General features: G+C 38.3%; 2 protein-coding genes and 1 long non-coding RNA gene across 5 annotated transcripts in view; all 3 read right to left on the bottom strand.

Annotated features, from left to right (window-relative positions):
• LOC139947324 (uncharacterized) overlaps nucleotides 1-5978 on the bottom strand; it is an 8556-nt gene extending 2578 nt beyond the window's left edge. Inside the window, exons 1-2 of one of the 2 annotated variants that reach the window (XR_011787344.1) lie at nucleotides 5886-5978; nucleotides 666-764 (exon numbers count right to left, since the gene is read on the bottom strand). This is a non-coding gene — a long non-coding RNA (uncharacterized lncRNA). Of the gene's footprint in view, nucleotides 1-665; nucleotides 765-2007; nucleotides 2185-5885 lie in introns of those variants that run through there. The other variant, XR_011787345.1, reaches the window with a different exon arrangement.
• Nucleotides 5979-12559: 6581 nt separating this feature from the next.
• Nucleotides 12560-34875, bottom strand: LOC139947618 (uncharacterized). 2 transcript variants are annotated; one of them, XM_071945573.1, is made up of 8 exons: nucleotides 34750-34875; nucleotides 25471-25696; nucleotides 21629-21855; nucleotides 20639-20764; nucleotides 18745-18919; nucleotides 17850-18006; nucleotides 16526-16979; nucleotides 12560-15123 (listed from the first exon to the last, which is right to left on the bottom strand). In XM_071945573.1, the coding sequence occupies exons 1-8, from the start codon at nucleotides 34790-34792 to the stop codon at nucleotides 14888-14890; spliced, it is 1644 nt and encodes a 547-aa protein (XP_071801674.1). In that variant the 5' UTR covers nucleotides 34793-34875; the 3' UTR covers nucleotides 12560-14887. The 2 variants fall into 2 exon arrangements, with proteins under 2 accessions (XP_071801674.1, XP_071801675.1); XM_071945574.1 differs by having other exon boundaries at nucleotides 34569-34857.
• A 2169-nt stretch (nucleotides 34876-37044) lies between these two features.
• LOC139947619 (uncharacterized) lies at nucleotides 37045-70449 on the bottom strand. Its single transcript, XM_071945575.1, has 8 exons — nucleotides 70330-70449; nucleotides 63749-63945; nucleotides 54073-54281; nucleotides 52624-52749; nucleotides 50562-50736; nucleotides 49940-50096; nucleotides 48618-49071; nucleotides 37045-44865 (listed from the first exon to the last, which is right to left on the bottom strand). The coding sequence occupies exons 2-8, from the start codon at nucleotides 63937-63939 to the stop codon at nucleotides 44636-44638; spliced, it is 1542 nt and encodes a 513-aa protein (XP_071801676.1). The 5' UTR covers nucleotides 63940-63945; nucleotides 70330-70449; the 3' UTR covers nucleotides 37045-44635.
• Nucleotides 70450-72089: the final 1640 nt, after the last annotated feature.

The raw sequence follows: 72089 nt of genomic DNA, 5'->3' as shown, positions 1-72089 counted from the left end.
TGTTGAATCCCCACCTATGCATAAAATAACAAACTTGTGAAAATTTAATTGGCCATTGAAAGTGCAAACACCCTTGATGGACAAATTTGTGTGCTTTCAGATGCTTAAAAAGTCTTTTAATATTTGAGCGAGGAACTACCTCTTACTCAAAAACTACGTTAGGCTGCTAGAGAGGGAGCCGTTCAGAACAATGTTTTATACTAATTCAACAGCTCTCCATTGCTCGTTGGCAAGTTATATTTTATGCTCATAATTATCTTGAGTAATTACCAATAGTGTCCAGTGCCTTTAAAGGCACTGGACACCTTTGGTAATTGTCAAAGACCAGTTTTCTCACTTGGTGTATAATGGAGAGAATAATGGAAGAGAAAAACACCATTGCCACACAAGTTGTGTGCTTTCAATTGCTTGCTTTTGAAACCTCAGCTGAGGTCTCAAATTCAATTCAAATATTTTCGTGATAAATTACTTGTTTCTCAAAAATTACTTTACTTCAGACAAGGAGCTGTTTCTCAAAATGTTTATTATCAACAGCTCTCCATTGCTTGTTACCAAGTAAGTTTTTATGCTAATAATCGTTTTGAGTAATTACCAATAGTGTCCAGTGCTTTTAAGTAAGAACATTTCTTCAATCAGACTAAGATATTAAAATGTTAACCACTTACCGATCTTGAGTTGAAAGTGTCTGCATCCTAGAGATGGTGAACCACTGGGAGGGTTGCACCAATCAGCAAATGTATAGACTGTAGACTATCATGTGAAGTCTATTAGAGGAAGATAAAAGAAAAAGACGTTCAATACAAGCAATTGTAGTTGGTACATCAGCAGTGTGCATTTTATTCAAAAATCTTTAAATTTGTTCAGCTGCATAGGTGTTACAGCACTGGATATACATTGAACATGAACTCATTGCAAACTTTCAAAGTGTAAAACACATACATGTACCATTAGAAAGGTAAAAAATAAATATTTCTGTGAGGCGCCTGTGTGCTGGTAATGATTTTGCACTGTAAACTTTATTGAAGTTAAAGTAACACGTTGCCTTTGATTGGTCGAGTTGGTAACTGTTTGTTATAAAATACATATGGTTAGAAAGATGTTGTAAAAGTAGAATACAATGATCTACACAAATTTGCCTCGAAATAGCGTGGTTTTCGTTTTACTTTGCGAACTAACACGGTCGGCCATTTATGGGAGTAAAAAATATTGACTCCCATAAATGGCCGACCGTGTTAGTCGACGAGATTAGAGAAAAACCACGCAATTTCGAGGCTTATTTGTGTGGATCATTGTATTCTACTTTTAAAACCTCTTTTAGCCATATGCATTTTATAACAAACGGTTACAAACGCTTTGTAAAGACCAACTCGTCCGATCCAAGGCATACATACATAATAAAAAAAAACTAGAAGAACCCTGCTGCTAGTTCTGATAATACAACACTCAAAGGACAGTGCCCACCAAGGGAAAATAATGCAATATGTTTAAAGACACTGGACGAGTTTGGTAACCGTCAAAGACTTCTCACTTGGTGTATCCAGATATAATAATGCACAAAATAACAAACCTGTGAAATTTGGGCTCAGTTGGTCATCGAAGTTGCAAGAAATTAACAAATGAATAAACACTATTGTTGCACAAATTTGTGTGCTTTCAGATGCATAATATTAAAAGGCTTCAAAGTTCAGTTGAAGCCTTTTAATATTAATATTTGAGTGAGAAATTACTTCTTTCTCAAAAACTATGTTACTTCAGAGGGGGCCGTTTCTCACAATGTTTTGTACTATCAAAAGCTCTAAATTTCTTGTTGTTACCAAGTAAGTTTTTATGGCAACAACTATTTTGAGTAATTACCAACAGTGTCCAGTGCCTTTAAAAATGAAATACATTTGTACATGCATAAACACCAATGTAATACCACATACACTACACTGAGAAATAGGACCAATAGGCCTGCATTCAAATCAGTAACTTTATAATTACAGACAGATTGAAAACATATTTTACCTTAAACCTCAATTCACAAAAAATGTTTTCCATCAAAAGAAGCATGTCAGGACACTTTCAAAAATATAATTAATTAATTAATTAATATCTGCACAAACTGCACATGTACAAAATGGCCGCCTGCTGCATTGAGGAAACCATGACAATTGGGGGCGCTGTTTCTTTATTACTTTTATAAAAATCAAAAGATTGTTGTTGTTTTTATCAGCAAAACAAAATTAGATATTGAGGGAAATGTTAAGTTATTTAAATAAACAATGTTTTAGGCAGATATTACAACTGTTTACCCTTTTATACTATGAATAATTATTGACAACCTGGTTCCATTCTACTGCAGAACATGCTGTAGCATAGTCAGTGAGAAGTCAGGGCTCTGAATGTCAACATTGCCACACACTGGACATGCTGGAAGGAGCACATGGTTTTTGTTATGACTGGAAGTGAGTAAGCTGAGCTCAACAACAATCTATTTTTTCATGGTAAATACTTTTTTATTCATGATAAATGATTAAAACTAATTTTAACAATTAAATTAAATGAAAGTATTTTTTGAGAAGGAATTAGATGTTCTTATTTGTTGTTGTATATTTACTTGTTAAAAAGTTATTATACTAGCCTTGACAGCAGGGGTGATTTTATGTTAATAAAATATAATTAGAATTCAATGGATATTTAATATTATATTTTTTGAGAAGTTAATAATATAGACAAATGTTCAAAAATTAGTAGAAACTATCATTATTTTTTCAGTCAATTGGAATTACAAACAGATGTAATTTAGCCTTGGATTGGAATTGGTTTTTTAATTGTTTTTGTGCCATGATGGAGTGTACCTGAAACTTAAAGGAACTGGACACTATTGATAATTCGTCAGCGGTTTCACGAAGTAGCACTCACTGCTATACCAGCAAAAAACAACAATCAAAGAAAACGGCCTCTGAAGTTGAACACTTTTTAGAAACCCACCTCCGATCAAAACTTCAAAGTATTTCCATTTAAATTTTTCAATGTAGATACTTGATGACTTGAACTTATCAATTAATCTTATTTTGACTCATTTGCATAATTAACTATGAAACTAGACACAAGAGAAGATGCGTGCTACTTCGTGAAACCCAAAAAGTGCAAAATATGTCTTTTTGCGTTTTCACGAAGTAGCACTCGCCTATGCTACAACACAGCATTTTGTATTGATTTTTGAAACTAGGTCAGCGCGCGCGCGCTCACACAACTTGCGTGCTACTTCGTGAAAACGTTTTTACCACACTTTGACTCGAGTGCGTGCCATGCATACAATGGTAAACAGAGGTTCGGGTGCTACTTCGTGAAAACAAAAAATGCCACATTTGTGCCAAAATTGAAAACACTAATTAGCTTAATTAACAAAAGTAAAGCTGTCTGAGCTTCGAAACATTATGGAATTGTAGGTCTTCGTGCATTATCAACAGAAATGTAAAAAAAATAAAAATGTGTAAAAAAATCCTTAAGCACGGAGAGTGCTACTTCGTGAAAACGCTGACGAATTGTCAACCAGTATTCTCACTTGGTGTATCCCAACATATGCATAAAATAACAAACCTATGAATTGATTCAATTTGTCAACGAATTTGCAAGTCTTTTATTATTAATTGAGTGAAAATTACCTCTTTCTCAAAAACTACGTTACTTCAGAGGGAGTCGTTTCTCGCAATGTTTTATCAACAGCTCTCCATTTTGCTTGTTGCCAAGTAAGTTTTTATGCTAGCAACTACTTTGAGTAGTTACCAATAATTGTCCAGTACCTTTAAGCACCTCTATGAAATTGGGACCAGTATTTAACCAATTAGAGTGCATATAAAGTCTCACATTAGCAATTAACAAAAACTAATAATTACACTGCATTATGATTATTTACTCGTTTATAACATTGTTTTTGTATCCTTTTTATTTACAGCCATAATCAGAGGCAGAAGTCTAACCCAGCACAGCTGATGTTCTGGACAATAATTATGGTGCCAACCATATATATGAACGATCTAAGCAGTATAAAACAATAATGTGTTTTGATGTTTGCTACTGCAGACAGAGCAAATCACAAAACTAATAGAAAAATCATCAGTCATGTAATCTGAAACGAATGACAGACAATTTTTATCCTCGTACACGCTCGTCTGCGCTATATTGATACACAGAATAGGTGCACAACTGATAGGGTTCAAGGTGTTATTTTGCGCTGTCCGGTTAGACTCAAATAGCTAGACGTCTTGAATAAGGCGCAGTGTGATATAGTACTCTGGTTGCTAATCGTTTACTACATTGGTTGCTATGGGTATTGGGTCTTAGTAGTATATCATCGATGTTGCTTCTTTCTACTAGAAAACTAAGATTGTGACGCACTATATAAACCAATTACACACAGAATAGTGGACACTATTGGTAATTGTCAAAGACCAATCGTCTCACTTGGCAAGTATCTCAACATATGCATACAATAACAAACCTGTAAAAATTTGAGCTCAATTGGTCGTCAAAGTTGCGAGATATGACTGAAATAAAACTTTAACACCCTTGTCACACGAAGTTGTGAGCTTTCAGATGCTTGATTTCGAGACCTCAAATTCTAAATCTGAGGTCTCGAAACCAAATTCGTGGAAAATTACTTCTTTCTCGAAAACTACGTTACTTCAGAGGGAGACGTTTCTCACAATGTCTTATACTATCAACAGCTCCCCATTACTCGTCACCAAGTAGGGTTTTATGCAAATAATTATTTTGAGTAATAATAGATTAGTGTCCACTGCCTTTAAAACAACTGTCTTTCCAATTCATTGATTCACATAGTAAAAGTCTAAAACAATAAGAGTTTCAATTACAATCAACACTATTCAATAAATTATTTTTAAACAAAATGAAGAAAGGGGTTAGTTATCCCTATCGGATAACTTTCCGTATGGCGCCACCACTTTTTCACTTATTCTTACATAAAGGGATATCTCATTGAGGTAAATTAGATACTATATTATTTCATATCGAATGAAAAACTTGGTGGCCCCTTACGGAAACTTTTCCTTTTTTTGGGGGGGGGGGGGGGCCTTAATGCTTGTTTATGTTGATGCCATATTAGATGTGTGTTCTCTCCCTGGAATATTGGTTCTGGTGGTAGGCCTACTGTATGTTTCAATTACTGAGTGTTTTTTTAAACTAATGTTAAATATTTGCTAATCCTTTACTGTGTCTTTTATAAGGATTGATCATCAATATTATTGTCGAGTCTATCTTTAGTCAATCAGTGCGTGTTACTTTTATGGTTTATACTTTTATACTTTCCGTATGGCGCCACCACTTTTTCACTAATTTTTACAAAAAGGGATATTTCATATCAAATGAAAAGGTGGTGGTGCCATACAGAAACTTTTCCAAATATTATCATAATTATTTTCATAACTAAAACTAAGGAGGTAGTATTTATACTATAAATACTACCTCCTTAAATTATAGTATTTCAAATATTTTATTCAAGTCTACAATTATATAATTAAAAGTAAAACAATAGAGTTTCAATTACAATCATCACTATTGAATAAATTATTGTTAAACAAACGAACATTTGAGAGTGGATTTTTTATCTTTCAGAACCAATTAGAAAGGATTTTCAATTGATTCCATATTAATTTTGGGCAGGTGCTGTAAAAAAAAAACCACTCAACTACAGCCGGCCCCAGTGTGCAACTCTGCTGTACATCTGTGCGGACCGTACTGTATGTACTTCCGTACATAGCATGGGTGTACACACACGCGTGTTGTATTTGTGAGTCACTTGTTAGTTGGGTTAATTCTAATTAAAATGTCACAAATTATACCAAATTTACTGATTTTCAGGTCACCAATTTGACCCTTACCTGTTTATGTTTTCATTGCATGGTTCTAATATTTCATTCATCATCGAAAAACCGAAGAAATTGAATAAATCCAAGTTCCCGCTAAAAAAATGTTTAAAGCCACACTCTATTTTGAAATAGACTGGTTACCTTTCACCATGTTGTTACAGACATTATATCATTAATATGTGCATTTTTTTCTGTGGTGACTTTGGGGTCCATACAATCTTAGTATCGCTTATAGCGCCCTCTCTGAAAACTAACTTCTCCCCCCCCCCCCCCCCACCCCCTCCCCCAACACATACGCACGCACCCAAATCCTAAAGTTTATAGGCCCTAAACGCCGGTTTTTCCACAGGGCTGGGGCTGCCGCTGACCGGCAAACTTTTATATTCAACCCCTTATTTTAGTTCATTTGTATAAATGAAAAGGGAGTGGAGAAGAAGTAACTTCTTCCCGTAACCCCCTCCATAAAACGCAACCCAGCCCAAGTATTTCAACAAGAGCTACGACTAAAATTTTATGCTCGATCGCTAATTTTAGTTCATTTGTATAACTGAATATAAATGAAACGGAAATTGCCTAGCGAGCAATTTCTACCCCCTCCCCCACCCTTATTATTAAGGAATAAAAAAACACTAATACCAAGGCTCTATAAAAGTCGGCCTGCCACAGGGGTTTATAAGCCCTTACTGATGACTGACTAAAAATGTAAATCTTATCCATTAGTTTAATTCATTAATTGCTTAGATGGGAGAACAAAAACACCAATCCCATAGTAAAATTCCATTCCTTCGGACCGACTAAACTTTCATCTCCATCCCTAATTTTTAGTTCATTTGAATATTAAATCGAGAACTACCTTCCTTGTAACCCCTCCACACAAGAAAAGAAGAGAAGAAAAAAACGCATACCAAAGTACCATATCCACTACCGAATAACTGTCAAAACCAATACCCGTTTTAGTTCATTTTAATAGAAAAATTGTAACTTTTCTCCGCTATTTGGGCTACAAAATAGGACTAAGATAATGACTTCAAAGGAATTCCAGGAATGGAGAGGAATGGTCCGTAAAAAAGATGGGTTCTTTTCTCCGTAAACCCCTCACACAAAATATTTAGTTCCAAAGGGGTAGATTTAGAAATTGTTAACACATTCCGACCTCTTAAACTGGTCCTCAAATGGGCTATGCGATTTATAAACTAGTTAATAATTTACTGGCTAAATCTTCATACTAAATTCCAAAAAGGAATCTTGTCTGAAAAAATAGGTCTGCCGTTAAAATGTTGTCCGATACGGCCAGTAGGCCTATTGCCATTGCTCCATTACACCTTATTCCACAAAACCCCATCAATTTTATTTGGCACTAACTAACCATTATTTCCACTGGGCTATGAGGCTGTCAAACTCCACAACTAAACGACAAAATACTAATAAGAATTCCTACTAATACATCATTTAAAGGCACCGATGGACACTATTGGTAATTGTCAAAAACCAGTATTCTCCCTTGGTGTATCTCTCAACCTATGCATAAAATAACAAACCTGTGAAAAATTTGAGCTCAATTGGTTGTCGAAGTTAAAATGGAACATAATAAAGAAAAACCGATTGTTGCATAATGTTGTTTTCTTGTCAGCCAGATGCCTAAGAAAAGGCTTCAGCTGAAGTATTTTAATAAAGTGAGAAATTACCTCTCACTCTAAAACTACATTACTTTAGAGGCGTTTCTCACATTCATGGGCGTCAATCAGGGGGGGCGGACAGCGGGACATGTGTGTGTCCCCCCCCCCCCCCCCATCTTTTGGAGGGTGGGGGACACAATATCAATGTCCCCCCCCCCATCTTTTTGACCACCTTTATCATGAAACTCATGTTTTGCACGGTGTAAGACCAAACCCTGTGTCCCACTATGGGCATTAATCCTGGGGGCACAGGATGACACAATTTTTTGAAGGGTGGGGGACACTATATGAAATGTCCCCCTCAAAATTTGCTCTAGATTGCATCCCAAAGCATCTAAAATGCAAAATTTCCCCGGGCCCTTAATCGGGCCCGCACCCCACGCCGTAAAGGCTTCTCACACGCATGCCCCATCGTTGACAGATTTGCACCACCCCCTTGAAAGAGTGGAAGGGACGTGTCCCCCACCCCACCCCACCCCATTTTCGAAGGGTGGGGGACAGTGGGACACGATATCAAATGTTCCCCGTGTCTTTTGACCACCTTTATCATGAAACTCATGTTTTGCACTGTGTAAGACCTAAACCCTATGTCCTACCATAAGCATATAATCCTGGAGGCAAAGGATAAAACAACTTTTTGAAGGGTGGGGGAAACTATCAAATGCCCCCCCCCCCCTACCATAAGCATATAATCCTGGAGGCAAAGGATAAAACAACTTTTTGAAGGGTGGGGGAAACTATGGAAACTATCAAATGCCCCCCCCCCCCCTAAGTGCAAAATTTTTCCTGGCCCTTAAAGGCAGGGGATAAAATCGGTCATCGAAGTTGCGAGATAATACTGAAAGAAAAAACACCCTTGACACAAGAAGTTGTGTGCATTTAAATGGTTGATTTCGAGACCACAAGTTCTAAATTTGAGGTCTCGAAATCAAATTCGTGGAAATTTACTTCTTTCTCGAAAACTATGGCACTTCAGAGGGAGCCGTTTCTCACAATGTTTTATACCATCAACCTCTCCCCATTACTCGTCATCAAGTGAGGTTTTATGCTAATATATATTTTGAGTAATTACCAACAGTGTCCACTGCCTTTAAGCGGGCCCGGACCCATGCCATAAAGGTTTCACACTCGCGTGCACACTCTTTGACAGATTCTCTCTCCCCCCCCCCCTAAAACTTGTGTCATAGATCCGCACCCGAAGATGCTGTTAACCCAAAAGGTTCTACTGCTGCTCACATTTTAAAGGCTTAATGTTCTGTTCCATTCTGTTTGCCTCTTATTGGCCTAAGGTTGCACATCAGAGCATCTAGAATGAAAATTTTTCCCGGGCCGTAAAAGGCTTCGCGTTCAGCTCTATAGCAGGCTCCGTCTTTAATAGATGTGCCACACCCACCAACCCCCGGCCTCTCCCCAAAAAGTTATTGTCTTGATCCATCCTTGACGATGCTGGTGATGATAGGGATGAAACTTCGTCTGAGCATTATAATGCAGAATACGAAGCTAGTGAGTTGTTTTTTAGGTACAATAACCATGATAGCAAAAATATGTGCATCATAGCTTGAAATCTGCATTTAATTCTAACATCTAAGAGGGGGGGCACATCACCCCTCAGACTCCCTAGATTGCATCAGAGAGCATCTACGGCCTAAAAAAAATACCGGGGCCCTAAAGCGGGCCCCGGACCACACGCCGTAAATGTTATGTCCCCCCCCCCCCCATCTTTCAAGACGGATTGACGCCCCTGCTCACAATGTGTTACTATCAACAGCTCTCCATTGCTCGTTTCCAAGTAATAAGTTATGCTAACAATTACAATAGTGTCCAGTGACTTCAAAGATACCGACATGACCGATAGTTCAATAAACTTCAATTATTTGTACGAGTGTATGGAAAGAGACGTTGATGAGCAATGCCTCTCTGCTCTTGGAGTAGACTGTGGCTACAGTAGGACAACAAATTATCAAATGGAACCATAGAATAATAAACAATATAAAATGAAAACAAATAATGACAGAGCAAACTAAGAGCCTGTACATAATGTCATCAAAAGTATTTAATAAACAAGTAATCCAAACTGAACATTATGAAGGGACACAAAATAAACTGAGGAATGAAATTTAATCAACTACTCACTAAATTAAAAAGACAACACATATAGTATAATGAAGGCCAATGAAAAAGAACAGATCAACAGTTTGGGGGGTTCTTTCCAAATGTAGGCCTACTGATTTTCAAAACCAACGCAATCCCGGATTTAAGGCTTTATTGTTTGAAGGTGTTTGCGGATTTTCTGAAAACCGTACAGTTCCAGTGATGCGTTTTCGTTTGGGCGCCCTCTCGCGCTTGCATGGTGTAAACTGCAACTAATTTAAATGTTAACTAATATCATTTGCATACTACAGGCTGACCATGAGGCGTACACGAAACACATTTGAGGGGTAACATTTTGGGGGGTGAAGTGGGAGGGGAACAAGCGAAAATGGCATTTGATTACAATGTCACAACTCTCTCAATATCTGTTTTTCCTTTTCCCGTTAATTTTACCATGAAATATCCCGTTTAGATTGACACATTTGAAGCAAACATTCAGGGTTCCCGACCCCCGGAATTATGTCGCCCCGATTGGTCAAAATGATTCATGCTCCCTCTTACAGATGAAACCCTTTAAATGCTATCATCAGAGAGGCCCGATTGACATGGCCTATAATATATGCCCCACAGGCAGTATGGCTCATGAATTTCCATTTAGAAAACACTTTCTTGTGCACAAAAATAAGTTTTACAGTGTAGGCACATACTAATTAACATAAAAACATATTTAAAATTTGTATTTCTTTTCACACTGTCTACAAAAGTATGTTAACTTTGCAGAAAAAATTTGAAACCAAAATTTAAAAAAGTTATCCTGGTTTCCTGTGTCTATACTACTGACTGAAGACTGGTTGGGCAGCTGTTGTATAAATCTTACAGGGCCAGGGCATTACAGGGATTAACTCCACTTACTCAAATTAGTCTTATGTTGATTTTCCGTATGCGGGACACACACTGGGGACAAAATCCCAAGACACTTGCACCAAAGCCAGTTAATTTGTAATATTCCCCTCAACCCCCCCCCCCACAAAATTACCCATCGTTCAAAAGCATTTCTTAAGGAATACAATATTCTGTGAAGAACTTTCTTGCCAAAATCATCAAAGAAAAGCTAGATACTAATTACATCAAACTTACAAACACACATGTGCACTATCGTTTAAAGTACTGAATTAGTTTATTGGACTGTTATTAGTGTGTTAAATTCCACTCTTATTAAAATTCTAACAATTATTGCACATTAGGATGGCGTTCTTGATTGTAATAACTATTAATGATATTACATTCATAAATACCCCAGACAGTTTCTCTACTCCTATTAGTGGGGAGCTCATCACGTGGAGGTGTTTAAACGGTTAATATAATGACCACTGTTTATAACCAGCTGGCTTCTGCGTGTCAGGCGCGCAAGATTATCACGCGGAACGCAATTAATAGCTAATAGTAACAGCCCATAATCTACTTCTACACGAGCGCGTAATCTATTTCTAAGCGCGCGCTGGTACACACAACCAACGCGCAACAGACTCTTTACTAAGTTTCAACAAAAAATATTTCAAACCTCAAATTTTCAACTGTCAAAGTGTCTGTAATTGTATTTTTTTAACGTTTTTTAACAAAAGGGCATTTATGAATGGGAATAAAAGAGTAGTGACTCGTTCTTAAAACCTTGGGCCTTTATCACATGGCAAATCGACCCTGCCAACTTTAAACGGCCGTGTAAGAACTCGTCGCTACCCTTTTATTCCCTTATTATAGTACTAGAGTAGCTTAAAGGTAGTGTCATGCTCTGGTAATGACCTCAAACCATTTTGGTATAATTTCTATCCAAAAGCCAACTTAAGCATCCTTCAAAATTATTGGGTCTGAAATGGCAATAATATATACTTAAAACAATTGAACGATCTAAGGTATACTTTGTCTTTGAGAAAGACAGGGAGAGCAAATAACTACTCTGACTAAACTATTAAGGAGTGATCTGAAAACAATCACAACCAAACTTCACACATTACTCCAAAAAGTGAAATAAAAATACAATGAATTATCAAATCTGGCATTATTTCTTTTGGCAAGTACCTTTCACACTACGTTTTCCATGTGTTGTATTGCAGGACTAATTTGGCTGAGCTTTGTCACATGACCAAAGCAAATAAACTGCACATCGGTTGTTAATTTCCTGCAGTTAATTTTATCGAAGATTTTTTTAAACATCCGCTCATCAAAGGAACTATACAACTTTGGTAATTCTCAAAGACCAGTATTCTCACTTTGTGATGTGTAAAAATAACTAATCTGTGAAAATGTTGGACTCAATTGGTCATCAAAGTTGCAAAAGAATAATGACAGAAAAAATACCCCTGTGTGCTTTCAGATGCATAATAAAAGGCTTCAGTTAAAGTCTTTTAATATTTTAGTGAGAAACTAACTCTTTCTCAAAAACTACATTTGGTCACTTCAGAGGGAGTCGTTTCTTACAATTATTTTGAGTCATTACCAATAGTGCCCAGTACTTTTAAAGCTAGATTGGGAGTCAACATCAAAAAGTGTGAAAGATTCCTTAAAAACACACACATAGGAAACATACTGAGAACGTGATTTTCCAAAATTAGAGACCCACACATGAAGACGCATAGTTTGACAAATAAATAAGATCTACAAATATTAATTTTGGTTTTGCCCTACTGCAAATATAATGCATACTGTGTCTAACATCTATAGATGGATTGCAATACGCGTCATCGACCGCCATATTTGATGAATATTGTGCACGCATAAAGAGCTACCATTGGCTGAGAATCACGCGCAGCGCAAACACGCATGCACTTTTCCAGTGTTAATACATCAAAGATGGCAGTCAATCAGGCATATTGCAACCCATCTACTAAAGACCTACAAAATACAATCCAATGTGTTTATTTATATTTATGTTAGAAATATAAACATTATAAAAAAAAATTTAAAGAGGTACCCTAAGGTCAAATTAAGCTTTGTGACACACCCATTTTTCAAATGTCATTGTAATTTATTTTCTTGAAAAGGCAAATTTGCAGCAAGATGTCATTGGACAGCAAACAACTAGGCCAGGGCCAAATTTGTAAGCAACAAAAAACCTGCTTAGCCAAGGAAAATCTTCCTTAGCAAGAACAGTTTACCAGCCTGCATTCCATAAAGTTTCCATTGTTGCGACTAGTGCCCCACCCATTTTTTGCTTAGCAAAGAAATTTGTTAGGAAGTACTTTCTGCTAAGCAGCTTTGGGGCCTTGTTCACTGCAAAAAGGAAAGTTAGTGCCCGTCAAAATGTCAAATGCAATTTTGCAGTGGATTTCACAAAGAGTTAGGTCAAGTTTTTGCCTAACTTAGGACTAGCCTTAAGTTTTTAATATATTCTAGGACTAGTCCTAACTCTTTGTGAAATTGACCCCTGTTTCTATAAGCCTTTTTGAGATATGGCGGACACAATGCTACAACACTATGAGGTGTGGGTAAATTTGTGCGTTATGACCATAGAAATAGAACGTGTTATATTCAGTGAAGTGCGCATTTTAGGCGACACAGAAGTTTACATGTAAACCTAATGACCACCAACATGGTGAGCGTGGCATAATAAGTCGCGCCGCGTGTGACGCGCATTTCACGTCCGCCATACCTCAAAAAGGCTTATAGCACATCATCAAAATTCAGGAAGAAAAATGTACAGACCATCAACTTGGAACGTAAAATGCGAGGTTAAACTTTGTTTCTTTTTTTCATAAGTGCATTCTGTCTACTGGAAAAAGAATAAATCATCAAACTGAACTTGACCTTGGAATCCCTCTTTAATAACAGGTCAGAAGTTTTTAAAGGCACTTTATTTTAATTTTTTTTTTTCAAAGGCACTTTTTTTAAAAGCCATTGGACCCTCTCGGTAAACAGTATTGTCCAAGGCCCACACTTCGTGTATCACAACTTCTATATAAAATATCACACCTGTGAAAATTTAGGCTCAATCGGTCATTGGAGTCGGGAGAAAATAACGGGAAAACCCACCCTTGTATCCGCACGTTTCGCAGTGTCATGACATGTGTTTAAAGTAAATCCGTAATTCTCGATATCGAGAATTTATATTGTTTTACTGTTTTCTCAAAAAGTAAAGCATTTCATGGAATAATATTTCAAGAGAAGTCTTTCACCATTACCTTCTGTAAACCCTGTAAGTTATTTGTAAATCTCGAAAGGGACCAATGGCTTTAAGGTTGTTGCTAAAGCTTTTAAAATATAAATGGTTGTGCAATTATTATACAGACACTATTGGTCCAGAAGTGCAGAATAGTTAGTCTACATCTTTTGAAAGTAAATAAATGAAATGATAAACAAGAAAGTGGGACCAGTTAGAAGTAAAACATAGAGCAAGTCAAAGATTTTTCCCAACCCCCACCCTACCCTTTCCTTTACAAACTCTAAGTTAGCCATTCCCTCTACAAACATGAAAATTACGATCATCAGCTGCAATCGATCCAACAACAATGCAAACTGTGTCTAAAGCTATTAAACAAAAGTACTTTACAAATCTATCTTGTAAAAATGTGACAAGAGCTTTAAAAAAGAAAGTAAACTTTTCACAGAGGTATGTGATGCGATCAAACTAACTGAGTCGTTTGTCAGAATTATCATTATGAAGAAACAAATGACAAAATACATCTTATTTTATAATGCTAAACATCAACAAGTGGTACAACTTGGCAATGAAAAGAAATGTGCCTTGGTTTGTTTAGTAAACAACTCATTTTTATACTCCTTTTTCTCAGTGTCATTCTTTCTTATCTCTCAGTGTTTATAATTTCACAACTTTTTAACCAACGAAGGTATCAAATTGGGACTTTAACAGCCTTAAAACATAAAATATGCTCTTTTCAACTGTATCAAAAAAATAAGAAATAATTTGCTTGATCGCATCACAATGAATCTTACAGGGCACGATTTCATGAAGCCGGTCAGCACACAATCTTGCTAAGCACAGAACTATCCTGCTTAGCAGAAATAGGTTACCAGCCAACATTCCATAAAGTTGAAATTTTTGATTTTGCCACCGGTGCCCTGCTAATCTTTAGCAGTGGTGAGGTTCAACTACAGATTGACTCACAGAAGCTATAAGTACACCAGAGGCTGTTGTTTGATAAACCTCACCACTGTTGTACCTTATCTTGATTCAAAGACAGTGCACATATCAAAAACAGCACTGATACTTACATAAAAAAAACCTTTTCTTGTCTAGTATGATTTTGCAACACACTCATTGATAGGTACCATCTTGAATCCTGAGGTCTCAACAAGGTAATCCATCATAAAGACAGAGTTCATGTAGGTATCAGGTAGATCCGTATCAAGACTGAGTATTCCACCATTATTCTTGACAAGAGCCTCGTGGATGAGACGAAGTGCTTTGGGCACACGCTCCACATCTCGGAACCTGTAATAGTTGTCCACAGTGAGCTGCGCTGGCAAGCCTGTATGCAAACACATGAACACAAACAATATTTATAAAATATTAAAACAAAATTTAACTTTTAAATTGGGTTGAAAAATTTTCTGAAATTTTATGGCTTCAAATGATACAGTACAAACTCCTGATGACAAGTCATTTGTTCAGACGCGGTAAATTAGCCATAGTTTGAGAAACATTGATAATTTTGTGTTCGCCCTGCATCATTTGCAGTACCCACTGCTAAAATATAAACTTGAACTGCCTTTAGCTACTTGGCATTCTTGGTGGTCTAGTTAATAAGACACTGCTTTAGAATTGCAATGGTAATGTGTTCGAATCCCACCCGAGTAATATGCCTCTGATTTTGTTCACAGGGCTCATGAAATTGTTGAGTTACAGTGCTAAAACACATCGGTGTATATGGGTAAAACTAAATTTAATACAAACTATCATAATGACAATTTTATATATTTTTAAGACACTGGACACTATTGGTAATTGTCAAAGACCAGTCTTCTCACTTGCTGTATCTCAACATATGCATAAAATTACAAACCTGTAAAAATGTTGGCTCAATCCTTCATCGAAGTTGCGAGATAATGAAAGAAAAAACACCCTTGTCACACGACGTTGTGTGCGTTCAGATGCTTGATTTTGAGACCTCAAATTCTAAATCTAAGATCTCGGAATCAAATTCGTGGAAAATTACTTCTTTCTCGAAAAGTACTCCCTTTCAGAGGGAGCCGTTTTTCACAATGTTTTATACCAACATTTCCCCATTACTTGTTACCAGTAAGGTTTTATGCAAATAAATATTTTTAGTAATTACCAATAGTGTCCACTGCCTTTAAATAAAAATAAATAAAAATTTTGGGGCAACAAATTTTCTGAAATTTTATGGTTTCAAATGATACAGTGCTAGCTCCTGACCAGTGTTGTAGTGGTGGGCGGTGCTGGGCAGGCCTGCCCAGCACTCTGAGGAGCGACATACATTGAAACCTGCCCAGCACAGATTTCTCCCAGAGCATGCATTGATCTGAGACACAGCCTCAAATGTCACAGAGAAAGAACAAAGTCAAAAGGTCATTCAACTAATTGCATGGCCTCCATAACACAAACAGTTTGAAAACCTGGAATCATGCCTGAAGCTTGCACTTCGTTAGCAATAAGGGCACCATATAAATTAAAAATGAATAATTTTGTTGATCTGCTCACCCTTGGCGGCTTTGAAAAAGTTGGATTTATTGCCCACCACTAAAATTGGTGTAGCTTCAACCCAGCTCCTGATGACAATCCCGTTGTTTTGAAGTGGTAAATTAGCCATAGTTTGAGAAATATTGGTAATTTTAACATTGTTCATACTTCACCAGCAATTGTTCCGAAAATCAACAATATTTCTTAATCTTAGAATCGTTACAACTTACCTTTTGCAGCTGGAAATTCAACAGCTGGTTTAACAATCCGCAGTCCTCTCCCCTTCGCTTCGTTGCTGATCGCCTTACTAACACTGCCCTCAACGGTTGGTAGGTAATAAGACGCCTTCAACCCCAATTCCTCGAGACGTCGTGAAGCACTAATCAGCGCCATACGGATCCAGTTACCGGGCATGAGGTCGATGTGACCAGGAGGATTGTGTCCGTCCTCCCGTATCCCGATAGTAAAGTGCTTGGCCCAAGACTTAACCGTCTCGGGAAATGTCTGCGCGAAATCTCCGTAGACGAACAGCGTGATGGGCAGCGGTATCCTGTAGGCTGCTAGTGTGGCCACTACACGGTTTGCGCGTTTATAGTTCATACCAACAGCTACTACTAGAGATATTGAGCCCTTTTCACAGTTGGAGTAGATTGCACCATCTACACCTGGCGTATCTTGAGGTACCTGTGTCAGAAAAATCAACATTCCAGATGGGATTTTAGTAAGTAAAAGTTATTTGGCAGTGGCAGTCGAATGAAAGGTATCTAGTAGAGGTCTGCCAAATTACAACTTGGTTAAATGGATCCCACCGCTGCCACCAAATGTGATTCAACATATATTGAGGGCGGTACACAAAACGTCTAGAAAGTTCCCCCAGGTTAAACCCCAGGGTTCTCTCCAGGGTTCTCCCCAGTGTTAGCCCCAGGGTTAGCCCCAGGGTTCTCCCCAGGGTTAGCCCCAGGGTTCTCCCCAGGGTTAGCCCCAGGGTTCTCCCAAGGGCTAGCCCCAGGGTTCTCCCCAGGGTTAGCCCCAGGGTTCTCCCCAGGGTTAGCCCCAGGGTTTTCCCCAGGCTTTTTACCAAGGTTCTCCCCAGGGTTATCCCCGGGGTTATCCCAAGGTTATACCCAGAGTTTTGGTTTGAGTCCCAGTCACGACACTTGTGTCCTTTATGAGCAAGACATTTAACCACAAGCTTCTCTCCAACTAGGAGTAATTGGGTACCTGTGAGAGCAGAGATGGTTCTTGTGATTAATTTAGCTTAGTAGCATATATTTGTTGCACAGGTTGCATACTTCCCAGGGAGCTGAGATGGTTCAAGGAATTATTTAATCGCCCATCATCATTGACCAGGGGTAATAATGTTGGAAGCAATTTAAGGCGCCCTTCGGGTGTGTAAAGCTCTAAATATAAACCCATTAGGGTTATTATTATATTACTATAATTAAAAACATGGCTGCCCTGCTGACTATCTCATTTTTTGTGCCCATTTCATTTCAAATCTACATTTGAAACCAATTCCCGCACAAGGAACTAACAACAGACAATAATTCTTACATTGACTGGATTCATGTCGGTAATGTCGCTATACGTTCGTCTCTCACCAACCCAGGTCACCAATGAAAAGCCGGCTGTTTTGACGTCCGTTCGAATCTGATCCTTATCTTTCTTAGCCCAGCCTGTCGGTTGCCAGTCGTGATACTCCCCATAGAATCTGTGCACACAATCGGAAAAGACACGTTCAGTCAATGCGATATGTTTTCCATTGGGAAGCATTCAAGCAGGGCCCAGTTTCATGGATCTGCTTATTTACCCATTTTAATCAAACCAATTCTATACTTTTAGCGAGCCTGTCTTTTTGTGCAGCTTTTTGTTGCGATTTACACCAGTGGCCAGATCGTGGTTGATTTTTCACAGGACTTTCATGGAAAACATAATAACATTTTTAAGGCACTACCTGTATTCCATCAAGATCATAGCGCACTAGAAAACGAGGTGAGTCTTTAGGAGTTAAGAAATGCAGATAGAGTAACAGATTCCCTAATGACAGTTAGGTCATTGTTCCAAATCATTGGCCCAGCTACTCTGAAGTTTTTTTAGCTAGAACTTTGTTTGCTCTGGGAACATTCAAGCGAGTGATGTCAAGTGTGGACCGAAGAACTCGTGGAGGAGTGTAATTTGACAGTTAAGTGGAATTATATCGAGAAGCAGTTTTGTTCAAGCATTTAAGGAATTTTAAAATTGATTCGTTCTTTAATCAGATTCGTTCTTTAATCAGTAGCCAATGAAGTTCTCTCAAGGGTGTGGAACATTAATCGAGCTGCACTATTTTGTAAACTTTGAACTCTGTCCAATTCATCTAAAACGACCTTTGAGTAATAAATATTATCAAAAAACTGACAATGCAAAAACAGGTAAAGTCACACACAAAAAAAAAAATCAAAAGAATTACTTGTCAATATATTGAAAGGCTTTGTCGCTGATCATCTTTCGCAGGATTTCGTACTCGGCGCCCTCAACGTCCAATTTGAAGATAATGTAGTCTTCCATGGTAAAGGTTTCCATGATCCACTTAGAGAGGTCGATGACCGGGATGGTCTTCCGATAGGAAAGTTTCCGCCCTCCTCCTGTTAAAGGCAGTGGACACTATTGGTAATTACTCAAAATAATTATTAGCATGAAACCTTACTTGGTGACGAGTAATGGGGAGAGGTTGATTGTATAAAACATTGTGAGAAACAGCTCCCTCTGAAGTGGAGTAGTTTTCAAGAACGAAGTAGTTTTCCACGAATTTGATTTCGAGACCTCAGATTTAGAACTTGAGGTATCAAGCATCAGAAAGCACACAACTTCGTGTGAAAAGGGTGTTTTCTTCTTTCATTATTATCTCGCAACTTCGATGACCGATTGAGGTCAAATTTACACAGGTTTGTAATTTCATGCGTATGTTTAGATACAGCAAGTGAGACGACTGGTCTTTGACAATTACCAAAAGTGTCCACTGTCTTTAAATTAACAAAGCCCAAAGTAAATACAGTTATAGAGTATTTATAATATATGATTTGAGGTGACACGGTAAGGTGTCAAAATAGTTTGTGGTAACACTATGTGTATTATATTGCAAGGTAGAGTTTGTTCTTTGTCAACCTTTTTGTTTGTTTTTTATTCCGATTAAAAAAAAACATTTATACAATATAAACTAAGGCATGTACGGGATTAAAAGGGTGGCGACAAGCTCTTACACGGCCACTCAAAAGTTTTCAGTTTTTGTTTTGACCAAACCAGATTTAAACATCAATATTTTATTTTAGTTCTTTTGTTGCTTTAAAAAGACACAGTGAGGTATTACTGTTTGATTAAATCACAGAGGGCCGCCAGATGTTTCCGGTTGAGAGTTTATACTAGCCCGACAATAAAATCAATTATTGTGTGCCAGCAATCCTGTGTAAATGTCGATTAATTTGCCCTGCACATGTTTCAACATGACACGCTTCACCATTTCATTTATTGATGTGTCCAAACATCTGGCATACCTGCCAACCATAAGTGACCAGCTACGTGAAGCAGATGTTGCCCAATGAATTAATAAGTTATCACTTTACTTGTAATTCATTTTTCAGAAAAAATGATGTAGTTGCTAATTTAAAACGGGAGTAACTCAGCAACGCGACACACCCCAAAGCTAAGACTTATACTGCTGGTGGTGTGTTCTTTCCAGCCATGCATACAACTCAATTCTTGAAATTGTCAACATCTGACTCATTTTCACGTAGCGAGTCTATAGATGAGCCAGAACAACTGACGTCACACTTCAAGGCTCATGAATAATGCCAGAGACCGGCATCAAAAACTTCCGTGTGTTTTAACCATTGATCTAATTAATTTCACAAAGAGATATGCAGTCAAATTCTATTGCGGACGTGACAGCAGTGTACTATTTGGGCAGAATGGATGCACGTTTATCCAATATCATTGTATGCAATGGAATCACTGGATCTGCCAGCAGGGACCTGTCTTTATCCGGATAAAGACAGGGGCCCAGTCTGTCTATAGATGAGCTTTCTAACCCTTTGGGAAATTCCATGGTTAGTCGTATTACACTTTTCTGTGTCATTTCTTGATCTTGGTGCTAGTAATTCTATGCGAGATATTCTTTCCACTAAGTTTATAGACTGATTTGTACTTGACACCCAAGGCTTTGAAGTGATGATATTAGAAATGTTGTGGGCTTTGTGCTCTGGATGTTATAACGTTGTTTAACATATTTTGTACGTATGTATATGGGTCAAACCAAAATGAATATTCTTTATCCCTGATGCAAACTGAACAAAGATTAAATTACTCACCTGTTTTTTCATCTTTCAATTCCGATTTGCCGACAAATAGTGACCCCCCTCCCCATTGCATGTCAGCTCCGTTGTTCTTGCCCTTATTAGGACCCCAAACCATCTCCGAAAACGCCGTCATGTTACCTGTAGAAAAAAAACAAAAAAAAAGTGTTGTGAAGTATATACTGATACATCACAATAATCTTGGTTGTGCCGTTTGAAGGAACATTACAGAATTGGTTTTTGCTAACAAAACAGTTGCTGGCAGTGTAAGCTCTTTGTGTAATCGACCATATATATAAACTGACAAACCTGTAGAAGTTTGAGGTTGTTCGACCATCTGGGTCACGAGAAAATAGTGAAAAACCGATTACACTTTTTGCATGATATCTTTTTTTTAAAGAAAATAAATAAAAAACTCTCACTGAACGATAAATTCCAACGAGAAATTAGTTTTATATTTCTCATCAAATATGACATTTCAGACAGATATATTTCAAGGGATGTTTTCTACTATCATCATCATTAGACCGTATAAGTTTTATGTAAACCTGTAATCTTAGATGAGTTTTCTTCAAGTAGATTCTGTAATGTCCCTTTAAAGGCAATGAACATGTTTGGTAATTGTCAAAGACCAGTATTCTCACTTGGTGTATCTCAACATGCATAAAATAACAAGCCTATGGAAATTTGGACTCAATTGGTCATTGAAGTTGCAAGAAAATGATGAAAGAAAAATCCCCCGGTTGTACAGCATAGTGTGTTTTCAGATAGGAATAAAAGGCTTCTGGCCAGAAGTATTTTATTATTTTAGTGCGAAATTACCTCTTTCTCAAAATACATGCTACTCCAGAGGGAGTAGTTTCTCACAATGTTTTATACGATCAACAGCTCTCCATTGCTCGTCACCAAGTAAAGGTTTTATGCTAATATATATTTTGAGTAATTACCAAACGTGTAAAGTGCCTCTTTAAAACTGATTGAGATTATATTGTATAGTATAAGTACCGTCTTTTCCAGCGACACCAACAGGGCAGTGGAGGTGGTGTTTCTCATAGGGACTAAAGTATGGGGCCAGTCGGTCGTCAATTTCAAACGAGTGGATGATGTAGTCCGCTCCGTCGGGATACGTCTCCCGAAACAGCAGGACGGTTGAGGCCACGTTCGCTCCGCAATCTAAGAGGATTTTTCTCGGCTTTTTAGCGTTGGATTCATCAGCTTTTTCTACCTCAAGACTAGGTTCATGTACAAGAACAGAATAACGAACACATGTTAGAATTTGAAAAAGGACAGAATTGACTAGTGCGGGATTTGCACCAACAACTTCTGTTTTAACGAAAACGACTTATGATGTAACGTGCCGGCGCTCTATCAACTGAGCTAAACAAACCCAATGTTGTCAATATCTACATGTATGTTCGGCGGTGCCAGTCAGAAGCCATACCATTAGTCGTGTAGGGAGGGTCACATCCAAATTACGATACAACCTTGAAAGCAGCAGTAAGGGGAACACCTTAAGGGGATGCAACATTTTTATCTCAAATATCATGTTATATCAACAAATAAACCATATGGGAAACTGAATAAATTGTTGTGAAAAAAAATCGCTTTGAGTTCAATTGATGGACATTAAAAAAACTAGCCTACTTTGGACTACATGTATACAGTATGCAAGTCAAAATTCTCCTTCACCACTCCAACTACAAATTTTATAAACAGTAATTGCTTAAAAGAAAAAGGGTCGTAAAACTATCATGTGTGTTGTCTAAAGCCGCATTCGCACTAGACTTTAATTGGGCAAACCAACCGAACCAATGGGTAACTTACCCATTTCAAGTCCAGTGTGAACAGCCTAGGTAGCTTTCCTGACAGGTAACTTACCCACGTCGCATGGGTAGAAAGTTAACCTGTCGGAATGTTACCCAGCCTCATGGTTAAGTTACCAAAAATATTAATCCAGTGCGAACATGGCTTATCAAATGTAAAATAACCTAGTGCACTTAAATTGAAAAGAGAAGAGCTGCGCACCAGTGTTCCTGGTTTAATTTGCGCCACTTAGCCTTTACTATTAGTATCCACAATGTACATGTACATGTGTACGTATGTACATGTATGGTTCCACCTTAGAAGGGATTATCACCACCTGACAATAATTGAAGCTATGGGTCAGTGAACACTCATCAGTATGTATGGAAATTATTGATTGACATTTTGAAGGCAGTACTTCATAATTAAGGATTAATCTAAGGACTTAGGACGAGTCCCAGCCTTCACTGTAACATGTAAACCTTAAGATTAATCCCAAGTTACTCGTCCTATGTTACTCGAGATAGGATTAATCCTAGCGATTCGTGAAACCGGCTGTGGGACAGAATTGGTAATTGTCAAAGACCAGTTTTCTCACTTGGTGTATCTAAACATGCATTTAACATAACAAACCTGTGAAAATTTGTGCTCAAGTAGTCATAAAATTTGCCAGAATAATGGGAAAAAAAACCTAATACTATTATTATTATTTATTCAGCCATTATCTTGCATTACTTTGAGGGCTTTCAGATGCATAATAAAACGTTATAATCCTATATTTTAGCAGCGAATGCCAAAACGATTTAAAGGTTGATAAATATTCTGTAACCTCATTGCAAATTTATTATCTCCTAAGACACTGGACACTATTGGTAATTCTTTATACCTCAGACAGTTTCGCTATTCCTATTGGTGGAGAGCACGTCACGTGGGTGTGTATAAACCTTTGTTTATGACCAGTAAAAAGTGTTGAAACATGGGCGTGACACGCGAGCTTGCACCTGTTCTTATAAGACAGTTTTTTCATTCCTATTGGTCGAGAGCAACGGCCGGGACAGTTGTGCCAAATCATGCGATACGCGCGACGTGCACAGCATTCCCTTATAAGGAGTTGTTTACCCGAGGGCGGCGGAGGGCTTTACCATTTCATTGCTGGAGGGGTGTTGTGTTGAAAGAAATCATTAAACAATTATAATTTTACTTTTTGACCAAAAAGGTTGATGTTTTTTGACCGAAAAGATATTTATGAATGGGAATCAAAGTGTGTTGAATCGGTTTTCAAGTGGTTTAAACCTGCCAAGGCCTGGTTCTTGAAAAATTACCTTGACTTCGTCTCGGTAAAATAATCACGAACCAGGCCTCGTTGTCTAAACCACTAGTTGAAAACCTCTTCACCACACACATGACACATTGATTCCCTTTTTGTCCAAGCCCAGTCTCCTCACTTGGTGTATCTCAATATTATGCATAAAATAACAAACCTGTGAAAATTTGAGCTCAACTAGTCGTTGAAGTTGCGAGATAACTATGAAAGAAAAATTCGCCCTTGTCACACGCAGTTGTGTGCTTTCAGATGCCTGATTTCGAGATCTCAGAATTAGATTCTGAGGTCCCGAAATCAAATTCGTGGAAATTTACCTGTTTCTCAAAAATTGCGTTACTTCAGAGGCAGATATTTCTCACAATGTTTTATACTATCAACAGCTCTCCTCCAAGTTTTTATGCTGACAATTATTTTGAGTAATTACCAATAGTGTTCACTGCCTTTAACAGTAGACTAAGTTATCATCAACAGGTGTTTTGTGTCACGCTACAATATAGATTTGCTGGATGTTTTTATGAAATTTCTTTGAAAAACAAATTTGGGAAGAGGGTGTGTCAACAAACAACACTACTGATGTGAACAATCGCAATTAAATGTAATCACATTTTATAAAGGTCTAACCGTAACTTCTGGTGTCTACAAAAACTTGTTTCTGTCAATCCAAGTGTTTTTGCAAATTAAATGTAAAAACAGGTGGCCAAATACATGGAGTGGAAGGTACATGTACTAAAAAGCATTATGAAAAACATTTCACCTTGAAGCCATTATACACTTTCGGTACAGAAAAAACCCAAAAAGTTCACAGATTTACAAATAACTTACAGGGTTTACAGAAGGTAATGGTGAAATATTATTCCATGAAATGCTTTACTTTTTGAGAAAACGTTAAAACAATATAAATTCTCGATAGAGAGAATTACGGATTTATTTTAAACACATGTCATGACACGGCGAAACGTGCGGAAACAAGAGTGGGTTTTCCCGTTATTTTCTCCCGACTCCGATGACCGATTGAGCCTTAATTTTCACAGGTTTGTTATTTTATATATAAGTTGTGATACACAAAGTGTGGGACTTGGACAATACTGTTTACCGAAAGTGTATAATGGCTTTAAAGTATTTTGTGGCTCTTGATTTTGAGCAATATCTCAAAAACACCTTGGAAATGAAATCTTTCAGATGTTAGTTTTATTGTGTATCTACATTCAAACAATCGACGGTTCCATTCTGGACACCTTTGATAATTGTCAAAAACTGGCCAGTGCTTTCACTTCGACTATCCAATAAAATAACAAAGTGAAAATTTTGACTCAATCGGTCATCGAAGTTACAAGAGAACAATAAAAGTGTTAATACTAAGCCTTGTGTGACCTTGTTTGGTAGATAAGTGCGCTATACAGAGACTTCGATATTATTATTAACACTCTTTATTTATTATAAGCTATCACACAAGCGCAAGTAGAATATGGACAAATGTAGCGTTTCTGCGTCCCATATCCAACGAGGCCGAAGGCAATGTGCAAAGTTTAAAATTTCAGAATGTTATTTTGCGACGAAAAGCATGCACGCGCACAAAGTTTAACATGTAATTTTTGCACTGTCTCAAAATACGCAGTGTGCATTATAAAAACTGGGAGTAGGTTATCTAGGTTTTTATATCACCCTCCAGTTCAAGTATCTGATTGGTGGATTAGTGTACATACGTACTGGAATCACTTACTTTGGCTCATGTTTTAAAACAACAGCTCCCTGTTCCGTCGGAGATCTTCTTAAGACAGTTTCGACTCTGTCTGCAGCAGCATTGAAGATTTCGACGGCGCGATGAGAACTGGGTTGAAAGAGGTCGCCACCCCTATTTCCACCCATTAGGTTGGAGACAATGAAGCCAAGGCAGAACCCAACGGTCAACCCCACTAGTGCTGACAGTGTAGAAACCCTCATTGTACCTGTGAGAAGGGAAGGAGGACAACAACTGGTCAAATACACACCAATAGTATACCAAGCAGATGGAACTCAACTTCATCAGTTGACTTATCATGCTCTAAAACAACCGTGGAACGGTTCCTTGGGTGTTGTGTTTCCACCATCACATCATGAATGTTGCCTTTAGCTTGTTTCAGTGAATTATTCAAGTTTAGATAATCATGCTTAGTTCAAACAGCCGCTGGGCCCAACTTCATAAAGTCGCTTAAGCAGAAAGTATTGCTTAGCAATTTTCTGCTAAGCAGAAATGATGAGCAGGGCCAGTCATAATAGTAGTTTGGCTGGTAACCTTATTCTGGTAAGCAAATTTTTGTTTCGCTAAGCAGCTCTATGAAATTGGGCCCTGGTTGGGATGGTTTTTGTTTTCATAAAGGCCTACATTAAATAGCTAACATTACAACAAAGCAGCTCTGTAATGTGCCCTGCAGTGACTTCACATGTATACATTTATATGAGCCATCCCCCTAGCTCGACGGTCTATCTTTTATGGGTTGAACCCGATTCGGTCTAACTTTAGAACCATTCAGATACACAGAGTTGAACTCAATCGAGTTGAACCATGAGTTAAACCGACTCTAATACTTTCTGAACGACCCAATACAGAGCCTGGACTTGCTGAAGGGCATGATTTGTTACAATGTGCACTTCAATATCTATTTTATATTGAGCTATAATGTAGATCTAGTGCATGTCTGATGTTCCTTCAAAATTCTATATGAAGACTGAAACAAGGCCCAACTGAAACACTTTCAGCTGTTATTCTTTTGAACATTTTTGTGGACATTCTTACCCCAGGGCTCGACAAAGGACCGCAGACCTGAGGCTAGTCTTGGTTCAAGACTCTCCTGGATTTGTCACAAAAAGGGCACGCTATCACACCCAACGCGCTATATATCAACCACGAACCGCTATCACCCGAGAACCGCTATCACAGGAGAGTCTTGGCACATTCGTTAAATCTCCCCCCAAATATGAAGGGGGTGACCTCTTGTGACAAATCCAGGAGAGTCTTGAACCAAGACTAGCCTGAGGCCAGTGATTTGAGCATCAGGCCAGTAAACTTACATTCATAAATACCTCAGACAGTTTCGCTATTCCTATTGGTGGAGAGCGCGTCATGTGGGTGTGTATAAAACTTTGTTTATGACCAGTAAAAAGTGTAAATTCATGGGCGTGACACGCGAGCTTGCACCTGTGATTATACATTGTATAAGACAGTTTCTTTATTCCTATTGGTCGAGAGCAACGGCTGAAACAACGACGCACACAGCATTCCCTTATAAGGAGTTGTTTACCCGAGGGCGGCGGAGGGCCTTACCATTTCATAGCTCGGGGGTGTTGTATTGAAAGAAATCATTGAACAATTATAATTTTTGCATTTATTTACTTTTTGACCAAAAAGTGTTGATCTAGTTTTTGACCGACTTCGTCTCGGTAAAATTATCAAGAACCAGGCCTCGTTGGGATTAAACCACTAGTTGAAAACCTCTTCACCACACATTGATTCCCTTATTATAAACATACAATTAGTACAGCAGTCTTGTGTTTTTGACCGACAACAATAAAATGATAGGGTAAACTGGGGTAACTAAAAACGCCAATTGGGTAAAAAAAACGCCCACCTGACATGTTTCTACCGTTACTAAAAAATGACAAGATGAATTATTTATAGGGATATCAGATGTCTATATTAAGTAGCCCTTGGTGTTTAAAAACTAATAATACAACAACTTTAATTTATTGTCATATTTTAAGGGTATGCCTATAAATACAAAATCCCTCAAATCTGTTGAGTATTGAAGTAAGAAAAATTTGATAAAATGTTAAATGCAAACTCTTAGTGCTAGCTGTGTAGATAGTGTTCGTCTCATATTGATTCTTCTCTTGTAAAAACATTTTACTATACAAGCCACAGTGTAGTCTTGTGTATTTTTCTGTTAGTTTGAGTCTTGGGGTCGATTTCCCAAAAGAGTTAGGACTAATCCTAACTTAGGACTACATAGTCCTAAGAGATATACGAAACGTATGGCTATTCCCTAGTTAGGACGAATAACCCTAACTCGAGATAAGACTAGTCTTAACTCTTTGTGAAATCCACCCCTGTACTCCTAAAGGGAAATTTCCCAGAATTCCCAGCAAGGAATTGCCCTGGAATTTACAAGGTCACCCATTTTTTTTAAATGTAACAAAAGTATAAGAGATGTTAAATTTGCATCGGGGATAAAGAATATTAATTTTTTTTCTTTTTTACCCATACACTGTATACTCAGTACTTTCCCGAGTCCTGTGAAAAAAATATCACAGGCATGTTACTCGGGTGGGATTCAAACCCACTACCCTTGCAGTTCTAGAGCAGTGTCTTACCAACTAGAAGGGCGTTTTGGACCCACGGAATTCACGACAGTATTCAATATCTATTACTTCTTGAACTTAGCATAATCATCAATTGTTTTGATTATTTGTTAAAACAACCATCCAAGTTATTCTGAGTTAAATATTTTGAAGAAAAAAAATCTCTGGAATAACATAAGCCCTTTTGAACTTTCTCTAGTAGGAAAGGACGTTACGTAAACTAATCTATTTCTACCTCCATGCACGCACATGGATGTTACAATACAAAATATTAAAAGAAAACAGAATGGTTAAAGTATAAGGCCCAAGCAATTAGGAGTGGTCTTGCTAAAATAAACTGCCGGAATAAACAAAACTTTAGTACAAACAAATAAATAAAACAAATCCAGATTTAATTTTTTTTTTTCTTTTTTTTCTTCATCTTCTTCTTCTCTTCGTCCCTTGTCCTCGAACAAAAGCACACTTCCCCAACTCATATGAACTTGAAACTTCGCACATAGTTAGATATGCATTAGGAGTGGAATAATGTGTTAGTTACGTCATGATGACGTCATCCATTCTTGAGTTATAAAAACTCAAAGTTTATTATTTCAAAAAGTCATTATTTTTGATCCACGTGATGGATTCTTACAATCGATACATAATCGGAAACTCTGTAAACGCCTAGCTCACATGACCCCATTTTTACCTTGTCTTCTGGTTAAAATCAGACTTTTTGTGTATTTTCGTCAAAAATACATTTTTTGTTTTGACTACTACCGTACTGCGTTGATTACACCGGTTCTCGTCCAATCAGTGAAGATAAGCATCATCGGGCCTGGTTAGTACTTGGATGGGAGACCCGCTGGGCAATTTTTTTTTTTTTTTAAGAATATTATATCAGTTTCGTTTATAGTCTATTTTCAAGGCGTTTTTAACAAACATTTCCCTTCCGGTTAGTTAGTCTCTTCTCCAGTCGTGAGTATTCATCAGTTCCGATTTCCTCAACCACAAAAGCTATTTTAACAATCTACACATCATATGAAAGGGCTTTACGTACTTCACAAAAATGGATATGTTGGTGACCTTCTCTTGACCTTTTGACCTTTCTAAACCGGAAGTGCATGTAAAATGCTTTGAAAAGGCCTATTTTCATGGGGTTTTCCTTTGATAATTGTCCATCAGGGTGTATTTTTGTACTTCCGGAAGCCGAACACCTTGTTTTTGTTATGACAAAAACTTAAGTCTAGTGTATTTTTAAGTTTGTTCGGCCAACTCAAAAATACCTTGTCCGCTAACAAAAGCACCTTTCCCAAACTCGTATGAACTTGAAACTTCACACATACACGTAGTTAGATATTCATTAGGAGAGGAAACCGTTTAAGTTACGTCATGATGACGTCAACCGTTCTTGAATTATGGTCATTCAAAGTTTTTTATTAATAAAAAATCATAACTTCTGATCTACACAGGGGATTCTTACAATCAATACATCATCGGAATCATCATTTAAAACTCCGTAAACGCCTCCCAGACATAATCCCATTTTGACCTTGTCTTACGGTTCAAAAGTAAGCATTTGTATATTTTCTTGGCCTAAGTGTTTATGCCTAACGCAGCATACCCCTCGCGACTATAGCTTGTTCAGACTTGTTTACACATTATACGCCAGTGCCATGTGCGTGCACATGGCGTGATTTTCCATTGATAAGTTTTGACTGGAAAAAGGTCACCTACGGAGCTCCAGGAGTGCCATCCGACATATCGAGTTACCGACATACATGTACGTTATCTCATCAAGACATATTATTTTGCTAAGTCGACTTATTCAAAACAGTCAGTTGACTTAACATAATTTATCTCACAAAGTCGACTTAGATAAAATGGTAAGTCGACTTACTGACATAATTTATCTCACCAAGTCGACTTACAGTAACTAATTAAGAAGTTTACTTATACACAGCCTGCACACGTTGCAACCTGTGTGTATTGAGATTGCGAGTTAGGGCCCGCGTGATCGCTAATAATGTGGGGGCATTTTTCGTGCCTGGGATGCAGAAGAATAACCACAATTTAAGACTTGAATCAAGTCTACACCTCGTCCAACTCCGATTGTATTAGTCAATTCAGGCATCCTCTTCAATTTTTTTTTATGTAACAAGCAAAATTATTAATTTACTGATTTTATTTAAAAAAGGTTAATGGCTGTTAGCAAACTGCGTCCAACTAACACTACATGGTGTACATGTACTTGCAAAATATACTGGCCTCACGTTTTGACCCTACTAAATAGCTACGTGAGAAGAATGAGACAATAAATCATGAATTCAGTTCAAAAGGATAAAAGTTTGTTTTCGTCATATTATTCATCAAACTATAAGCCTTTACTACCAGACAGCAAGTAATGGAGCCGAGTTGAAAAGTGACAATACCAAAGTGCAACCATCAGCCGTGAAGTTACATTATATATGATGGTTGTCAAAAGGATAAAAAGGTTGTTGTTGCCACAACCAACCCCCTTATATTCAACGAACCATGTGAATGTATTCAACCAAACAAAACCTTCTAAAGGATTTTGTTCGTTTTTTTTTTTAGGTGTTCGGGCAACAGCCCGAACAACTCTTTGATTTTGTTCGTTTTTTTTTTTAGGTGTTCGGTCAACAGCCCGAACAACTCTTTGATTTTGTTCGTTTTTTTGTTTTTTTTTAGGTGTTCCGGCAACAGCCCGAACAACTCTCTGAAATTGTTTTTTTTTTTTGTTTTTTTTTAGTTTTTAATATTCTTCTCCGAGTCGATTGTCCGCAAGAAAAAGCATAATGCGCAGCTTGCATTAAGTTGAAACTTTGCACACAGGTAGACAATAACCAGTAGATGATACAAAAGTTGTTACGTCACGATGACGTCATCAGTTGACGAGATTCACTAATTCAAAGTTTATTATTTAAAAAAATCATAACTTTTGATCTACATGAGGAATTCTCACAATCAATACATCATCGGAAAGGTCTTGCAAAGAGCTTTGAACGCTTCACAGACATGACCCCACTTTGACCTTCACTTCATGTTCAAAACATTAGTTGAAGATTTAACAACTCTATAGCCGACGCCTGTTGGATGCGCCTACATACAGCACGAATGAAACAGTAATGAGAATGTCGTCTGTTTACGCTGTTGTTATGACTCCATGCGTATTATTCACTGAATTGACGTGGTGCCAAATTTTACCGATGATCAACGCACATAACAATATGGCGCAACTTACGCAACGGAAACGAATGCCACTGAATTTTCGGCGTCAAATTGTTTCCTTTTTGCACTTCTGATGGCATAATGGTGAAGGTGGAATTGAAGACAAAGTTACGCTAAGATGGCCACCTATACTTCAGTGGTTCGTAAGACTTCTAATTACGTGAGAAAATACAAGCAGAAAAAGACGGCATTGGTCGTGTTTTGATCAAACACAGAGAAGCAGAGACGTAACATTGATCAAACAGTCCCCAAAAGTGAAGGTGCTTTGGACCGAATTAACGGCAGTCTACACGGTGATAATGGTAAGCTTTGTGTGAAAATCAATGCTTTCAAAACGAGTGTTATAAATACTATCCTTAATATTATTAATTGGTGAATGTGGTAATGTGTTTGAACTAGAGAACGTTTGGTATTCATGACCATTGGCTGTCGAACGGTGAGGTAAAACTGTGTGACTTGTAAGAAATAATGGTCAGCCTGTTTTAAGTTTTATGTCAGTCATCATGTTTTATGACAAGCGTGTTTAAAAAAGCCTGCGGTGACGTTTTCCTTTTGTTTCGTTGATAAGTTGTTCATTTCAAAAACAGTATAATTGCATTTTCCACTAACTTTTCCTTGTGTCAACTCCTAACTTTGATTGTTTTTTACTAGCCCCCTGAAACAGCTGGTCCTAGAGAGCACAATATAATTCAATAACTGATTTTAATCTATCATAATAAATTTTAAGACTTTATTTTTAACAGTTTCAGCTTGAATTGATTTTCCTTGAGTCATACTTTGTTTAACTTTCTTGTTATTTTTGCCTCTTCAGAATACAGCAAATTATGAAAAATTCAGCGGAATGGTTTTTGATCCAGTGACAGATTTCCACTCGCAATGTTGCATTCCTTATTTCCATGATACAACCTACAGCCACAGGTAGAAATATTGCTTAACTCATTATATGTTTTAAAGGGAAGGTACACGTTTGGTCATTACTCAAAACAAATATTACCTTAAAAACTGACTTGGTAACATAGCATTGGAGAGCTGTTGATAGTATAAAACATTGTGGGGAACGAATCCCTCTGAAGTGAGAAAGAGGTACATACATGTACTTATAATTATTTTCTTTTAAACATCCAAATCTAAAATTTCAAGTCAAAGCAGCCAAAAAACAGACAAAATGGGCACTCTAAGTAATAGGCCTTGCAAGCATGCAATATAAAACACTGCATGTGTTGCGGGTTTTTTTCTTTTTCAGCTGTATCATATGCTCAAATTGTAAAATAATTCTATTTTCTTATATATTTTTATTTATTTATTGGAATTTGTAAGTTGTACGTGCCTGTGTGCATCCTTAGATGGAGAGGGCATACTAAGTAATGTAACAATTTATTTTGTTATGGTACGTACATGGACTCTCTAATTACATGATGCAACCAATGCTGATGCTTAAAATTGTACCAAGGTAGTTATAAACTTAAACCTAACTATATTGTATCCCCACCAATACATCGATCCTCGAGTCGGTGGTGCAACACTGCAAAGTTTCAAATAGCTATATTTTCCACCTGTTTGATGGGTAGCCTACACCACATAACAGAGGCATTAAGGAGCAAGAAATGAACAATCACACTGTGCATTATGTGTGCACACTATATTGTCTGATCTCCTTCATTATTCTCTTCTTCTTGATTAACATTTCCCAAGGTTTTTCTTCCACTATGACTAGCCTACATGTACAGCTCAGAATTTGCTTCAAACAGTATAGAGGCCAACACACCACCACCCACTTGTTACATGTATGTATTTTTGTACACAGCCCTGGCTCTTTTGTTTTTTTGGTTTTTTTGTGGGGGGGATCCACAAGACCATTCCTGTTTATTACAAGACCAGAATCAGTTTATGGGCCCACTATACAACAAAATATTTAGCAGAAGATACTGCTTAAAAAAATTCTTCACTTCATCTTAGCAAAAAATGGTAATAATAATTTAATAATAATTAATTTATTTTTAATAAAGCGGGCACCAGTCACTTGACAGCCTTGATCAAGGCTTTGAAGGAATTTAGGCTACAACATTTTGTCATGATTGTTTAATTTTTGTTTTATTTGTGCCGTGCTACTTGTCCAAGCTACCTTCCCGCCTGGCCTGAGCTGTGTGTGCAGTATCAGTGTGCGGCCAAATAACTCATCACTATAATGCGCGCAAAAGACAATAACCCGTGGTCAACTCATTACCTTAATGCGCGAGAAAGACAAGACCCGATATATGGGTCAATACGCCTCTCTTAATATTTATGCATGAGGTACGTCACAATGCTAACCCAAAACGAGGCGATGGGCGCAGCCACTGGAAGTGATCGGGGACTTGCGCCCATAGCCTTTTTGAGATATGGCGGACTTACCATAAAATAAAATTATAATAAAAAAACATTATTATTTATTGAAAACGTTTTGTAGAGGATTTCTGCACGACCGCGGCCATCCGCCACGTGATACAACGTTGATACACCGTTATCTGTACGTTGCCCATGTGCCATGAGGATATACGTCGTGCGACACATGCCAGTGACCTGTCAAAACACCGTTCGGTAACTTTGTGAAAACAACTTTCCACAACGTCCCATTATCAGACGATGAAAACTACGTCGTTGCAAAGTTAGATGTACGTTGCCAAATAACCTGACAAAGGTACCATTCAAGCAACGTTGCCAAACAAAGCTAAAGTAACTTTATTAAGACGTTGTGAAAAACGTAGCCATAGCATTGTATTTACGTTGTTAAATAACATGACAAAGCCACAACTCTCAGGTAACGTTTTGCAAAGAACATTCACATAACGTTTGTATATGACGTTAAAAAAACGTTAGACAAAAGTTATATCTAAGTTATAGAGTAACGTGACTAATCCACAACCTTCTGACAACATTGCATAAATATGTTCACAGGACGTTTTTAGACGATGTTAAAACATAACGTTTTTATAACGTTGTATTTATGTCATTGTGTAACAAGACCAAACTGCAACCTTTTGGCAACGTTGTAGGTTAGTTGTGTTTTAGTTGGGAAGCAACATTACCAAAATACAACTTCACAGTAACGTTACGATGACGTTACGTGTTTGCTGGGTATCACGTGACGGACAATCCTCCAATCAAATGGCAAGGATCTGCGTGGGTGTTATATACACATGTTTTACACATGTTTTATATGAGTTTTTGTCACCATCACCATCACCAGAAAATATTAACCCAAAAAATGTACGTTACCTGTTGCTCCCACTCAATTTCAGGAGTCACTTTCAGTTCTACGTCTAGTAAATTCAGTAAAAGTAGGTCTGTAGCCCAGCTAGCTAATCAATTAACCCTTTTTAACAGCTCCATGGACTTGCGGTTGTGTGTTTACTATTTATTATCAATAAAAATTGCACAGGTGTTGATCCTTCCCTACCCTTTATGCTGCTCTGCGGTCCCCGTGTGGTTGGTGGGATCATGGAGGATGGTGGGGTGTGGTGGGTGTGGTGTGTGCGTGGTGGGTGCTTGTGATGACGATGTGCTCATCAAGGCACCGACACGTACACAGTTCAGCTGAAGCTAGCCTTTTCTCAAGGCATTTGTGGCGTAAACAGCAGAGCGACTTCTGGAACGGGACCGGGAGAACATGCGCGCAGGTCGAGGTGGCGATTGAGTGGCAACAAAGGTATTGACGAAAGGCTACGCCCAGTGTCACGTTTGCCGTGCTGCTGGCCATTTAAAGGTCAAAGTAATGTGGGTCAACAAGAGTCACGACCCCTCCACTTTTGGCAAATACCAGTATCCCCACTTATGCAAACAATAACAAACATCGGACCATTTTTTTAATCAACAGATCGTCGACGCTGCAAAAAAATGAAAGAACAAACACCCTTGTTTATAGATTGTGTGTTTTCAGATGCCTAATGAGTAAGGCCCTGCCCTGCTGAAGCCTTTCTCTGTTTTTTGTTGTTGTGGTTGTTGTTGTTTTGTTTTTTTTTTTGGGGGGGGACCAAAAAAATAACCCCACTCCCTAAAACAATATAAGATAGCTTCACTTTGTTTGTTCTAACAAGGTCTAAACATATGAACAGCTCTTCAGTGCTCTTTACCAAGCAAACATTTATGGCCGTTAAGTTATTGGGTTTTTACCAAAGGTATTCCTGCGTAAATTATGCTTGTAATTTTTCTGCTAAGCAACAATTAGCAGCAAGAGTATACATGTGGAATGGCACCTTCGCAGGTATATTAAATTGAATTGAATTGAATTGAATTTAAAATGTTTTGTGGTGCTGGCTGTTGGTCATTTTCCAACGAATTTATTGTTTGTATAATAATTTCCACATAAATTCAAGAGTTATAAAACAACCAACAGCTGGTACAGGTTTGAGATGTGTCCATGTTCTTTAGTAAAAAAAAATTGTAAAAAAAATCAAGTGGCGTAAAAGTTCCATTGGGCTGCATGTGTACAGGTAGTTCCTGTATAAAGTCAGGATGTTTGGTAAAGATGTGATGTCACACGTTACATGGTCTCTCTCTGAGCTATGCCATGTTGTTGGCAACAGCACAAGAATAAATACATGTTCATAGGGCCTACGTATTTATCCAATACTGCAACAATATTGTAGCAGGCACAAATTTAATGATCCCCCCTCCGGAAAAAAAGAAAGTGGACATGTTTTAATCTCCCCTTGGCACTTGACTTGTTATGGTCAAAGACCAGTTTTTCTCACTTGGTGTATCACAACATATTGTATAATAAAACAAATCTGCGAACATTAAGACTCAATTGGTCATTTAAAGGCAGTGGTCACTATTGGTAATTACTCAAAATAATTATTAGAATAAAACCTCACTTGGTAACGAGTAATAGGGAGAGGTTGATGGTATAAAACATTGTGAGAAACGGCTACCTCTGAAGTGACGTAGTTTTCGAGAAAGAAGTAATTTTCCATGAATTTGATTTCGAGACCCCAGATTTAGAATTTGTGGTCTCGAAATCAACCATCTAAAAGCACATCTTCGTGTGGCAAGGGTGTTTTTTTCTTTCGTTATTATCTCGCAACTTCAACGACCAATTGAGCTCAAATTTTAACAGGTTTGTTATTTTATGCATATGTTGAGATACACCAAGTTGTCTTTGACAATTACCAATAGTGTCCAGTGTCTTTAACTTGCAAGAGAATTAATGAAAGCAAAAACACCCTTATTGCACAAATTTGTGTGCTTTTAGATGCCCAATAAAAGGCTTCAGGCCTAAAGTATTCTTTTATTTGACCGAGGAATTTTGCTTCTTCAAAAACTATACTTTAAAGTTTACCATGGAGAGGTTTATCAAGTTTGACCATGGAGAAAACTAGCTTATTGCTCCAATATTAAGCCCGGTTCATACTTCCTGCGAATGCAAATGCGATATGAATGTTGACGTCACAAATTCGCAACGAAAAATTCGCAGCAGTTGAACTTTGCTCAACTCACTTGCGAATATCGCTGCGAAAGGAGGGTTGTGACGTCCTATTCACGTCAAGTTCGCTTCGCATTCGCATTCGCATGGAGTATGACTTTACATCGGGCTTTACATTGATTTGAGAATTTTGTTTACAACTACCACGAAAACAAGTGCAGTGACATGAATGAAGGCCGCGCCTTTTTAAAAAACCGTGATTTGTCATCCGAAGAGTAGGCCTTCCAAACGCCTTCGGTTCCAGAAATAACTATACATGAACAGGAAAAATAAAGATTGTCAATTTAGATTTTATTCAATATGAAATGATAGGGTATACAAAATGTTTGAGCAATTATTTTAACCTCACAAAAAGAGGAAGGGTTTTGTGTGATGTACTCATTTTCCAATAGACCCGCTGCATAATGTGAAACCATTTCTACTCACAAAGAACAGCTATCGTCCAATCATTTGCCTCCTTTGACCCCAGTGAGGGCGCTGTTTGACCCCAGTGAGGGCGCTGTTTGACCCAGTGAGGGTGCTTTTTGACCCCAGTGAGGGCGCTGTTTGACCCAGTGAGGGTGCTTTTTTACCCCAGTGAGGGCCCTTTTTCACCCAGTGAGGTTGCTTTTTGTCCCCGGTGAGGGCGCTCTTTGAGCAGGTGACATTACATACAAGGGGTCAATAGGGTTCTCATGTAAGTGGGACAAAATTTCAAGTCTGACATACCTCACCTTAAAATGTTGTAAATTGTCATTTTAAATTATCACACAAGCGAGAGTGGAATACGAACAATTATAGTGCTTCAGCGTCCCATATCCAACGAGGTTGAATCAATAAGCGCGAGTGTGATAACGAACTTATGTTCCAGGCTCATTATTAAGTCAATGAGGTTAGGTTGTTTTTGTTTTTGGTTTTGCACGCACAAAGTTTAGAACGTAATTTTTGCACTGATCATATGCGGAACGTGACGCATTGACACTCACAATACGCAGAGTGCAATATAAAAACTGGGAGTAGGTTATCGTCTGATATCACACGCTGGTTCAACTATCTTATATAATCTGATTGGAGGATTAGCGCGTACTGGAAGATAATGCATTTGATACCCTGCCAGTGGAATTTTTTTCAACATGAAAAACATTAAGTGACAATTCTGTTATAAATGTGTCTGCAATGGCCATATAGACCATTTTAATGTGAGGTGAGACACTTATCATTTTTCCCACTCACCAATGAGGACTCTATCAATTGGAAAATGAGTACATCAACAAATTGAATAATTATAACCTTTATATTCATATCCCATGTAATAAAAAGCTGAAGAAACAATGTCATTTATATATAAATTAACCCTTCTTTTGCATTACAGACGTCATTTTTGCAAACCTCCATCAAAGACAGTGGACACTATTGGTAATTGTAAAAGACCAGTCTGCTCACTTCGTGTATCTCAACATATGCATAAAATAACAAACCTGTGAAAATTTGAGCTCAAATGGTCGCAAAAGTTACAGGATAACTATGAAAGAAAAAAATCCCTTGTCACACGAAGTTGTGTGCTACAGATGCTTGATCTTGAGACCTTAAAATCTAATTCTGAGGTCTCAAAAGCAAATTTGGAGAAAATTACTTCTTTCTCGAAAACTATGTAACTTGAGAGCCGGTTCTCACAATGTTTTATACTATCAACCTCTCCCCATTACTCGTTACCAAGTAAGATTTTATGCTAATAATCTTTTTAAATAATTACCAATAGTGTCCACTGCCTTTAAAAAAAGTACCATGGCTTTCACTGTCGAAATACAAAATGTCACTACTTTTTCAAAAGATATTCATGTTTTTTAAGCTCATTATTAATGCAACTTCTTGTTGAACATATCAAAAGTCAATCAATGCCAATCAAAACTTACTTGGTTAGAAGTACAGCAGCTTGTGATAGTATAAAGTAATTTTAGTGTCATTTCACTTTGAAGTAATGTGGTAAGGGGAAACATATCGGTTTTTATCCCACAAAATTTGAATCTGAGAAGTGTTACTGACGGTAACATCTCTCAGATTGTGTATTTCAATTACAACTTTCCTGCGTGGACATAAGAGCGTTTTGGCGACCCCAACCAAGTCGGTTACCGGTTGGTCTGAACAGCATCGTCACCGCGCTCAACCAAAAGCGCGAAAGCGCTCAACCAATGACCAATGTTTCTGGTTGGGGTCGCCTTAACGCACTCCAGAAGCGCTCAGGATTTCCGACGATATCTTAAAAACGTGTCCATCTTTTGAAATTTGTTGTAAAATGTTTATTTATGTAGAATTCAAACAACCAATTATTTCCAAAAACCAAAGGTACACTTCCCCTTTAACACTTACATTTTTAATGTAAGATTATGCAAATTAATGACAAGTGAACAAAGAACAAAATGCAGAGCAAGTCTTAAAACAACCACATATAAAGTTACAAGTTGAGATGACTGTACAATAAAATGCAGAGATTAAACTCTGTACACACAATTAGAACTTAAGGCAAATTAAAACAATATTGGTTCTTTAATACCGTAGAGCGTGAATTCCAAATTCAACGTTGCACACACAAAATGATAAATTTGAAGGGACTGGGTACTTTTTGTTTGAAAAAAACCCCACAATGTCCACAGATCTACATCCAACACACACAGTTTGAAAGTAATTATGTTAGTAGAAAGCTTCCCTTGAAATATTATTTGCTGAAGTGCTGTCTTTTTGGAGAAATTGGTAAAACAAGTCACACACAAAAATTGAAAGTTATTTTAGCATGTAAAACATATTTTTGTGAGTTTTTTTTTTACTAATTTCTCAAAAACTAGAGCACCTCTGGCATTTTCAATTTGGCTCTACTCAGTGGTTCACATTTAAAACATCTATATCAAAAATTATGCTCATCACAGCATACATAAGTTGTACAGTTCAAGTTTCAATCATATACAAAGTATTCACTGCTCATATTTGTAATAACACAATAAATTAATATAACAATAATAATATGCGAGTCCTAAAATACACCAGAAACTGTCGTCAATAGGTGACATTATCTACTCTCAACTACTACAGCTACAAATTCTACATAACAGACAATCAACTTGATACCAGGGCCCAATTTAATGGCATCGCCAAATTCTGCGCTGACGATCACCATTCTCCGCTTGCAGGGCAACTCTTGCAGGGCAACTCTTGCAGGGCAACTCTGGATTTCTGTGCTAGCTGCGTAAGCAAATAATGCCTAGTAATGTAGAGTACGCACCCGAACAAGTGAAAATACCCTACTTACCCATGAAATCACTTGACATAAGCAAAGAATTCCCTGCTTCCGAAAGCGCGGATTCTTTGCTATAAGCAAAGCCATGAAGTATGGCCCAGTTGTATAGATGACATACCTGGGGTTGATTTCGCAAAGAGTTAAGACTAGTCTTAACTCGACTTAGGACGAGTTACTCGTCCTAACTTAGGACTAGCCATACGTTTTTAGTATCTCCTAGGACTTGTCTGAAGTTGTAGGACTAGTCCCAACTCTTTGTGAAATCCACCCCAGAACACATTTTGTTAGACACAGAATGTCTCCAAAGTCAAATTCAGTTTTCTAATAGAAAAAGTGCATATGAGAACAGAAACAAAATTACAAGTCTCCAACATTATGATAAAATGGTGTAAAAAGATCACAGTGTCTGATACACTTCACGTGGTAATTACTCAAAACATTCTAGCATAAAAAGGTAGAGTTGTTGATAGTAAGTAGGATTTGTTGATAGTAGAAAACATTGTGAGAAATGGCTCCCTTTGAAGTGGTGTAGTTTTTTTTTAAAGAGGTAATTTCTCACTAAAATATCTGAACCTGAGAAATACTTCAAACCTGAAGCCATTTTCAACCATGTAAGTAAGTAACTAAGGTGTCCAGTGCCTTTGGATCGCTTTTCTATAGACCTTATGCATTGACGTCATCCAGCCTTCATCTTTGAGGTCAAACGGTGACGAAACAACCTGGTGACCGCAATGCACCGCATGCTATACACGTGGCGACAAAGTACATGTACATGTAATTGTAAAATCTTTACGCGCAATCAATGGGGGAATTTTTTAGTTCTTTATACATGAATTTTAGAATTTTCAACCTCGATTTTGAACCAGAAGACAAGATCAAAAAGGGGACATGTCTGCGAGGCGTTTACGGAGTTTTTATTTACCTTTCCGATGTTGTATTGATTGTAAGAATCCCACATTTAGATCAAAAGTTATGATTTTTTGAAACAATAAACTTTGAATTAGTGTATCTCGTCAACTGATGACGTCATCGTGACGTAACAATTTTTGCATCATCTACTGGTTATTGCCTACTTGTGTGCAAAGTTTCAACTTAATGCAAGCTTCGCATCTATGCTTTTTCTTGCGGACAATCGACAGCGAGAGGAAGAAGAAAAACCAAAAAAAAGAAAAAACCGAACAATAACAAAGAGTTGTTCGGGCTGTTACCCGAACACCTAAATAGGCTGTGTAGTTCTTAAGATATGGTCACACTTCCGGTTGACCCGGAAGTAAAGGTCAACATGGGGTCACGGCCAGCCAATGCGAATGTCCAATGTCAAAGGAGTTCAAAACCAAAACAAAATTAAAAATCGGTTGTATAGTTCTCGAGAAATGATCCCACTTCCGGTTGACCCGGAAATAAAGGTCAACACAAGATCACAGTTTTCAAAGTTAATATTTAGTGTCTAAGTAGTCTATTACTGAAAAAAGTTTGAAAATCGGTTGTGTTGTTCTTGAGATATGGTCCCACATCCGGTTGACCCGGAAGAAGAGGTCAAAATGAGGTCACGAATTTTCCCCAACAAAATTTAATGCCTAAGGAGTCTATAACTGAAGAAAAAAATTAAATCGGTTGTGTAACTCTTGAGATATGGTCCCACTTCCGGTTGACCCGGAAGTAGAGGTCAAATCGGGGTCACGGTTACCCAATGCAAATCTATCATGCCTAAGGAGTCTATTACTGAAAAAAACTTTGAATTCGGCCGTTCACTTCTTGAGATATAGTGCTGCAAAGAAAAACTCATTAAAGCTTCTAATTATCATAAATTATCACGTGATGACGTCACAGTTTTAAAATTGTGTTTTTCGTACTAACAAATTTCATAAGGTATACGATGGTGTGTACATTGTAACTTACCCCAATCCAATGCCTTTTACAAAAAACCTATTAGAACGTACATTTGTTTTAACGAAAACCCTGAACCATCGTAGGATTCCAATGTATGCCTCGAGTATGTCCAGAACACGGTTAGAAACAAAAATACATAGATGCCAACATCAGGACAGCGTCGTAGACTCCCCTCAAGTAAGTCCTCAATCCAAACAGGTCCACACTGTATTGCAAACACCCATAGAGAAAGTATACAGCCACATGAAAGCGCCTGTACACAGTTTAGTGACTACATCCAGAAGTGCAACGTTGTACCCATGACGCCAAGATTTTAATTTATTCGTTAATGATAGACGTCCCTTGATTGGTTTTAATGGACGGAAACCACTGTTTTTCGAATCAGTGTATTTTTTGACACAAAATATCAAATTTTGGAAGCAAACAGATAAATAATTTTGAAGTTATTAAGTATTTGGCCATTTAAATGTTGACATTTGAAGAGCCATTGTGTTTGTGCACAGACACCAAACGTGCAATACATGACGTCATGGTGACGTCGTCCGGATTTTAAGGCCATGGAATAGTTATACAGCACCAAAAAGTACAAAATTGAAAAAAAAAATTGCGATCGGACGTATAGTTTGTGAAATATGGCAGTCTAAAGATTGGCTAATTAAATATTCATGTCGTTATAACTTCGTTAATTAATTATTTAATTTATACAAATTACATTTAACTGAAACTTCAAGACCTAAGCTTCAATATGATATAGGGTCTGACTCTTTTATACTAAAGCCAAGTATGATTTTTGGCTTTAACAAAATGCCCTGGTTAAACTATGGGCTTTTGAGGGAAACAAATAATAATAATAACAAATAAAAATCTTGACGATTTCAATAGCTGTTCCGACTAAAGTTCGGAACAGCTAATAACATAACATTTATAAGGCGCGCAGTATCTGGAATAGATCCATTCAAAGGCGCCGGAAGCTAGTCAGCTGTCAAATTAAACAGATGAGACTTGAGGTTGTGTTTGAAAGTAGAAAGATCAGGTGTGGCCCTCAGTTCGTCTGGCAAGGAATTCCAGAGACGCGGTGCGCAGCTGGAAAAGGCACGGTCTCCGTAACTTGCCAGACGAGTTTTGGGAACATATAGTATGTGTGATGATGATGATGATCTAAGGCCTGGTCTGATGTTACGTTGCTGTAGAAGATCTGTAATTTAGCAAGGTGCTAACCCATGGAGGGCCTTGAATGTGAGAAGCAAGATTTTGAATTGTATTCTATGTATAACAGGAAGCCAGTGGAGATTATATAAAATGGGTGTTATGTGATCGGAAGATTTGGTTCTGGTGAGTAAGCGGGCAGAAGCGTTTTGGACTTTTTGAAGACGGTTTAGTGATTGCTGAGGTAGTCCTGTAAGTAGACTGTTGCAGAGACGTGAAACTTGGCTCATTAGTCATACACATAATACTGTCAAATAATGCTTTACCTTCAAATAGTATGTACACATCCAAGACACAGTGTTGCATCAAGTAGAGAAAATCAATGAAAGAGCGGGAGTTTAATCACCCCAAAGTGTCTTCAAACATGAAGAGATTCATCCAATTAGACTAAATATAATACAATTTGGGAGGCCAATCGTCCTTACTCACAGCTAAGAGCTGAATTTGCGAAGGACACGGCTACAACGTTTTTGAGAAGCAGGCATGCAAGGGCACCTTTGACAGCCAGCCATTATGACCATGGAGCACAGCCAGAGATCGAAAGTGTTGGATTTTCTTGAGGGAGGAAACCGGATGGTCTGGAAAACCCTCGTGGCACAGCAAAGAACCACCAAAATCAACAATGGTCTTGACAATTTCATGGCTCAGTTACCGCCGAATTCTGCACTCAACAACACCATTCTCTCAAGCGCAGAATTTCTGCGCTAGCTGTATAAAGCGGTGAATGCCCAGTTACGTGCAGTAAACCAAAAAACCCTGCTAACCAGTGGAATACGCTTGACATAAGCGCGGAATTCCCTGCTTCCACAAGCGCTGATATTTTGCTTTCAAAAAGCAGAGACATGAAATTCGCCCCTGACTTTGAAGCCAAGGACTCTCAGAAAAAGCAAATTTAATCACTGTACTAACCAAGAACCCAATGGAGAGAAGACAAACAAAAAGTAAATTTCAGTTTTAGATACATACATGGGAGGAAAACCCAAAAGAAATATTCCAGGGAAAACCCACGCAATCAGTAGGGGAAAAAAAAAACAGTTCCCCTGGCTGGATTCAAACTGGGGTCCTATAGGTGGAAGGTGATGAAAGGTACCATTCTTCAAGTCTTGTCTACATTTTGATGGCGGCCATTACAAGGGCCCTAATGTGCCTTCATTTTGTTCTGGGATTTTGTTTTTTAGGGGGGTGGGGGGCCGTGGGGAAACAAGGGGGGGTATTCCCTCTTTCTTCCTGGGTAGAAGTGCAGATCTAGATATTATGAGATTAAGATGCACTGTGTTTTGTGCATCATGGGTTCACATGAAGTGCCGTTATGTGCGGAAGTATCTACAGATAGTGCGAGTAATAAAAGGCGGTGGTGTCGATGAGCTTACTCGGTGGATGATCCCTCAGTGTAAGAACCCAGTATAAGAACCCAGTATTATTATTATTAGTATCGCATTCGCAGTAAGTATAGACTGGTCCTAAAACAAACAACTACACAACTTTAGACAAAATGGACTAAGTCCCGCCGATGCATTCATTGAGGTATACCAACTTGAAGCCGGAGTTTTCAATCAGGTAGTCCATGAGAAAGACAGAGTTCATGTAGGTATCTGGGAGGTCCGAGTCTATGCTCAGGATGCCTCCGTTGTTACGGACCAACTCATCGTGGATCAACCTCAGGGCCTTGGGAACTCGTTCCACGTCTCTGAACTTGTAGTAGTTATCTACTGTCAGTCTAGCTGCACCTGGAAGAGTTAAAAGGTGGAAAAAAATTAAGTAATAACAATAAAAACTAGACATTAAGTTTGACGTCTCGAAACTTGTAGTTCTCCATTGTAAATCTAGCTGCGCCTGGGAGAGTCAAAAGATACAAAATTGATGTAATATAATCGTTCTCTGCTCAAGGCTTGGAATGCTGGGAGAGGGGGGGATTAGAATCTCCTCATCACATTGCGCAGCTGTTTGACACAATAAGCCCACTTAATTAAATTATTGATGAGTAGACTTACTTTACAGATTGATCATAAAAGGCACTGGACAAATTTAGAAATTGTCAAAGAACAGTATTGTCACTTGCTGTATCTCAACAATACGCATAAAATAACAAACTTGTGAAAATTTGGGCTCAATTTGTTTTTGAATTTGCAAGAGAAAAAAAACCATGTACTACTTTGTGCGCTTTCAGATGCTGTAGCTGAATTATTTTCCAATTTGAATGAGAAATTGCCTTTTTTCAAAAACTTCATAACAAGTTACTTCAGAGAGAGCTACCGTACTTCTCACAATGTTTTACACTACCAACAGCTCTCCATTGCTCGATACCAAGTAATTTTTTTATGCTAATATTTATTTTGAGTAATTACCGATAGTGTCCAGTGCCTTTCTGACGGCAACGCTCCTTGAATGGCTATTTTGTTCATGGAAACTGATACAGACAATACATTTGAGAGCTATTCAATTATACTGACTAGTTAGTTGTAAGTTGTCGTGCACGTACATGTAGCCCTAAATTACAATACAAAAACACATTCCAAACAGCTGTTCGCCCCATTACTGACGATGAATACTAAGTTATTGATTTTCAGATTGGTCATTGAATAACCATCTCATGGCATTCATCCTTGAATGGCTATTTTGTTTTTGAAAACTGATACAGACAATAAATTTGATACATGTAGCTATTCCTATTGTTCGTTTATGTAGGCCTAAAGATTTTAGGCCTACAAGTTAACTGGGCCTACATGTACAATGTTTAAAACTTGATGATCACAACACTTGCTGTTGTTAAAATGTTGATATTTGATCTTTTAGTCCGGTCAAAACAGAAAATCCAAATACAAAAATCCATTTCCTTTAAAAGGGTCTCGGTACTTTTTTTTAGGACACAAAACTTACACGGTTTGTAGATTGTGATGGTAGAAGTCTTCCCTTAAAATATTACTGAGGAGCTGTAGATTTTGAGAAATGAATAAAACAAGTCAGACGGAAATTTTCGTGTCATTGTTTTACTCGTTTCTCAAAAAATCATACAGCACCTCATCAAGTCATATTTTAAGGGAAGCCTTCTTATATATCATTACCTTCAAACCAGGTAAGTTTAATGTAAATCTGTGGACATTGTGTTTTGTGTTACAAAAAGTAACAAAATCCTTTAAAGGCAGTGGTCACTATTGGGTTGGTAATTGTCAAAGACCAGTCTTCTCACTTGCTTATCTCAACATTATGCACAAAATAACCAACCTGTGAAAATTGGAGCTCAATCGGTCATCGAAGTTGCGAGATAATAATGAAAGAAAACACCCTTGTCACACGAAGTTGTGTGCTTTCAGATGCTTGATTTCGAGACCTCAAATTCTAAATCTGAGGTCTCAAAATCAAATTGGTGGAAAATCACTTTTTTACGAAAACTACGTGTACTTCAGAGGGAGCCGTTTCTCACAATGTTTTATACTATCAACAGCTCTCTATTGCCCATTACCAGGTCAGTTTTTATGCTAATAATTATTTTGAGTAATTACCAAAGTATCCACTGCCTTTAATGGCTTTGTTAATAGTCATTATAGAAACAGATGTTTCAGTTAGCCATGTCATGACTTTATAATTCACAAGCAACAGCAGAAATATATCAATTGAACAAACAGGGATCAACTAAACCAACAAAAAAATATGAAGAAAAAAAAAACAACAGCAAACATACAACCAACTTGTTAAAGGGTAAAACAAAATTTGATTCAGATATGACAAAGTTTCTAGCCTCTGCCAATCAATCAATGGACTGTTCTGGCTTTCCACTAAGCTCCGCCCACCGCGCACGTGAGCAAGACACGTGCACGACCTTTGCAATTCTAGAGCAGTGTCATACCAACTAGACCACCGAGATTGCCCGGTAGGTTCGAATCCCACCCGAGTAAAATGCCTGTGATTTTTTTCACAGGACTCGGGAAAGTACTGAGTATACAGTGCTACACACATCGGTGTATATGGGTAAAAACCAAAAATTAATATTCTTTATCCCCGATGCAAATTTAACATCTATTAAATCGTTTGCAGTACCCGCTGCTAAAACATAGGATTCGAACTGCCTCTAGCTACCGGGCAATCTCGGTGGTCTAGTTGGTATGACACTGCTCTAGAATTGCAAAGGTCGTAGGTTCGAATCCCACCCGAGTAAAATGCCTGTGATTTTTTCACAGGACTCGGGAAAGTACTGAGTATACAGTGCGTCACACATCGGTGTATATGGGTAAAAACCAAAAATTAATATTCTTTATCCCCGATGCAAATTTAACATCTATTGAACCAATATTGAATTGTTGTTGCACAGGATGGATGCCATGGGATCTGTGTGCTGTGTAATGAAAGCTGTAAAAATGTAATGTGAATTTCAGATTTCTATCTTCTCGCTGAGAAAACAGCAGAAAATTGTCATGAGTGTTTCACATCAAATACATGTATCCATAGGTATTGTTTGAAGCTTGGCATGGTGTGGAGAAATAGGAAGAAACTATAATTAATTAGTAAACTTGCGGGAACAACCATGTGTAAAACTCTTTTGTGTGAGTGTTGGCTCCCAGACCAAACCGTCTCTTCTCAGAGCCAACACTCACACAAAAAGAGTTTTACACATGGTTGTACTCGCAAAATACTATTTAGTTTTATAACACAACTCTTGCTTATTCTGTTTTCTGGTTGGCTAAAACACGGTCATTTGGGATGAACTAATATAGTCTCGGATCGCACACATGTGTTTGCGGGAACTAGTTCCCGAGCGGGCACTAGTCTTTGAAAATAGTGCCCGGTTACAGCGCCCTCTCTTGACTTGAACCGTGAACAGCAACTACAAAATTTCCTTTCTTTTCCAGATTTCTGTTCTTATTTGACATTTAAGACCGAGCTGTGTTATAAAACACATATTGACTGGCATAATTTGGTAACTAGTGCATGTCTATTCCCCCTCGGGAGGGGCCTACTGGTCACTCAAAGTCCCTTGAGGGAATAGACGTAAACTATTTACCTCATTGCCAGTCAATATGTATATAATAGTTCCTTCCTGCATGTATCCATGTTTAGCGAGGTGACAGCAAGTGCAAATCACATCTCTTGGTGCATCACACGCAATTGGACACGTTGTACACTAGTTCTCAGAAATTTGAGATGCAATTCATGCATGAATCGTTGCTCAGATTCAAAGGTCATCATCATTTAGTGGTCGCAACCGAGATTCCATTCACAACGTCAGGCCACAGGTGTTTATCCCTCATCATGTTTGGAAGGTCCTCTATTTCAGACTCTGTATCTCCACCGAACACGTTGACTCAATAGTTTTTGAGAAAAAAAATAATCCACACCATTTAAACTAGAAGGGAATCATTTCTCAAAACAGTTCATACTATCAACAGCTGCAGTGCTTCTCACCCAGTAATTTTTTATGGTCATTAATTTTGTAGAGTACACTGTTATTATGGATTTATGATCCTTACCATCAAAGAAAACTTACCCGACTTTGCTGGGAATTCAACAGCTGGCTTAATGACTCGTAACCCACGTGCTTTTGCAGCCGTGTTGAACTTAGCATCGATGGTGCCTTGTACGGATGGCATATAGTAACCCGTCGAGATCCCGATCTCCCCTAGCCTTAGGATAGCGCTGACCAGCCCCATCCGGACCCACTCCCAGGGCATCATCTCTAAATGACCCACGGGATTATGGCCATCCTCCCTGATCCCGATCTGGAATTTCGTGCCCCAGTTCTTCACCACCTCGGGGTTCTGCTGGACAAAGTCGCCGTAGACGAACAGCGTGACGGGGAGGGGGAGGCGGTACCCGGCGAGGGTGGACACCACTTTGTGGGCGCGCTTCAGGTTCATGCCGATGGCGACCACGAGGGCGATCCTGTTGCTCTTGCATGTTGTGTAGGTCACACCTGCGGCACCTGGTGTGTCAGCTGGTACCTGCATGTTATCAACAGGAATATATTGCATTGTATTGTATTTTACTTTATTACAAAACTGTAACAAACCCAATAAGCCCTGGGGGGGAGGTAACATCATTATAATAATAAATATCAATAAGTGAAGAAGTCGTACGAAAGGCTAGGAGTATAACTAAAAACAAAAACATACATTGGTTAAGCCTTATCACACAGTTTGATTTTCTTTTAACCCTTTAGTCCCTGCACCGCCCGAGTTTGCTGAAATCCAATTTCTCAAGATTCTTGCAGTAAATTACTGGAATCGTAGTTCAAATTTTAAAAGATAGCCATGGCTTAATGTGTATGCACAATTTTTTACCCTTTCGGTAATATTTGAAGATAATGATAGTAGAAAGCATACCTTAAAATGTGGTGCTGCAGTTTTTGCAAAAATGAGTAAAACAATGTCATAAAAATACATTTTTAGATGCTAAATAATTTTTTGTCTCATGATCAATGAGAAGAAAATTATTTTCATGACATTATTCGACTCATTTCTCCAAAACTGCAGCACCTCAGCAAGTAATATTTTTAGGGAAGCCTTCTACCATCATTATCTTCAAACTGTGTGAGTTTAATGTAAATCTGTGGATATTGTGTTTTTTGTCCTACAAAAAGTACATCGACCCTTTAGAGGGTCTGGGTACTTTTGTAAACCGTTACATGGTGCTATGTAAAAGGATTAGGTCTCATACTTCAAAACGTAGCCCCACATACCTAGACGAAAAAAAATACTGAGGATTGAAGTACCTGAGCGTCACTGTGTGGCAAATATGAGCAATATATAAGAAACCATTATTAATTTTCATTAACAACTGACCGCATGACACTCAAAGTTGAAACATTACCTTGGCTGTGTGGATCTCTTCGAAATCGGTGTACGTTCTTCGCTCTCCGACCCAATCAATCATGGTGAATCCTGCTGTCTTGATGTCTGCTCGAATCTTGTTTTGGTCTTCCTTGGACCAACCGGTCGGCTGTGAATCGTGGTATTCACCATAATATCTAGAAACAATAACAAATACGACCAAACTTTATTTCTATAGCACACACATCCTGTGCTCATGGCCCTTGACAAACATACCAACGGGTCTAAAATAGAAATAAAAAGGACTAAGCAACTTACAATACTACTCTTACAAAAAATTCAATTAGTACTAGAAGAAGAAAAAAGGCTTGAACCCACACTCTGCTGATCAGAAACACCGGAGCTTGAGTCCCGTGCCCTTATCTGACCCACCACAAAAGACTGTCGCGCCTGATGCGAGATGAAGAAAGTTGTTCTATACCACATCATTTATGTGCTTGTTACAAAATGGCAACTAAATCAGATTACTTGGCAGGTCATGTATGCTGTTTGACAATTCTAATATCAGATTGGATGAATATTACCAAACAATTGAAAAAATGAAAACCCTCCTCACAGAAGAATGTAAAACATCCAGACACAAAACTCATAACCTTCCTTACTTGTCAATAAAGTCAAATGCCCCATGATCCAACATGTTGCGCAGAATTCCATACTCGGCGCCCTCAACGTCCAGTTTGAGGATGACGTAATCTTCTTTCGTGAAGGAGTCCTTTATCCACCTAGCGAGGTCAACTGTTGGGATGAGCTTCCGGTAAGACAGCTTACGAACTCCACCTGTTCAAAGACATTGCATTATAATAATGATAGTAATAAATAATATAATAATATATTTTATGCCGCATGTCTACCACCAAGGTGTATACATTTTTACAGAAAGAGAGGTTATTGCAGTGATGAATTCTGAGACCCAATTACGTAGCACCTTATATGGGTTTACAAGGTGCTACGGCGCATTCAGCAGCCACAGCCAGGAACACTGGGGCGAACCCCTTCCCTTAGCATATGTTACTAGAATCCTTTTTGTGCATTACACAACTCCACCTGTTCAAAGACATTGTATAAAACCAAACACTGTCAAATCATCACCTGTTAATACAGGGCTCAAATTTGGGGGGAGGGGGGAACCCACAAGATCATAGGACTTGTAGCTCAGCTCACAATCTTTACTTGAGCAGGATTTTATTAACAAGACCAGAATCAAACTGAGAAGAGTACAGAATCAAGATTAAAACACGGTTTTATCGTCTAAACTGTTTCATTTGAACAAAACACTAAGAGAAGACTAAGAGAAGATTGATCTCTTCTGGTGATACTCGGCAGAATTAAAAGATACTTGTGAGACTCAGACTCAAAATGTGAGCATCATTTTGTTGATGTTCAATTTAAAAAAAATAATAAAAAAATATTGAGCCTTCAGGATTTGTCCTGTCAACTCCTGTCTTGAGTTTACTGGCTCGCTGTATTAAAGCCATTATACACTTTCGGTACAGAATTTTTTTTTTTTAAATCACAGATTTACAAATAATTTACAGGGTTTACAGAAGGTAATGGTGAAAGACTTCTCTTGAAATATTATTCCATGAAATGCTTTACTTTTTGACAAAACATTAAAACAATATAAATTGTTGTTACCCGGCGAAACATGTCATGACACAGCGAAACGCGCGAAAACAAGAGTGGGTTTTCCCGTTATTTTCTCCCGACTCCGACGACCGATTGAGCCTTAATTTTCACAGGTTTGTTATTTTATATATAAGTTGTGATACAGGAAGTGTGGGACTTGGACAATACTGTTTACCGAAAGTGTATAATGGCTTTAAGCGTCTGATAAATGATTTTTTTAAATATTTTTTTTACAATAAATTCTAAGTCAGGATATGTTATCTATTCTGTTGCATCCAAATAACCCACGGCACAAACTGTAATTACCGTGGAGCCCTGTGATTTTACTGTGAGGTAGGAATTGATAAGAGAAATTAATCACCAGGCAAGGCTGTCTTTTTATCCTTGCGGATAAAGACAGGGGACCAGTCCAACTAATACAGAACCAAGTTTTATTATTATTACTACAAAGACTTAAACCTTGGCCATATCCGTACTGAGGGCTACAGGCTACGGCTACTACCGTTGCTACGGCTATTGCTTATGACATCCAATACTTCAACGCATGATGACGCAGAAATCACTTTCATTGTGCTTGCAATAACAGACCTTTTTGCAAATACCATTGCGCAAGCCCAAACTCTCAAGTGAGGTGCATGCTGGTCTAGCTAGTGATCAAATTTGATAGCTAGCTAGACCACACTGCACCTCATTCAACGTCTATTGTGTACGTACAAGGTCTTTACCACTAGTATATACTATTTCATTGTTTTAATAGTATAATGTTTCCTGTGTCCGTCTGATGTCTACTAAGCTTATGTCCACTCCATTTGTTTGTCTGTCTGTTTGTTTGTTTGTTTCTGTTTCACTGTTTTGTTCTGTTTTGTATTTTGTCTTCCTTGTTCATTATTGTTTATTTAAATATATTTTTTGTTTGTGTTAAGGGATTCCGTTTATAAGCTTCGGCTCCCTGTGTAATGCCTCCACTGGCATATCACTGGTGGAAATAAATGGAAATCTAGCCGTAGCTGTAACCGCTGATTTAGACGCGGCCCTTACCTGTTCTGTCGTCATCTTTTTCCTGTTTGTTGACGAAGAGAGAGCCTCCTCCCCACTGCATGTCTTTACCGTTGTTCAGTCCCTTGTTGGGACCCCACGCTGCCTCTGAGTACGCTGTCATGTTACCTGCAACAGTATAATAATAATTATAATAATTATAATAATTAAAAAAAATTATATAGCGCATTTTACAATAACTGTCTCAATGCACTTAACATTATTAGTGCCCTGCAGCTGATTTCACGAAACGCTAGAATTAATCCCATCTCGAGTTATGATGAGTAACCCATCCTAACTTAAGATGGGTTCAATGCATCCTAACATCTATGGTTATGGAACTGAACTCGTCCTAAGATTAATCCTAAGTTAGGAAGAGTTTGGAGAAATCAGCTGCAGGTCAATGGGCCAATAACCACCCTTTAACCTTCCTCAGCTCCCTACGGAGTATACAGCCCTGAGCTGCCGAGGCGCTCTGACTGCTTTTTCATACACAATATCAACCTGTACCCTAATTACAGTAAAATATCTTGCTTAAGGACACAAGTGTCACAACCGGGAGTCAAACCCACACTCTGGTGACTTAACCAACATAACTTGAATTGTATGCTCCTAACCACTTGGCCATGTCACCTTACTAATATAATTATCTGATATACTAATTATACTAATATAACTACCCCAGTCTGGTCTATTCTGGTTCTGAGTTCCAATTGCATTTTCCTGTTTTAATTTGTCTTTTTGCCTTGCACCATTGTGTGTTTTTATATTTTTGTATTTAATTTTGAATTGTTTATTTACATCTTTTCATCCATCCTTTAAAGGCAGTGGACACTACTGGTAATTACTCAAAATAATTATTATCATAAAACCTTTCTTGATTACGAGTAATGGGGAGAGGTTGATGGTATAAAACACTGTGGGAAACAGCTCCCTCTGAATTCCACGAATTTGCTTTCGAGAGGTCAGATATATAATTTGAGGTCTCGAAACCAAGCATCTGAAAGCACACAACTTCGTGTGACGATGGTGCGACATGTACGGTTTTTTTCCCCCATTAATATCTCGCAAATCGAAAACCGAGTGAGCTCAAACTTTTACAGGTTTGTTATTTTATGCATATGTTGAGATACACTAACAGTGAAGACTAGTCTTTGACAAATACCAATAGTGTCCAGGGTCTTTAATTCGGGGGTTTTGAACAGAGGTTAGAAAGAAAAACAATATTTTGCCAAAATTGTTGAAAGTTTGTTGCACATCCTGTCAGGTTACAGGAAACAAATAAAATAAAAATGATTAAGACCTTACCAGAAAAAAATTACCAATAATACATTTTCAGTTTCCTGCATGTGAATCAATGAATAAATATGAATGCTGATAAACTCAATCAAAAAGTAAACATCGGTTTTGATAAATACAAATGTTTGCAACCGGGTCAAACAAAAGTCTCACCATCTGTTGCTGCAACACCAACGGGGCAGTGCAGATTGTGGTTCTTGTACGGTTTGAAATACGGTGCGAGCCTGTCGTCGATCTCAAACGAATGGATGGTATAATCGTGTCCGTTGGGGTAGGTCTCTTGGAAGAGCTGTACAGTCGACGCTACGTTGGCACCACAGTCAAGAAGGATCTTCCTTGGTCCGGATGCAACAGCCACTTCTCTGATTAGACGAGAGAAAAAAAAGAAACAATCAAGGGATGGAAACAAAACAGCAGTTCATAATTAGGCCTACAGGCCTGTATGCTTTGTTTTTTTAAAGGGCAAGGGCACCAAGGCATTTTCTCCTTGGTAAAGAGTACCATATGAGGAAACTGTAAACTTCTACTGCAGCACTTCAAGGGCACCAAGGCAATGACCAGAGGGCATGGAGGCAATCACCTTCATACATGTACCTCTATGAAGTATCAGGCAGGGGATTAGTCAACTAGCGTCAAAGTCGCAACCATTAAGACAATAGTCCAGTTGCGACTACTGTTTTTCAACTACTTGGTTAATCATGCCATGATCATGCTGACACGACTACTACAAAAATAGTCTTGACTAATTCAAAACTAGTCGCGACTACCTGTTTGGTAAACCAATTGTGTTGCTCATGACTATTCACGACAACAAAACCTACTTACAATGTACAATCAGACATCAGTGACATAATCCTTCAATCCTTTCAGCTTAAATTTTACTATAATAGCGGAACACATTGCCACAATGCATCTTGAGAATAAAAAATTATTAGCGACTAGTGTCGTAGTGGGGTGTCGTGGCCGAGCGGATAAGAGCACCGAATTCAAGCTCTGGTGCTTCTGTTCATCAGAGTGTGGGTTCGAATCCAGGTCGTGACACTTGTGTCTCTGAGCAAGACACTTAACTATAATTGCTTCTCTCCACCCAGGGGTAAATGGGTACATGTGAGGGCAGAGGTGGTTCTTGTGATTGATTTAGCCGAGTAGCGCATATTAATGTTGCACAGGCTGCATACTCCCCACCAGGGAGTTGAGATGGTTTAAGGAGTGGTTTAAGGGCAGTGACCAGGGGTAATAATGTGAAGCGCTTTGGGACGCCCTCCGGGTGTGAAAAGCGCTATACAAAAACAAGTTATTATTATTATTAGGAGTTAATTTTACTAGTCGCCCAGCAGCCGATTTCACAAAACTCTTGATTAATCCTATCTCATGTTAGAATGAGTTACATTGTAGGATGGGTTCAATGTGTGCTATGTCTTCAGATACGAAACAGAACTCGTCCTAAGTCCTAAGATTAATCCTTAGTTAGGAAGAGTTTGGTGAAATCGACGGCGCACCCGACTGGGGTAGTTATATTAGTATAATTATACGTTGTTAGTATAATTAACACGTTGCCTTGGATCGGACGAGTTGGTCTATAAAAAGCGTTTGAAACCGTTTGTTATGAAATGCATATGGTTAGAAAGATGTTTTAAAAGTAGAATACAATGATCTACACAAGTATCACTCAAAATTGCACGGTTTTCCTTTTACGTCGCGAACTATTACGGTTGGCCATTTATGGGAGTCAAAATTTTGACTCCCATAAATGGCCGCCGTGTTAGTGTACAAGGTAAAAAGAAAACCACGCAATTTGGAGGCATGTTCCTTTAAACATTAGAGCCACTGTGTCAGTGGCAACAGCTGTATGTTCTTGCATGCATGGTTGGCTATGTATGTTTGGATCCCATCGATCTTTATTCTTCATTTCATGCATCAGTGATTTGCATTGTTGGTTGATTTATTAACCTGCACAATGAATGTTTCAGGGCGACTATTTTTTTTTAATGACTATTTTTTTTTTTAAAACCTATCTTTGATTAAAGTCATCAAACACACCTGCTGTTAAATACTACACAATTATAATGTTAAAGGGACACGTTGCCTTGGATCGGACGAATTGGTCTATAAAAAGCGTTTGAAACCGTTTGTTATGAAATATATATGGTTAGAAAGATGTTTTAAAAGTAGAATACAATGATCTACACAAGTATCACTCAAAATTGCACGGTTTTCCTTTTACGTCGCGAACTATTACGGTTGGCCATTTATGGGAGTCAAAATTTTGACTCCCATAAATGGCCGCCGTGTTAGTGTACAAGGTAAAAAGAAAACCACGCAATTTGGAGGCATGTTCCTTTAAACATTAGAGCCACTGTGTCAGTGGCAACAGCTGTATGTTCTTGCATGCATGGTTGGCTATGTATGTTTGGATCCCATCGATCTTTATTCTTCATTTCATGCATCAGTGATTTGCATTGTTGGTTGATTTATTAACCTGCACAATGAATGTTTCAGGGCGACTATTTTTTTTTAATGACTATTTTTTTTTTTTAAACCTATCTTTGATTAAAGTCATCAAACACACCTGCTGTTAAATACTACACAATTATAATGTTAAAGGGACACGTTGCCTTGGATCGGACGAATTGGTCTATAAAAAGCGTTTGAAACCGTTTGTTATGAAATATATATGGTTAGAAAGATGTTTTAAAAGTAGAATACAATGATCTACACAAGTATCACTCAAAATTGCACGGTTTTCCTTTTACGTCGCGAACTATTACGGTTGGCCATTTATGGGAGTCAAAATTTTGACTCCCATAAATGGCCGCCGTGTTAGTGTACAAGGTAAAAAGAAAACCACGCAATTTGGAGGCATGTTCCTTTAAACATTAGAGCCACTGTGTCAGTGGCAACAGCTGTATGTTCTTGCATGCATGGTTGGCTATGTATGTTTGGATCCCATCGATCTTTATTCTTCATTTCATGCATCAGTGATTTGCATTGTTGGTTGATTTATTAACCTGCACAATGAATGTTTCAGGGCGACTATTTTTTTTTAATGACTATTTTTTTTTTTAAAACCTATCTTTGATTAAAGTCATCAAACACACCTGCTGTTAAATACTACACAATTATAATGTTAAAGGGACACGTTGCCTTGGATCGGACGAATTGGTCTATAAAAAGCGTTTGAAACCGTTTGTTATGAAATATATATGGTTAGAAAGATGTTTTAAAAGTAGAATACAATGATCTACACAAGTATCACTCAAAATTGCACGGTTTTCCTTTTACGTCGCGAACTATTACGGTTGGCCATTTATGGGAGTCAAAATTTTGACTCCCATAAATGGCCGCCGTGTTAGTGTACAAGGTAAAAAGAAAACCACGCAATTTGGAGGCATGTTCCTTTAAACATTAGAGCCACTGTGTCAGTGGCAACAGCTGTATGTTCTTGCATGCATGGTTGGCTATGTATGTTTGGATCCCATCAATCTTTATTCTTCATTTCATGCATCAGTGATTTGCATTGTTGGTTGATTTATTAACCTGCACAATGAATGTTTCAGGGCGACTATTTTTTTTTAATGACTATTTTTTTTTTTTAAACCTATCTTTGATTAAAGTCATCAAACACACCTGCTGTTAAATACTACACAATTATAATGTTAAAGGGACACGTTGCCTTGGATCGGACGAATTGGTCTATAAAAAGCGTTTGAAACCGTTTGTTATGAAATATATATGGTTAGAAAGATGTTTTAAAAGTAGAATATAATGATCCACACAAGTATCTCTCAAAATTGCACGGTTTTCTTTTTACGTCGCGAACTATCACGGTCGGCCATTTATGGGGGTCAAAATTTTGACCCCCATAAATGGCCGACCGTGTTATTGGACGAGGTAAAAAGAAAACCACGCAATTTCGAGGCATATTTGTGTAGATCATTGTATTCTACTTTTACATCATCTTTCTAACCATATGCATTTTATAATAAACGGTCAAAAACGCTTTTCAAAGACCAACTCGACCGATCCAAGGCAACGTGTTCCTTTAAGTACAAAATTATGTATTCTTCGTACTTTAAAAGTCTCTAACACATGTGATCAAATCCTCTTGGAACCACATTTCCAATCACATGGAACACAATTAAGTCTCCTAATTCTTAAGAATTTTCCTATAGAAACATGTAAATAAGCCATTTGCGTGTAAGTATACAAATATGACATGGTTTGAGGGTGACTAGCCGATATTACTTGTCATGCGCATTTTACACTTGCGTGAATACTCATGTGCGCGCTTGGTAACTAGCAAAATTAACAGCTGGCACGTGGTGGTAAATGAACCAATGAGAACTCGACTCTCGGTCATGAATATGTATGAGGTAGGCCTACATGTCCATGGTACAATGACCAGGGATGAGAGTCATTGCTCAAAAAAAGGTCTGAAATTACACTTTTTTATGTAGGATCCAAATTCTGCTGATATGTAATGTTGAAATTATGGCTTTTCCACCTGAATGGTAACTCCCGGAGTTATAGATTCCACTGAGCTTTTACGAACAGTGTTCTCAGTAGATCAAAGAGCAGGATTTTATTATACAGTATATTATGGAAAAAGTACGGCTGATTTTCTTTACCAGGCTGACTTAAAAAAGTCTGAATTCAGATAAAAGTCTGACAAATCTCATCCCTGACTGACGTGCTTGATCACAAGTTATTATTATTATTAATAATAAAACTTGTAATGCGCACACATCCACCCTGCTGGGTGTTCAAGGCGCACTAAAACCAAAAAGAAAGAAAAAAAGAAAAAAATAGAAAAAACAGACACAACAAAATTAGTCCTTGAAAACATGTGCATTTCACATGTAAAATAATATACAGTGAACATTAAATTAAGTTACCACTTAAATATGAATTCCTCAAACTGTCGAGACAGTTGCTATGACACATGATTGGGGCGAGCTTTTGCTTCGCGCGGCACCCCGCTAGGATATAATAATCCTTTACACAAATATTTCGAAATATGGGTGAGGGTGTTATACGCCTCTCTCAATATTTATGCATGGCGTCATAATTCAAACCCAAAATGAAGCTATTTCGCACGCTATTTCGCACGTTATAAATAAATAAAAAAATGTGAAATTTAATTGTGGACAAAAGGTGTTTCAAAATTTATCAAAAACCTCCTCAGAATAATTAAAATTCACTTGAGGTACACAGGAGATGTTGATGGTTAATGTGGAGGTTCGATTGTGTCAGATTATTTCCTTCCAAACTTGAAAAAAAAAGACTAAAAATGATGTCCAAAATCAATAGCTCACTTCTTCTGCCTGTTGTGTCTTCGCTAGTGGAGCGCATTTCAACGAATTTGCTAAAAGAGTCGGAACAAACTTGTGCGCAATAAGCGTTTTGCGCTCTGCCGAATATGAGCTGAACCTACTGGATGAGCAAAAGCGTGCGCAATCTGCAAATTTGCGCTCTGTTTGTACAAATTTTGTACAAAAAATGTCGTTATTTTTTTTCCCCCGATCTCGCCCCAATAATGGTTGATGTGCGTGTGAGCGTGAGGCAGAGCCCAAATGCGTGAGTCTCACGCCTAATGCGTGAGACTTGGCTGGTCTGGTTTTGTTTTATTGTCACTTTGGGCTTCTTGCATCTCGCGAAATTTGAACGACAATTGACACAATTTCTGACCGCGTTCATGTTCACGCTGCTCTAGGAACAAACCTCCATACATCCCATATCTCTGGAACCCTATATCGTACAAACTAAATAAAAACGATAAACTCGTCCCCACTCCTTAATTTTCTCTAACTTATTTCACTTTCAGAAAGCATGTCAAGTCATGTTTAGGGTTTGTTACGTCAAGTTTGGGTCAATAGACAAACTCAGCCGCACGAGGTCTCTTTTGTTAATATTATCTCCATCAGTAACCAACCCGACGGGCTGATGGCTAAATTAGGCTTCAAAATGGATTTGGAAAAATGTACATTCTGAGACCTGACCGACACACTGCTCTAACCAATTTTGTGAATGGAATTATTCAAAAGAAAACTTAATGTCCTTTTGCTTAACAACTTTGACCAAATGCAAAGCAAAGTTCTTTTTTTACAGCTTCAAAACAGCCTTTGACGTACGTGTATAGTTTCACCACAGAGTAAGGAATGGTTTCACAATTCTACCTCCATGGTTAAACTCTGGAACTGCAACATTATACCTCCATGAACAGACCGTATTCTAAAACGGTATTCATGTACGCATTTGAGTTTACTGGCAAAAGGTCCAAGGTCGCCACCCACTGCCAACCTAAAGTGGTCCCAGGGCGACCTTCTTCACCAAGCAACAGGTGGCCTGTCTCAAACCAGACAACACACCGCTCACAATACACTGACCAGAATGGCTCTTTGTGTAAGGCCCCCCCCCCCACCCCAAAATGTTACTAATTGTAAAGTTCCCTTAGACACCTTCCAACCTATAGCCGGCCCTACCCAACGTTTCCAAATTATTAAGCTTCCGTTTGATCCAATCCTTGTCCATCATGATAATTCTCATGCCGTTTGGAAGTGAATGTTTTTTTACAAATATTCTCCATTTAATCTTTTCAACAAATGAGTCACCCGCAGAAGGATTTCTAGGAAGTCCGACAACAACGTCGACCAGTGGTTGACACATGGTCGCCTGCGAAACATCAATCTACGGTACTTCATCCATTCAATGCAAATTCGTGAGATTGGTTTCGGTTTTGTCCTGGCACCCAGCCTCTTCGACCCTTTCGACCCTGCGTGGCAATGAATGAACCAATCCGGAGAACCATGCTTAGTACAACACGAAAGTAACCTGACCAAAAAGGGCGGATCGAATGGTGGGTGGGCGGGCAAGGGGCAATGAATGAACCAATCCAGAGCACCATCTGCGAAACACTGTCCAATGAGTCGCCTGTCAGAAAGATTTCTAGGAAGTCTGGTAACAACATCGACCAGTGGTTGACGCACGGTCGCCGCCCAAACTTCCTCCAAACACATGACTTGTAGTGCGAGTTTGGATCCGGGTTTTGCAGACTTGCAACCCGACATCTGAAACCACACAAACGTATTGAACTCCACACAAACAACCGTGTTGGATTCTTCAAGGATGCCATACCACTGGACCTTCTAATTTTCAATCCAAGATGGCGCAGGTTACGCTTTTAATAGTATAGATAATAATAATAATAATAATAATAATAATAATAATAATAATAATAATAATAATAAAACAGTATTTATATAGCGCAATATGAATTGACATTCCTCAAAGCGCTTAACAGCAAAATGAAAAGCATTACAAGAAAACGAAACTTATAGGCCTAAATTCCCCAATTAAATCCCAAAACAAATAATTTTAAAAATTAGGCCAGACCAGCTGTTACCTACACGTATATTAAATGAAACCATTAAAAATACAACAAACAACTTAAGGATCGGAAAAATTACTCTTTACACTAAAAAGTTAGAATTACATACCTACATGTAAATGCTGAAAATTACACAGAAACTATACAGAGTCAGTGAAACAGGTTTTAATTACAGATAAAAAGATGGGTCTTTAGCAAAGATTTAAAAACATCTAGCGACTTAGCAGATCTTATGGACATTGGGAGCTCATTGGGAGCTCAGTTACATAAGAGACGGTGAAAACCCATACAAGATTCTGAATGGATGTGTATGGCACAATGTTATTGTCTCTCTGCATATTGTGCGCATACTGTTTATTTGTTCGTTATTGTATGCCTACGTGGTTTTAGGGTTTTCTGTATTTTTTGTAATTTTTGTAATTTTTAATATTTTTAGGCTCGCAAGCCGAAGTGAATTCCACTGTATATGTAATATGTGTGACAATAAACAATTGAATTGAAAATTGAATTGAATGGTACCAGGGTTTGCTCATCTGGAGGTTGCTGTACAAAAGCTTGCCCCAAACCATTCTGACACTGATAGCAACTGTCTTTAGAGTCTAAAGAATTCAAATGTAAGAGGTACAATGTGACTACGCAAATCATTGTACCAGACATTATCTAACTTGCAAATGGCTTATTGTTTTACAATGGGCATCTGGGGTAATTACATAAAAATGGCCTCTATCCACACCCATCCTTTTGTGCTTTCAAGGGCAGCGCACTGCGGCATTGAACCCTCTCGTCACTAACCCCTGGGCCCAATTTCATAGAGCTGCTTAAAGACAGTGGACACTATTGGTAATTGTCAAAGACTAGTCTTCACAGTTAGTGTATCTCAACATCTGCATAAAATAAAAAACCTGTGAAAATTTGAGCTCAATCAGTCATCGAATTTGCGAGATAATAATGAAAGAAGAAAAAACCCTTGTGTCACTAAATTGTGTGCTTTCTGGTGCTTGATTTCGAGACCTCAAATTCTAAACTTGAGGTCTCGAAATCAAATTCGTGGAAAATTACTTCTTTCTCGAAAACTACATCACTTCAGAGGGAGCTGTTTCTCACAATGTTTTATACCATCAACCTCTCCCCGTTACTCGTAATCAAGTAAGGTTTTATGATGATAATTATTTTGAGTAATTACCAATAGTGTCCACTGCCTTTAAAGCCATTGGCCACTATCGGTAAACAGTAATGTCCAAGGCCCACACTTTGTTTATCACAACTTCTATATAAAATAACAAACCTGTGAAAATTTCGACACAATCGGTCATCGGAGTCGGGAGAAAATAACGGGAAAACCCACCCTTGTTTCCGCACGTTTCGCCGTGTCATGACTGTGTTTACTATAATCCCTAATTCTCAATGTCGAGATTTGATAATTGTTTTAATGTTTTCTCAAAAAGTAAAGCATTTCATGGATTAATATTTCAAGAGAAGTCTTTTACCATTACCTTATGTAAAACCCTGTAAGTTATTTGTAAATCTGGTGAACTTTTTTTTTTTTTTCTGTTCCGAAAGTGTATAATGGCTTTTACATGTAAGCACAAAATTTTGCTCAAGCAAAACAAATCATGGCCTAATAAAATCAGATTACCGGCCAAGACTCCACTCAATTGTTATGCTAAGTAAACAACAGTTAAATACCAGTCACAAGCAATGTACATGCCATGAAAATTGGCCAGTAACATGTGTAAAATAAGTGACCTATTTTCGTGTGCAAACTAATGCTTAAGCAGTTCTAACAGAACCGCTTGTCTCCGAAAAGAGGGTACATGTAATGTACATGTAGGCCTACATGTACTTTACGTGCATCCTTGTTAAAAACATATTGAGCGCTCAAGTATCGCTTAACTCACATTTGACAAAATAATACTACATGTATCACAAGATCAAAGATGTGACCAGTTGCTCTTTGACCTGATGCCTCTTTGCAGGTTACAATACTTACGTGCCTGATTCGCGCAAATTTTAATGAAAACATATTTGCGTGAACAAGGCATGCTGGGAAAAAATCGCGCATCAAGATTGATCACCTACATCGAAGACGAGGTTGCCCAAAAGGGAGTACGGGTATTGTAAGGCCGCGTCCAAATGGCGGCTACAACTCTGGCTACGGCTGTTGCCAAGGGTGTTGCTAAGGACGCCCTATACCTCAGCGCATGATGAAGTAGCCATAGCTGTAGCCGTGAATTCGGAAACGGCCTAACCAGGCCTGATACTTCACAAAGGCAACAAAGGCAATTGCCTCGATGCCCCCTGGTTATCGCCTTGGAGCCCTTGAAATGCTCTGTAGTTATTTATAATTTCCACAAAGGGTGCCTTTTGTCGTGGAGAAAATGCCTTGGTGCCCTTGCCCTTTCGTAGTTAAAGAAAACAGGCCTGTTTTTTTTTTTTACTCACTTGGCCAAGCTGAGCGACTGGACTTGGGAAGCAGCTTGTATATTTTCTCGGCTGTACAGAGCCTGTTTGTTGATGCAAAGCTGCCTCTGCACTTGCTCCTCTTCGTTCATATGATGAAGTAACGATGGGAGGAGTCCAATGCACACGCCTATTGTCAGGGCAAACACAATCCGCCTGGATCCAGCACTCATTTTGACCTTGAATAAAGGGATAAGAACAAAAAGTGAAAAGCTACCGTTCCTTTATTTTAAGACTACTTTTTTCCACTACTAAATTTCAAGGTTAAGGAGCCTTCAATTTTTTTATTATTATTATAGCTTTATTAAAAATCAAACTTTGTAGCCAAAAGGCTAAGTTGCGTTTAGGCTACATGTACATGATGTAAAATAAAATAATTTTATATCCAAACATCCCAGAGTAAAATCCAAGCTGATTCTCTTCAGATTTTCAAGAGACTTTTCAAGACTTATTTGTTTGCCAGCGTACGTTATTTGTAATAATACCATGTGGTGCATGAAAACAGTAGTACAGTCAACCCTCTTACTGTCGGACTGTTCAATATTCCCACTGGCTTTGAAAAACTCTGCCTGCCTGCAATTAGGCCTCTGTACATGTAGATGCAGTAAAACCATACACTGTAGAGCTGTTAGAGCGCTAACTCTAATAGTTGATAGTTTTTTCTTTTCTATGTGTCAGCGAATCAAATATGCAGCAAATGTGAACCCACAATCTGTTGATGAGTGTACAAACTGCAAGCGTTATGTACATCATGTTTAAAAGGCCTGTTTGCACCATATTTAATATAATATTATTATATGGTTTGCACGTATAAATTAGTCTTAAAATTAAAAATCGTTTCATAGTCACGCACCACATTAGACATGTCTGCGCCCACGGAGGCTTCTATAGTCGCAGAGCAAGTTAGCGCTCTAGTCACTATATAGCTCTACATGTATGGGTGGAACTGAAACCTTACAGACAGTAAACAAGGTAAACACATAGAGCTGTATTCTAATCTAGACAAACGATGCAGCTGTATGGTTGCTGATTATCAACTAAAGACAAACACTAACAGCTGGAGAGGTAGCTTGTATTCAGTTTCAGGACCTTCATCTTCCGTTTTTGAAGGACTACAGCAATATACCCTTCCCATGAAATATGTAAATTGCACGTAGCGCGTGCGGACTAACGTTTTGGTGGGCAAAATGAGGGAACATCGCGCTGTTTTGTACACGGCATTTTCCTCATGGTTATGTGCACTTCTATATATTGACCCATTTCACCCGACGTCATCATAAGAATATTCTTGTATGTACCATACTGTTGCCAATCGCCAACCAAATAATGGTGAGCGTGGCACTGTCGTTGCGTCTGACGTGCGTGCAAGGGGACAATGTAAGCCATTTTGAGATACATGGTGAACACATTTTAAAACACTATCTGGTTGGGGTAAATTTGTCTGTATTGACCCCTTGCACGCGCGTTACACGCGGCGACTGGTGCCACGCTCACCATGTTGGTGGGCAAGTTAGGTTTAGGTGTATTAACGCCGCGTCACCTAAAATGCGCACTTCACTGCATAACGCACAGCATACTCTATGCATAGAGTTATATATGAAAACGCACAGTGAACTTGTCCACCAGTATGGCACATTCAAGATTTTTCTGATGATGACGTCAGGTGAAATGGGTCAATACACCCAAATCCTACAGTGCACTCATATAGTGTCCACTACATCTCAAAAAGGCTAATCGAGGAAATGTTAGTTTGTATTGGAACCTTGAGGAGGACGCCATATTAGGCGTTCCTGTCACTTTTGTTACCCCGTAGTTTTAAGTTGTTTTAGAGGTGGATTATAACAGCTTCTTTAAAGGCAGTGGACACTATTGGTAATTGAACTTTTGGTCCACTTCCGTTCACAAAAGGTGGATCAATGCACGATCATACTCATGTTTGCAGGATCATGATCTCGCAATTGTGGATCCAGTGGACACGCGGTCTAAGTGGCTCTATTATAAATAAATAGGCCCTCGTTACTCACTAGTGAGCAAGTTTGTTTGTTTTTTGTATTTGAAGAACAAGTCTTTTATAGTAGGGAACAAACAAAGCAGAACAAACACACAGTGTTCAGGTTTGGTTAAACCCCCATGGTCAGCACCATGGAGCTATGACTGGTTAAACAGTGTTTAGACAAGACTAACTGTACTGGTGAACTGCATTGGTATGACAGTGGACATATTATTCTGTGTACCAGCAAAAAAATTGGCGCATACAATTGCATGTGAGAGTGCGGGAGGATTGTGGTGAACATTTTTCACTAACAATAGTAATACATAAATTTATAATTTGTAGGCCCTATACATTTTTAAAGCCATTAAAAATACACTTTCGGAACAGAAAAAAAAAAAAGTTCACAGATCTACATGTACAAATAACTTACAGGGTTTACAGAAATGTAATCGTAAATGACTTCTCTTGAAATATTATTCCATGAAATGCTTTACTTTTGAGAAAACATTAAAACAATTATCAATTCTCGACATCGGATACGGATTATAGTAAACAATTGAGCCTCAATTTTCACAGGTTTGTTACTTTATATATAAGTTGTGATACACGAAGTGTGGGACTTGGACAATACTGTTTACCGAAAGTGTATAATGGCTTTAAGGGAACATGACATTGAATTGATTTTTGTTAACAAAAAAGTTGCTGGCAGTAAGCGAATTGACAACCCTGTAGTAGTTACAGGTAGTTCGAGATAGATCAGCCATCTAGGTCACAAGAAAATATTGAAGAAGAAAACAAAAATGCTCACTGAGCAATTAACTCCAAATGGGAAATTTGTTCTCATCAAGTGGTCCTATGACATTTAATTTTTGACAGAAATATTTTAAGGGGCGATTTCTAGTTTGTTCTACTATCATAATCATTAGACTGTGTAAGTTTTATGTACTGCTATTTAAAGCCATTGGACCCTTTCGGTAAACAGTGTTGTCCAAGGCCCACACTTTGTGTACCACAACTTCTATATCAAATAACAAACCTGTGAAAATTTAGGCTCAATCGGTCATCGGAGTCGGGAGAAAACAACGGAAAAACCCACCCTTGTTTTCGCGCGTTTAGCCGTGTCATGACATGTGTTTAAAATAAATCCGTAATTCTCGTTAACGAGAATTTGTATTGTTTTGCTGTTTTCTCCATTCAAAGTTGCCCTACTGGCCTAGTCCTACGTAAAGTACATTGTACATAACATAATACGTATGTATATCAAGTGAGGCTAGTGGACCTCTAGCAACATCATGATATACATATGTATGGACATGTATGTAATGTACGTGTACTTTGAATAGGAATAGGCAAGTAGGGCAACTTTGAGCGGAGCCTGAAAGCAAGCCAAAATTATTATATCTGTAATTTTTTTATATTGTTGAGAAAACATATGGGAGTAAATTTTCACCGAAGTTCATCTCCAGATCACGTGATCCACAAGGTCAAATTCAAGGTCAAAGTAGAGGTCAAAAGGTTATTATACCTAAACATGTTCCTACAAAAAAAATTAAGACATATTTGGAAAGCTTACACAATTTCCGTTTCAAAGACACCAATTTCAACAAATTTGACTCAATGGTTACCGATTTATGGTTGTTTGAATGTCAGAGGTCAGGTGCATTTTGACCGAAATCAACGAGAAAGTGCATGCCGTAGCACGGAAACCGTTAATCGAATAGAGCTGAAAATTGAAATTTGAGCTTGTTGAGCCATTATTACCCCATAAAAAAAATTTGAGCAAATTTAAAGAGGGTAGGGTTTAAAATTGTCTTTTTGGGGGGTTATTTGACCTGGAATGACCCCATTGCCGTCTGTAAACCCTGTAAATTATTTGTAAATCTGTGAACTTTTTTTTTTTTTCTGAACCGAAAGGGTCCAATGGCTTTAAGACAAGTTTTTTGTCAAGCCAGTTCCGCAATATTCCCTAAGGGTGCTCATTCAGTCTTGGACCCAAGACCCTTGCAATTCTAGAGCAGTGTCTTACCAACTAGACGGAGGCAGTTTGAATCCTATATTTTGGCAGTGATATATAATAGATGTAAAATAGTTCGGATAGAAAATTAATTTTGGTTTAAACCCCAAAATTTTATTGGGATTATATTTAAAAAAAGCGTGCTTTATTTTTCAGAATTTGGGATTTACAGTTTTCTTGGTGTAGGCTATATTTGAAGGTTATTTCATTTTATAACTTTAGCGATGTATTTGCAATACTTTTAATCTTTAGTTCTAATTGAATCTCATAACAACGGGTCATTTATTAAATGTTGACGGAGTTACCCTCGGAGAAGTATCTTGTGAGAAGGTACGAAGTGTCCAAGGTACGAAGTGTCCAAAGTCAATGTAGTTTTTATTGTTTGAATGACACACAGGAGTACCCGCCGTATGCGTCACATGACTTATACGCGGGTTACTCAAAATGAATGAACCGTGTCGTGATTCATTCATTTGAGTGCATTGATGCAGGTCAGTATAAAAGCAGCGTCCTTAGCAACAGAATCCAATTCAGGCCGCTGCTTACTCTGCTATAGTGTCACTGGTGTACTTCGATAACAGTCTATATACGATATTAAGTTCGCAATGTCAAATGAAGAGCAACCCGCATTCAATCCAGAGATTTTGTTTGACAAATTCAAGGAGTACTTTAACCATAAATTTGAGAGCATTACGGATTAAAGCAAAGATACAGCCGATCATATCAACATCAAGGAGCTTACAAACAAATTAGAAGCAAAAGAACTAACAAAACCCGGGAACTCGGCACAATTCGAGTTCTGCGGGAAAGTTGAAATCGCACACAACAAAATCAAGACTGCCCTCGAAAAGGGTAACATACCAGCAGCAACAGAGGCACTCAAAGAAGCCGAAACCATCATCGAAGAGAGAAAGAAAACCATCAAAATTGCGGACGGTAGCAAGGCAGGCTGGGCCACTGTGCAAGAGTTGCACAAGACATCTAAAAGCATCTAAAAGCACACACGTGCGTGTGACAAGGGTGTTTTTTCTTTTGTTGTTATCGCGCAACTTCGACGACGAATTGAGCTCAAATTTTCAAAGGTTTGTTATTTTATGCATATGTTGAGTATACACTAAGTGAGAATGTCTTTGACAATGGACCGATCCAGTAGGCTCCGCCCAGGACGCACCTGTGTGCAAGAACATGTGCTCTCCAATGCCTTTCTGCACAACTCTGCCGCGCGCGCCAAGATACACGCACGCATGTCGGGCCTTAGTGTCAGACCTTCGTTGCGTTGTGATTGGTCAATACGCAATGGGGCGGAGCTTAATGGATCGGTCTATTAACAATAGTGTCCAGTGTCTTTAATCATTGAATAGAATCATGGACTGGTTGGAGCCTGTAGAAATGTTCAATGCAATTTCCACTCAAATTTATTTTTTTTTAAATATATTTTATTAAAACTTTTGCAAACCAATAAATACTAGGCCCTATCTGACTCATTTATTTGTTTTTTATATAATTTTTCTTAGTAAGTGGTAGCCGGATACAGGAATTGAATTTAATTTTATTAAGGGAATCAATGTGTGGTGAAGAGGTTTAACACTTGGTTTAAACCCATCGAGGCCTGGTTCTTAATAATTTTACCGAGACGAAGTGGAGCTAAACTATCAAGAACCAGGCTAGTTGACAACCCATTCAACACACTTTGATTCCCATTCATAAAATACCTTTTCGGTCAAAAAACATCAACACTTTTTGGTCAAAAAGTAAAATAAATGCAAAAATTACAATTGTTCAATGATTTCTTTCAACACAACACCCCTCCAGCATGTCCAGCTATGAAATGGTAACAGGTAAGGCCCTCGGGTAAACAACTCCTTATAAGGGAATGCTGTGCGCGTGGCGCGTATCGCGTGATGTGGCACAACTGTTCCAGCCAATGCTCTCGACCAATACTCAATAGGAATGAAGAAACTGTCTTTCAAAGCACAGGTGCAACCTCGCGTGTCACCCCCATGTTTACCGGTCATAAACAAAGGTTTATACACACCCGCGTGACACGCTCTCCACCAATAGGAATAGTGAAACTGTCTGAGGTATTTATGAATGAATGGTTTATTCGTCAAGGAAGTATAAAAATACATGAAATTTAAAATCCTTTTGTACAGTAATAATATTTTATGTGTTGCTGGCTAGCGTCTAGACGCTAGCCAACACATAATAATTATTAAAATGTAAAAATGTTTTCTTCCAACTCCAAAATCCAAGACCAATCCTGAATTTGTTCACCTTCTCTCGATATATTGTGCCTACACAAGTCCATCCACGGAGGTCTAATTTTACCTCCATGGTCCATCACAACCAGTCCGATGTTTACGAAATGGTTCGACAACACGCCATTTCCACATCATTGCAGAAAATGACTCACACTACTCATTGGAGGACTAGGCCTACTCAAAACAAATATTTTTGGTCGACCTTTTTAGACCAAACACCAGATATAGCTTAGAACAGCAAATATGATGAAGAAATCTCACAATATTAACCTCCTACATTTTCCTTGCTACTTACTTGCTTAAATAGGCTTCGCTGGTAAAAACCTGGCTCCTGGCAGAAGAAAGCTTTGTAGTTAGACGACGCAGGCAGTTAAGATCTTTAGCTTGTCTTCCTTTTCTGCTACACATGCCCCTTGTTGTGCGCACGCGCTCTGTAGTGGAATTGACCTTTTGGCCACATGAGGGTGTTCCACTGATGTCCATTATACTCCAGTATAATCATTGATCTCCATTATACTGACTGGATAGGACATTGCGCTATGCTGCGTGCATAAACACGCGGCCCAACAATGGCGGCGCAATTCCTTCAAACGGGTAAATTAATGTGCACTTGATCGGGTTTGAGTCTGTCAGTTGAAGAGTGTAAATTGAGAATAGAAATGTGGGGAAAACATGACGATCGATAGTTTGAAGTATGAAAATTTTTTCGAGTGAAATGCAATAGGGGTGTAGAATCATGAATAATGTTTTTATAGATGGTTGCTGTAAAAATAAAATCATCAAAATGTCACGTATTTAGCAAAAAATGATTTTAAAAAACCAAAGCGGCCATATAACAAGCTTCCGTTACACGGACTCTTTGAATGTGAATCTTATTCTTACGTTAGATTTTTCACCATTATTTACATTTTGTAGCGATAATTTGAATACATGATCTTTTTCGTCAATTATTCGTAAATAATTTTGTAAAAAAAAGATTTAAATTTGGTTAAGTAAAAGTTACTTTTAGACGGCTGAAAGTAAAACTAGCCCGGAAGGTCACGTGATTGTTTGTACCACTTTTTGGTTAGAACAATCACGCGACCTGCGTTTTTGTCTTAAAATGCTCAAAAACGGCTAAATTTGATGATTTTTTTTAAGGACTGTTCTTCTTCATTCCTGGAAGACCGTTGAAGTCATATCTTAGTCTATTTTGTAGCCCAAATAGCCCAATTCGGCCGGTGTGTCCCTTTAATATAGACCGATTGCAATAGCGCGGCCTATAATTATAGCCGGTCTTAAATCTTAAGCCTGCTCTGAGCTGGCTACAATCGGTCCTAGTTTGTTTTTTAAAAATGGCGCTGCATTTGTTAGTTGTAGACGATTTGATGTGACGAGCTCTACGACGAGACCGAATATTTAGAGATATATTACACCCATGAGAGGCATTATGATGATGATACATTGTATTGAAATATGTTCCCAAGAGTGAAAATGATTGGATATCCTATGATTTTAACCTAAGCAATAAGAACAATGCCGCAACGCCAGTGCTGCAGATGTGCTAAGTATTATGGGACATTTGTTCGTATTGCATTACTTTTCGCCGACTTATCTAAGACCGGCTTACTGCAACAGTCTTACAATGACTGACAAGCTAAGACCGTCTAAGGCAGATAGCCGGCTATATAACTGACTGGTCTTAGACCGCTGGCTAAGACCGTTTTATTGCCATGTCAGATGCAATTGTGTCCGCCATGCAATACTGTCCGCTCCGGACACTTTTGCATATGCAATCGTGTCCGGGGCTATGCAAAAACCGTCCGTAGGACATGTACTGACTCTTGTGCGCGCGTAAGCGAGCGTGCATGCACTGAATGTTCGTGTATGCAGCATGGATATTCACGATGATTGCAGCGAATACCCATTCCCATGTCGTTCATGACACTTACTTTAGCTTGTAAAAAAATGGCGAACGTGTTCCGTCGATCAAGGGCATTATTTTACTGCAACGGCGGTTTTGCACGGGGCGGACACAACTGCGCATATGCAAATGTGTCGGGCGGACACAATTTC

Source organism: Asterias amurensis, chromosome 14, assembly GCF_032118995.1.
Source record: "Asterias amurensis chromosome 14, ASM3211899v1".
In the NCBI taxonomy this organism is placed as follows: Eukaryota; Metazoa; Echinodermata; class Asteroidea; order Forcipulatida; family Asteriidae; genus Asterias; species Asterias amurensis.
The sequence above is the reverse complement of the archived record's forward strand: the minus strand, read 5'-3'. Positions and strand labels throughout refer to the sequence as shown.

Coding starts and splice junctions, on each gene's coding strand:
- LOC139947618 (XM_071945573.1), bottom strand. CDS start 34,792: ATGATCCCACCAACCACACGGGGACCGCAGAGCAGCATAAAGG. Junction 18,007..18,744: donor GCCTTTCAATATATTGACAA/GTAATTCTTTTG, acceptor TTGTGTGCACAG/ATTCTATGGGGAGTATCACG. Junction 16,980..17,849: donor CCGACATGAATCCAGTCAAT/GTAAGAATTATT, acceptor TTTCTGACACAG/GTACCTCAAGATACGCCAGG.
- LOC139947619 (XM_071945575.1), bottom strand. CDS start 63,939: ATGAGTGCTGGATCCAGGCGGATTGTGTTTGCCCTGACAATAGGCGTG. Junction 50,097..50,561: donor GCATTTGACTTTATTGACAA/GTAAGGAAGGTT, acceptor TATTGTTTCTAG/ATATTATGGTGAATACCACG. Junction 44,866..48,617: donor TGAATTCCCAGCAAAGTCGG/GTAAGTTTTCTT, acceptor TAACTCTTCCAG/GTGCAGCTAGACTGACAGTA.